This window comes from Furipterus horrens, unplaced genomic scaffold, assembly GCF_987537825.1.
Source record: "Furipterus horrens unplaced genomic scaffold, mFurHor1.1.pri manual_scaffold_13, whole genome shotgun sequence".
In the NCBI taxonomy this organism is placed as follows: Eukaryota; Metazoa; Chordata; class Mammalia; order Chiroptera; family Furipteridae; genus Furipterus; species Furipterus horrens.
Window position 1 is genome coordinate 24,089,580 of NW_028327183.1, and position 72,089 is coordinate 24,161,668.

Genomic DNA, 72,089 nt, shown 5'->3' on the forward strand with positions numbered 1-72,089 from the left:
GTATAGCTGTGGCCATAAAGTTCTAAGACACTGAAAGAGAATTGAACATTTCAGCTGTATTCCTAAGTATATTTCCCAAGTGAACACCAGGAAGACTGATACATGTGGTTGAGTTACATATGATACAGGTGACTCTAGGGTTTTTAGCAAGAAGGCTGTGGGTAGTGCTGGCTTGTACAGTTATGGAACTTGGCTTGTTGTGGTTACTGGGTGGACATTTTTCAGAGGTCTGGCATGATGAGCTAAAGGCAAAAGGTGACAATATTATATGTATGTTTGATGTTGCACTTTGATACAAATCTTAGAAAGTTTTCAAAACATTAAAATCTTCTAAAATGACACAATGAAACATGACTCAAATGGATTCTATCCGTTTTAATTATGAAAATTAATATCTTAAAGCTTACATATTTATTTGAAAGAGAATATTCTCTAAATATTGTTCTATAAGTATTTTGGTATGACAAATTCACAGTGATGTTTCAGAGGATATATTACCTTTGTCGTGCCTGGAAAACTGAACAGAATAGTACATAGTTATGTAGAAAATGGCTAAGTCTTTCCTTCAAGATATATGACAGCCATAAAAAATCCCAGGAGCAGAGATGATGTCATATAGAAGACTAATTAACACTGCTTCAGGATAATGTATGTTATATGGTCTTTAAATTTTTATTAAGGTCACTGCAAAGTATGGCTTAAAACTAATGATGGTAAAGACTTTGAGCTCAAACACCACCTGTGGGAGTGAGGAATAGCAGGGGAGCGGTTATGTAAAAGTGATGGGATCTCCTTTACCAATTTGTCACAGAAATTTATCATCCCTAAAAGAGAGCCCTCAAAGGGACTGAGACTTCAAAGAGTCATAGGAAGTTGTCAAGAGGAGCCACAGAAAGATAGCATTCAGTTAGGGTGACCATGGCAAAGGCACAGATATGTAATAGCTCATGATATGCCTAAAAATTAGCAGTAGCTCAAACAGAATGTAGAAAATGGTGGGAAATAAGAAGGCAAGGAGATAGCAAGATTAAAGCTATGGTATGGGAGAGATTTTGTTTTGATTCTGATGGTAAAGGAGAGTGTGGCAGAGAAAGCAGTGATCACTTCTTCTATCCATGCCCCCTCCTTTCTCTATTCTTACTTTTAGGGGCAGCCTTGTTAACAGCTCTAGCCAATCAGGCTATGGACAGATGTGAAGGCTGGCACTCCTAAGCTGAAATTAACAAGAGATGGAACTGAATCCCTCCTCTCCCTCTTCCTCTCCCTCTCCCTGTAGCTCTCCCTCTCTTTCACTCCCTACTGAAGACCCACAAAGCCTCCAGTTGAGAGGGCAAAGCCATGAACACTGAGTAACCACATGGAAAAAAGTTATTCTAGAGAGTTGCCAGGACTCCAAATGGACTTTGTATGAGCAATAAATAAATCCGTTAGGTTAAGACACCAGGATTTTGGTACATTCTAACCTACTATCTCCTGATTAACACAGGAGACTCTTGAGCATTACAAGATGAGACTATCATGGGCTTATAAGGAAGATACTGTGGCACACTCAGAACAACTGAATTATGCTGAATAACTATATCCTTTATATATGGATAGGTTTTCTTATTTCATCCTCATAACCCTTTGAGGTTGGTATTACCATTATTATTCCCATATTTTATACAAAGTCAAGGGATCATGGTGGCACCAGGATTCAAACTCAGTCTGACTTGAGAACCAGACCCTCAGCACTTCAATATAACCTGTCATAGAATGCCCTGGGGTCGAGTCTGTTACAGTGAGAACATGGGTTTTCTTTTCATTGGCACAGTCCTTCACAAAGGAAACATCACACACATACACAATTTCCAGGTGTTTTTTTTTTTTTTTTTCTGGAAACAACCATCGTCTTGTCAAATCCTTCCACATCCCCAAACTACTTAAGCCAAAGCTGCTCAAAGTGGATTTGAGGACTTTAGAAAAACTCTGGAGGAGGGGGGGAGGATTTTAACCACATTATTAATTACCGTTAATCACTCTTACACATCTTCTACTAGATTTTGTCTCTGGAGGCTCTCATTCAAACAATGGTAGGATCCTAAACAAAATGTTTTCCATTCCCACTTCCCTGAGTCTGTTCTAGAAAAATGGCTTCTCTTAAGATGTCAGTAACCACTTGGTATTCAGAAATTCTTATTTAACTCAGTAGGTTCTTCAGCCATTGTCCGACCCAAAAAGTTTTAATTCTCATTTTTAGCACTCTCTTTTGGTACATTAATAACTCTTAAGCTTTTCCATTGAAAAGAGTTTAGCAATCAATCTATCTTCTATTTCTCCCAATTCCATTACTGACATTGTCCTTCAGGGACCTCCCTCCATGAAATACCATCATGTTGGCCTGACACCCCCACCTGCCCAATCCGCAGGTTTGGTGAGCCACTAGTACCCCCAAGTTGAGGTCATCACATGTCAGTAGGTTAGCAGCTGTGGCTGGGGCTATGGGAAGGATTCCATGGGCTTGGGAATTTTGTGTGACTGTGAAGCACCATAAGTGGATTCTTGGAAACTGAGAAAATAACTTTCATTTTCCGCGCTAGTGAGTACAGAGAACAGTGTGGGGGAGGAGGATTTTGGCCACAGCACTGGGTAGAGAGCCAGTGCCAGGAAGATACTTAGGAGTCCATATTAGGCCTCTTGCCCAAATGGCCAATGGATCTGAAACTGTGTGCATAAAGCAAGGCCTTGGCACAAGATTTGAGGCAATGAGTGTGCGTGATGCCTCAGTTTGTGCAAGGGAGGGAGGCCGATGGGAAATTTCAAGTCCTAGAGCTAAACGGTGTCAGGGAGCCAGTGTCTCAGCCAAGGGCTGCGGTGGTTTTGTTGCAGAGAGAAAATAAATATGTGCCAGCACTGTACTGAGAGAGAAGGGGAGGGGTCCACATGAAAGGAAAGCACGTAGGAACATCTCCCAGTTGGCTAGACCAGTGTTCCAGAGCTTAGGAGGGCTGCTGACTTGGAGGCGGCACTGATAAATTCTCATTTTGGTCCATCCTGCATCATCTGGGGAGGCAGATTAGGATGTCAAAGATGGGAAGTGGGGAACAGAGAGATCTTAGGTGGATACAAGTCACTGTGTAAGATTCCTTACCTCAATTGTCAAAATGTATTTCTATAACAGATTTACCATGTAATGTTATTAGGCAGATTAGGGCCAGGGCTAGTGTGAGTAAGCAAGGCACACGGTCTAGGGGCAAAACTTAAGGGGGCACCCTATGTTTGTACAGCTCAGCCAGACTCTCACCTCACCTAATCCTGGTCCTGTCAGGTCCCATCTTCATTTAAAATTCTGATTTTTTTTATTGTGGATTTTTTGCATTAACTTGGAATTTTATTAAATACTACATTACAATATATATATATTTAAATCTTGATTACAGAGCTATTTGGTGCCCCCTTAAATCTTGCACTTAAAGCCAATGACTCACTCACCTCACCCTAATTCCAGCCCCAAGGCCCATTTTGCAAATCAGGGAAGAAGGCTCAGATAACATTTGCACTTTGCCCGAAGCTACATATCTAGTCCACACAAGAGATTACAAACTTAGAAAAGCCCGCTCATTCCAACCTATCTGTTGTCTGCCAAATAAGCTCTTCTATTACTTCTTGGGCAGTGGGAATACCAGGCGACTTGACAGAATTCCAAGAGATGCCCCTGAAGGACAATGTTAGCAATGGAATTGAGGGAAAATAGGAGATAAGTTGCTAAACCCTTTTTAATGGTTATGACAAGCTAAGGTTAAAAAAAGGAATGGAAATCAGACCTCCTGCATTGGCCAGACAGCTGAGGAACCTGTGGAGTTAAATGAGAATTTCTGAATACCAAGCGATCACTGACATTTGTCTGGAACTCAAGGAAGGAGGGAAGGAAAATATTTTATTTAGGACCGTACCACAGTATTCATGAGAACTTCCAGAGACACCATCTAAAAAATGATGTGTTACAAAGATTAATGAGAATTAGGCAAGTGGTTAAAATAAATTCAAAGAGCAATGAGCTCCTGCAGATGACATTATTTATTTTTATGTAGTATGACCATTCACTGCCTCAGTGGGGAGAGAGTAAGATTAAGGGGCTGGACTTTACCACCTATAAATATAATGCTCAAAACAGCATTAGGTTATCAAATACCTATTGTGCTTAAATTATTTCTTCTTAGAGTTTCTGTCTCCTCATTGGCCACAAACTCAATGAGGGCAGATGTTATCTTAGCTTTGCTTACCCTTTTATCCTTCACACATAGTAAATGCTTAGTAAATATTTTTGAATGAATAATCAATTTGAAAATGTATTTTTCAGAGATATGAAATCCCTTGAGATATTTCTGTCAGAGGCTAGGCTGTATTTTAGACTCAAACCCCTTAATAAACACATTTACACTCTGCTGGCTTTTATTTGGTCCTTGAAGAAGCCACAGTTACTGCTGTCTCATATCATTGACACACACCATACTTCCTGCTTGGAGTGTCTAAGCCTTGATTTTCCTGTCTCTGGCTTGTTCCACCTCTGGGCTCAACTTTACTGTCACCTCCTGAGAGAGACCTTCTCTGACCAGCCAGTTTTGGTGGGGTTTTTTTCAGCCTCACTCTCTATGTCTTACTCCATTTTTTCACATTTATTTCTCTCTGAAAAGATCCTTCTTTTTGCATTCTTGTTTACTTTCTGATTTGCCCACTAGAATCTTATCTTCTTGCAGGTAGAACATTACTGGTCTTCTTCAGAGCTAAAAGGCATGATGGCTTTGGAAGCACTTGGTAAATATTTGTTGAGTGAATAAAGGATTTGATAAATTAATGAAAACCATGCGGCCTCACTATTGAGTCTTACAAAAGAATTGGGGAGCCCTGAATGAATGAACATGGACAAATCTCCAAGACACTTTTAACAAATAATTAGAAAAATACTCATAGAATAACCCAACTTATTTTTAAGTTAGATGACATATATGTATGTTTAGACAGAATCATCATATCCCTGAGCTGATCTGAGGAAGGATATAAAGAAGGCAGTATGGAATAGATAATTATGAGTAATGGAAACATACATTTTTAACTTGGCTCATAGTGACTCTTCCCAAACTGTGAAGGGGAATAGACTATAACCCTTTCAGTCACAGAAAAGTGCAGACCATGGTGCAGAACCTAAAGATAGATTTAACTTCTCCATTTAGCAAGTCTAGCACAGTGCTGGGCACACAGCAGATCCTCAGCGTTTAGTTGTTGGATGAGCAAAGTAACTAATCTCCAGTGGTGAAGCATCATGTGCATCGCATCAGAAAGCATTGCCTTTGAGAAATCACATCATGGGGCCTGTACGTAATGTGAAATCTGGGCATTTGTACGTGCAAAGAATAGAAGTTTTGATGACTAGTAATAAAAGGTCAGTGGGAAGCAGGTTCTGAGATAAGGATTTACATGCAGAAATTTTATTTAGAGTAAATTCTCAGGATGAATAAATTCATGGGACTGAAGGAAGCAGGACTGGGCAAAAGAAGTTGAGCTGAGATCTAGTAGTAACTAAGGCCTTAATCAACCTCTCAGGAATCTGGGATTGTTCTTCAGAGTTGTCATAAACTGGGACAACTGTTTCAGCCTTTCACTGCATCTACAAGTCATTGGATGTGAGCTGCCTTTAGGAAGCAATCATGACCTCGGGCACGGAAACTCTCATCAGCCAAGGGCAATTCCCAAAGAGGCAATGCTCCCAGCAAGTGGGTCTATGCCTGCCTGTGTGTTTCACATCTGAAGGTGGGTTTGATGGCACACCACTGATCCCAATGCAGGAAAAAACTATATAATTATCTTAATAATATAAATGTTAATAAATGGTAATTATTTTATCTAGCTCTCAGGTTAGTGCATGAATTTAATGACTCTGAATTAAATAATATATTGCTATCACAGAGATCCAATTTAAATGATAACAGTAACAACAACAATAATAATTTTTATTAAGTCATTTGATAGTTATTGAATATTATGTGCTAGGCATGGTTCTAGGTGCTGTGGATACAGCATTGAAAAAAAAAACATAAAAATGTTTATCCTATTTAAACTTATATTCTAGAGGAAAGAGGCAGACAACATAGATACAGCTAGCTAAAGGGATGGATGATAGATGGATGAATGGCTAGATAGTAAGATGAATGGAAGGAACAATGGATGGGTGAGTAGGTGGGTTAATGGATGGATATATTAATGGATGAGTAGATAGACAGACAGATGATAGATGAATTAGTCTGAAATTGTGAAAAGCATCATAGAGAAAATAAGAAGAAAGAATGGAGTAGCACTGGGGCAGGTGTGAAGCTGAGTGTTTCATAAGTGATCATGGAAGACCTCACTCAAAAAAGGAGCTTCTGAGCAAAGCCCTGAAGAAAGCAATGAAGCCATGTGTACACCTGGGGGAAGATGTTCTCCAACCAAGACAACAATGATGATAGTTAGTATTTATTGAAGGCTCACTATGTAACAGAAACTCTGTTTTATAAACTGTACCTTGTTTAATCTTCCAACAGGTAATATTAGCTTCCTTTGAGAAAGTTGAGACCAAGAGAGATTAAGAGGCTTTTTTTTTTTTTTTTTGCCCTCAAGGTCACCCAGCCAGTAAGTGCAGGATCCAGGATTCAAACGCAGTGTGAAAGCCTCCTTCAGAGGAAGGAGACCAAAGGGGAAACTGGACTACACTTGATAATAAAAATATGTCCCATCACTGGCTCCTTGAAGCTGGGTGTGCCTGGGCACCTAGTAGTGGATGGGGGAAAGGGTTGACCCAATCAGCCTGCTTCCAGAGCCTGAGTGGTTAACCACTGGTATACCATGCCCAGACTGGGTATGTGCCAACTGGTTGATCTGGCTAAGATTCTAATGCCCAGACAGGCAGGCCGGGTCAAAGCAAGCCCTTCACAGAGTGCTATCTTAACCAGGTTTCCTGTGCCCAATCACAAAACAACTAATTAACAAATAGAAAATAGGAAGACCCCTGGGCTTGGTGAGGCGAGGGGGCAGGACAAGCCTGGATGGTGATGGATGGAACACCCGCCCTTGTTCGGAGAGAGACCTGATATTGGCTCTGTGCCTTCAGGCCCCATTGTATGTCTTCAACCCTCTTGACAGAATTATTGGCCTCTTTGGCACCTGTCCTCTCAAGCATCCTCCCCAGCTCCCAGGCCACCTTACCCACAGGATGCAGCTCCAGTGAAGAGGAACAGATGGATTTGACTGTGGATGATTTGGACCTCACCCAATGCCTCACACTTGGCTTTTCCCACACAAATCAAGCTAATGCTGCATTAGAAGACCCCATCACCTTTCAGCAGACCCTGAAGTGAGGGAGTGAAAAAGATGCTAAGAACTATTGCTATTGCACCCGAATTAGTTCTCACCATGGTCTTAGTTCTCACAAGAGTCTTACCAGGTAGGTATGCAAATCCCACTTTACAGAAGAGAAGTGAAGGCTAAGAGAAGGTAACAGCAGGCTAAGGCTAATCCCCTTTGTGTTCATTCCAATGATGTCCATATTACAGTATTTCCAGAGCTGTGTGCAAGGCTCACCAAGGACAGATACTCAGTTCAATGAATACTTACTGAGCACTGGATTAAATCCTGGAATTTGGAGGCTTCAGATGAGAAGCCGAGGCCCTGTTCTCAAGGAGTTAAGATTTAAAAGGAAGTTCTCAGTCCTGGACAAATTTTACTTTCACCTACAACATACTCCATCACCTCTAATAAAACAGGTCCAGCTCTCAGAGATGCTGACCCAGAAACACACTAACTTCTAAGAAGGCACTGAAACCTGTCCTCACTAGAACCTTCCTTAGACAGGTTCAGAGGGGAAAATTCTGCTCTCTCAACTCTCCTTTTCTATTCTGCATGTAAAGTCTCATTTGGGTCAATTTCACTCTTGTGGTTTTCACTCCCAGGGCTCCACTGGTGGTAATTGGGGTTGTTTTCACCTAATGGTTGACATTTTGGACTCTTCTGCCCCCAATTCTCATTTGAAACTTTTAAAAGATACAAACTACCATGATACTTCTATCCTACACATTGAAAACCTTCTCTTTATTGTCCTCTTGGATTGCTTCTCCATTTTATTTCTTCCCCACCCCAGCTCTTGGCCCCCCTAAATGACTGCATGAGAAGAATGAATCAAATCAGTGGGAGATGCAAACCTTCCCAGATGGTGGTTCTGGTTCCTGACTTATTAAACTGCCCCTGATGCCTCCCTGATATCTCACTGCTTCCTATGGATTTGTAAGCATCCAAATTGCCTCATCGCTAATCTCCATTTTGCTTCTCTGACTTTGACTTGTTTAATCCTTTTTTAAAGTCTCTTATCTGACTCAGTAATCTTTAAAATATTTTGAAGGTGCTTACTTTCCTACTGAAGAGTAGCCATCAAGTATGATCACAGGGCCATACGTTAATTAAGCATCTAATCTGCCATCTCCCAAGTGGGCCCTGATAATAGTTTTGCAGAAAAGCTAAGTTTGAGCTATCTCTTCCAGAAGACTTTGGCTGGCTTCTTTCTTTGGCCATCCCCTGGAAATGGATTCTCTTGAGTCTTCTATCTGGGTATTTATAATATACTTGATGTAAACCCTATGCAAGTAAAATTAAAAAATAAGACTGTTTGCTAAAAATTGGGGGGCGGGGTGGAGAACACAGGTTATTAGATTTTTTTTTCAATTATATCTCCTCTCCCAAAAGAAATTTCTGCATATTCTTGGATCCCACCCTACTGTCATCACAGATGTGCCTATGTTCAAATTTCATCCGTTTCCTGACTAAGCCAGATGTTTCCTGGCCAAAACTATGACACTTGCCCAATGTCTTTCGGTGCGTCCCTTGGCCAGGACAAAAGCTATTTCCAGTCCCCATTTCTCACATGGAATGAGTACCTTCCAACGTGGCCTTCCTCAACCTTCCTTTCCTTTCTCACCATGACTGCCAAGAGGGGTTCTGAGAAGCCTCCACCCATTCCAAAGCAGGAACATGTTCAACAGGGAGCCCCCCAGAGCCCAGCCAGGTCGGCCGCATCCATGAAATAGCCTCACCTACTGTCCCCGCTCTTCCAATTTCTCTTCCTCCCTATGTGGAATACCCGTTGGGTGCTATGCCATCAATACTGATGGTTTCCCAAACTTTATTGATGTAGAGCATCAGTAAAGTATCTTGTATTCATCCACCTTGAAATGTATGACTCATGGGGCTCATGATATCACAGACTACATTTCTTTTCTGTAAGGCATTAATGTATCCCACTTGGCAACCCATTTAAAATACATGTACAAACCATTAACAGTAGTGTTGTTTATCCTAGAAAATGTTGAAGAAGAAACAGCAGCAAAGAGTCACTGGTAGGCTTACCCCTTCTTTGGTCATGAATATTCCCATATTCCAACACAAAGAGCTAAGCCCCTGAAGGGTCAGTAACTGAATTTATGTAATTTATTTGAATCAAGTTGATGGTTTGACTAGAGACCAGTATTTTTATTAATTTTATCAGAAAAAAAGGTCTCTTTTCCTACCATGATTATGTGTGTGTATTCATATCACTCATATGGATGCACCATAGCCCATAGTATGAAGCAAACAAACACCCTTTAGAATAAAGCAAAAACACTCAAAATTTCAGCATTTCGCCTATTTGCTAATAATAGGTTTTAAAGAATGAATAACCAATATTAGCCAATTGAAGGAACTATAAATGCTATGAAGCAAAGTAAGCATTCCATTTGCAATTGTTATTGAAGACAGATTAATATGAAACACTCAAGATGACAGACTCCATACTCCTGAAGCAAAGTCAATGGGCTGGAGAGAGAGGGATGAACTATATACAGGTGTTGCTCTGATACGATATTGGCTATGTTGCCAAGAAGAGGAATACCAATCAAGAATTTTTATAGAGAATTATTGCCTATGCTATGTTGTTTTAGACCAGGGGTCCCCAGTCTCTGGGCCACTGACCAGTATGGGTCCATATCTGTTAGGAACTGGGCTGTACAGCAGGAGGTGAGCTTGAATGTAACATGCTTGAATATTCCTGAAACCATCCCCTCTACTCTGACCCATTGAAAAATTGTCTTCCATGAAACCAGTCCCTGGTGCAGAAAAGGTTGGGGCCCCATGCTTTGGAGCACTTCCTAAATTACTATGTAGCAAGAGAAAAAGACACCATTTGATTTTCCTTGGGTATCCAATTCCAGCCACCTTTTAAGGCTCTTCTCAATTCCACCATCTTCTGTGAAAATTTTCCTTGTTCCCCAGAGTTCATGTTTCACCATTCTTCCAATTGACCCCAGCTGAACATCTTGCCAGAATATATGGCTTGGGACAGCCTAATCCAAGTCACTAAATTTATTGAACTAGGTTACGGAGGTCTCCACTGGTCATCCTGTGTCCTTTCCTGACCCTCTCTGATCTGTTCTCTCTAATGCATGTAGCTGGTGCAAGCCTTCTGAAACAGGAGTATGTCCATATTCCTTTCTTCCCTTTAAACCCTTCATTTGTTTTAATAAATTAAATATGACCCAGATAACTTCCAAAGCTCACCAGATCCATGTGAAGTCTCCTGAATAGCTCCCCCATCTTCCTCCCATTGTGTCCTCTTAGCTCCAATGCTGTGAAACACCTTTCAGTCCCATTAATAAGCCAAGCTCTTTCCTGCTTCAGAACCTCTTATGTGCTATTCCAAATGCAGAAAAGCTGTCTCCCCCCAGCTCACTGAAATTTTAAATCATTTCTCCAGGTGATTTTTTTCTGAGCACTAACATTTCAGAACAGAGGGCAGTAAGCTTGTTCTGTAAAGGGCCAAATAGTAAATATTTTTGGTTTTGTGGGCCAGACAGTGTCTGTCAAGACTGCTCTGCTCTGCCTCTTGCAGCTTGAACACTGCTATAGACAATACATAAATAAGTAGGTATGACTATGGGCCAATTAACTTTATTTACAGAAACAGATTTGAAAAAAAAAATGAAGGAAAAATAAAAAAAGAGACCAGATTTGGCCTGCAGGCCACAGTTTGCTAATCCACTGATATAAAGAAAGTCTTAAGTGGAATATGCTTCACACCCCTTCAGAACCATTTTTCAAAGAACAAATATCTGGACTTTTAAATGTATGCATAACTGCATTTTTTGGTAAAGTCCCACAGACTTTTCTGGTGGGCCCTGCATAGTCAAAAACATTAGAAGGAAATTATGTACATATGGATTAAAATGAGGAAGAACTTTAAAATATTTTTCTCCATTCTCCAGTAAATTGGGTTTCCTTGCAAAGGGAGATTCCTGTGCCTGAAATACTTGAACAGAAAGTTAGTAAGTCTCTGACAGAAATTGTGCTTAAGAATTCCTACCAAAGCTCAATGAATAAAATAATTCTGTTGCTTCCAGAACATTCTATGGTTCAATGATGCGCTAAAAAGAGTTTGAGCTTTGGCATTAAATATAACTGAATTCAAATCCCAGCTTTACCACTTAAGTGTTGAATCCTGAAAAAGTTTCTTAACCTCTCTGAGATTTGGTTTGCTAATCTTTAGCATGGGGAGACTAATTAATACTCATTGGCATGATGCCACTTTATATGCATGATCAATAAAGTAGCCAGCACAAATCTTGACCCCAAAATAGGTTCTCAATAAATTGTATGCATTTTTAGTACATGTTAGTATTTACTTTGTCTCATGTCTCACTACTTTGACCCAATATTATAAGTTCCAAGTTGTAGCCTAGGATGTCTAAAAATGTGTCCCACTGATGCTGGGCTCACTTTTACCCATCAAGTCTTCTCACAGTCTTGTGACAATCTGTGACCTTTGTCAAATACTATGATCACTTGTTAATCTCCATCCTCTTTAACTTTGCCTTTGTGGGACCCCACTTAGCCATTCAAAGGGCTCTTGTCTAGTCAACTCGTGAAATGTTTGTGTGTGTCATTAAAGCTACCCTTGAAGGAGGGTCTAGGTAGAGCCTTTCTGTCTTGGTGAGCACCCCAGAAACTTTCTCAGGCAATAAGATGTTTGCCCAGATGGACATGGCTAAATGTACACACTTTGTTCTCTTTTTATGCTGAAGCTGTGAGCCCACCTTCCCTGAAATTCCACCAACAATTGGGACCATGTGAATCTCCGGTTTAAGAGATCATCTTTTCTGATTCCAGGACATGCTGTTCCTGCAATTCTCAGTCCAGGCCAGCAGTCCAGAAACTATCCTACAAAACATTTTGCAATACTGGCCTAAGTACAAGAACTTATCAGTGTGAGCTTCCAACATATCCACACAGAACTTCTCAGTATTCACCTTTGAAGGAAACATAGGCCAAAATCATTAGTTTCCAGAGCGACAGATGGTACAGATAAATCTCCAATCAATATGTGCACTGATAAGTTCTTATCAGTGAGAATGGATCCCAGGAAGTGTTCTCCAGTTGATGCTATCACACTTAGTAAGCCACTAATAACCCTGCCTTGTGTGTCACTCTGCGTCCTAGAGACTCAATCCTGCACCTTCAAATCCACATTGGGTCCAAGTGCTGCAAATTTCACACATGCCAGTGTTAAAGGACAGTGGGAGATAAATATGTCTGGTTTTGGACTCTACTTTCCTGGCCCCATTATACATTATAAACCTTTGTCATAGAGAAAGCTCTGAGAGAGTAGCAATTGAGATGAGGTTTCACTTGCAAAGTGGAAATCTCTATGCCTATGGTGGGGGGCAGGGGGAGGGCAGGGGAGGTGCTTAATCAGCAGTTCGCTGATTCATGGGGACAGCTTGGGGAGCCACCATGTCAACGAGCCAGGTCCAAATTACAACCCCAACTTAATTATAGCTGATTTCCATGTTCCGCTCTTACAAGAAATAAACTTTAGGTCAATTTAATAACAGGGGAATCCATTCTCCAACCTTGGGTTTTCAAAGGAGTCATGATATGGGTTTATGTCCCATATCGTAGATGGAATACCAGTCCTTCACATGGATGCCACCTTTCCCATGGAGGGATCAATGATCCCTGGGGCCAGGCTTATTCACTTTATTTAAAAAGATTCTAACTATATCCACATGTAGAGCTAAAATATAGAGCATGAATTATGATAGAATTAACTGGTGCAAAATGGGTGCCACTTAGTAGAATTTCATATTTAGTGAATGTTGTAGCTCATATATACTGTATGCCCATCATACAAGGAAGAGAAAATGACCTCAGTCAACAGTCAGAAGAGAACTGATTTTTTTCAGTCCAACAGTCCATAAGGAACTGAGTGCTGCCAACAACAAGCAAAGAAGATTCAAATGAGATTGTCCCCTAGTCAAGCCTTCAGATGAGACACTAAGAAGCAGAGAATGCAGCTAAGTCACACCCAGATTCCTATTCCAAAGAAACTTGGAGACAATATGTGCTTTTAAGATAAGACTTCCAGCCACAATTGAGGCCTGGACAGACAAGCTGTATCTCCCTCCACAATTAAGAAGGAATACAACTACCTCAAAACTAGAGACAGAAAACTGAGCTGGATTGAAGTCCAACAAGCAAACATATAAAGAAGAAATACTCATCCAGACAGGTAGGAGGGGCAGAGCCAGGGCAGAGAGGATGCGGTGTGGTGGCAGCAGCAGCCGCAGTGGCAGCAGCAGGCCAGTGGAAAGCACATACATTTAAAAAACTCGGGAGGGACCCCTGGAGATAACTCTCAGCACCAGACCAGACTGTGCAGCTCACAGTCTCAGCGCCAGGAAAAATAAAGCCTCGTTGCTTCTGACTGTGCAAACCATTGGGGGTTGGAGCAGAGGAAGAAACTTCCAGTCTCTCAGCAGAGTCCACTTGTTTAAAGGGCCCCCACAGTCCTACAATGTCTGCAGACCCACCCACTCTGGGAACAACAGCCAGGAAAACAGCTAGAGAGGCGCCAGTCCCATACAAAGTGGGAGAAGTGCCTGGAAAAGGGGTGAGTGCTGAGCAAGTAGCATTGTTCCCTCTCAGACCTCTCCCCCACAAACTGCACCACAATGTGGTGAAACAGAGGATGCAGCTAAGTCACACCCAAATTCTGGTTGCCCTCTACTGATGAATACCTAAGGCTCTGCTCCTTACAATATACCAGGAGCAACAGCTCTACCTAAGACACAGAGGCAAACAAACACAGGAGCCTGTCAAGATGAAGAGACAGAGAACTATGGCCCAAAAAAGAGAACAGATCAAGGTTCCAGTGGGAGAACTAAGCAGCTAGGAGATAGCCAACCTAACAGATGAGGAGATAGTCAACCTAACAGATGCAGAGTTCAAAACACTGGTAATAAAGATGCTCACAGGCTTGACAGATATCCTTAAGTACAGCAAAGGCATAAGGGAAGACATGAAGGCCATGCTAAATGAAACAAAGGAAAATCCACACAAAACCAATGGTGAAGGGAAGGAAACCGGGTTTCAAATCAATGATTTGGAACATAAGGAAGTAAAAAACAGTCAACCAGTACAGAATGAGGAAATAATAATTGAAAAAAATGGGGAGAGGCTTAGGAACCTCTGGAACAACTTTAAACGTGCCAACATGCAAGCCATAGGGGAGCCAGAAGGAGAAGAGGAAGAGCAAGAAATTGAAAGCTTATGTGAGAAAATAATGAAGGAAAACTCTCTAAATTTGGCAAAGTAAATAGACATACAAGTCCAGGAAGCACAGAGTCCCAAACAAGCTAGACCCAAAGAGGACCACACCAAGACACATCATGATTAAAATGCCAAAGGTTCAAGATAAAGAGAAAATTTTAAAAGCAGTAAGAAAAAAGAAGAAAGTTACCTACAAAGGAGTGCCTATAAGACTCTCAGCTGATTTCTCCAAAGAAACTTTGCAGGCAAGAAGAGACTGGCAAGAAGTATTCAAGGTGATGAAAAGCAAGGACTTACAACCAAAATTATTCTATCCAGCAAAGCTACTATTTGGAATGGAAGGACAGAGAAAGTGCTTCCCAGACAAGGTAAAGCTAAAGGAGCTCATCATCACCAAGCTATTACTATATGAAATGTCAAAAGGACTTACTTAAGAAAAAGAATATCAGAATTATGAACATTAAAATCACAACAAACTCACAGCTATCAACAACTGAATCTAAAAATTAAAAACAAAATTCAACTAAGCAAACCAGAATAGGAACAGAATCATAGGTATGGGGATCATTTGGAGGGTTATCAGCTGGGAGAGGGAAAGGGGGAAAATGGGGAAATGGTGCAGAGATTAAGAAGCATAACTGGTTGGTACACAATAGACAGGGGGAAGTTAAGAATAATGTAAGAAATGGTGAAGCCAAAGAACTTAAATGCACAGCCCATGGACATGAACTAAATGGGGTGAGATTGCTGGAGGGAAGGGGGGTATTTGGCAGAGGGTAGCAAAGGGGAAAAAATTGGGACTACTATAACAACATAATCAATAAAATATACTTTAAAAAAGTTAAGAAGTTTTCAAGCAATTAGTTAAGCAGCAACAATAATTAATACAATGAGCTGACAGAGGCTTCACTGAAGAAGTCACAATCAAAATATGACATGATACAAGTTGTGTGCATGTGAGAGTATATGTGTCCTTATCTTAAGAACGTGGCAATAGGTGGAAGCTTCAGGAGTTGGCCAGATTATTTATGCTGAGGCCCAAGGGCATAGGGGAAAATGATTGACTTCCCATTTGGAGAGAATTCCAGAATTAGGGTAGTTGAGTTGCTCTTCAAGTTCCGGAAGTCCAAAAACTTCCCTAGATTCCAAACTTCATTAGATTTAGAACATATGTGAATGTCATCAACACTGTATCCCTGGTGCTGGCACTTAGCAGGCACAATAAACAATGAATGAATCAATCAATCAATCAATGAAAGAAATACAGAATTAATCCAGGTCAAATGAATATACTGACAAACATATTTAGGCCAACTGGAGATTTCAGAAGCATTTTCCAGTGCTTGGAGACACCCACTCTACCTGTGGCTGGTGAGGAGTCTGGAACATGCTGAAGTCTGAGCATGATGAATAATAACAGCCCAAATCACAAGTTAGTGATGTTCCCACCTAAATCATCTGTTAAGAGTGACTGACTCAGCATTTTAATTTAGGAGTGACTGTTGTGAACAGGAACGAGGCTGGAACAAAAAAAGTTCACAACTGAGCAGGTCACTTGACAGAAAGCAAACCTGTTGCCAGGTCTTTCCCGCTGACATGAAATTCTACCTCCACAAAAGGCCCTGGATGGGGATGTGTTGCTGTAGCATGACCCACGTGCTTCTGGAATCTCCAGCGGCTCCCTCTCCCCAGTGACGCTGAATATGAGAAATGGAAACCACCTTGCCATTCAGTTTCAATCCCAAAAGTTGTGGACCCCAAAGGATCAACATCACCTGTAGGAAAGGCAAACTCTTAGGCCCCACCCCAGACTCACCAAATCAGAAAACAGGAAGAAAGAGTGAGGCAGCAATTGGTCTCTTCACAATTCCTCAGGGGATTCTGACGCACACTCGTGATAGGTTTATAGTGGGGGGTGACTAGCATGGAGGGTTCTGTGATGGCTCTAGTGAGAGATAATGAAGACATAGCCAGTGGAGGTAGCAATGCAAATGAGATACAAAGGCAAAATTAAGATACGTTTTCAAAAGTTAGAGTTTTTGGATTTGGTGACTAAGCAAGTGCCAAAAAAAGTACCAAAAAAAAAAAAAAAAAAAAAAATAGATGTGAGGATGATGCCAGGATGGCCAAGGATTCTAGCTTGGGTGTTCAGTTGGATGGGTTCCCTTCAGCAAGTTAACCTTGCTTGTTTTAAATATCCTAATGCACTGCCTGCAACACAGGCATACAGGTATGCAGGACTTTAATGACTGAAACCTACAGCATCCTGGGCAAACCCGGAGAGTTAGTCACCCCAGCAGCAGAGTTTTAGAAACTGAGGTTAATGATGGTGATGATTGCTATGGACTGAATTGTGTGCCCCCTAAACTAACATGTTAAAGCCTCAATCCCCAATTTGACTGTATCTGGAGATAGGGTCTGTAGGAGGTAGTTAAGGTTAAATGAGGTCATAAAAGTTGGGTCTCAATTCTATGGACTGTGGCCTTATGAGAAGAAGAAGAGAGAGAGATTTCCACCACCACATGAGAGCATAGCAAGAAGTAGCCAGTCTGAATGCCAGGAAGAGAACCCTCACCTGAACCCAACCCTAATCTTGGACTTCTGGCCTCCAGAACTGTGAGAAAATAAATGTCTGCCGTTTAAGCCATCAGTTTTTGGTATTTTGTTATGACAGCCTGAGATGACTAAGATGGTAATAGCTTTATGTATTGAGCATTTATTATGTACTAAACACTGCGAAGTACTTTGCATAAATCATCTCATATAATCCTTATAACACTCTTTAAAACAGGAGGCATGATGGTGATCCCCAATTTACAGATTAGTGGACTGGGGCTCAGGCAGGTTAAACCACTCACTGAGATTACACAGCTAATAAGCAGCAGGACTAAGGCACTGAGTCTCCACTTTGAGTGTATGTTGGAATCCCTTGGGAGTTTTAACAAATACTGGTGCTTGGGTGGTACTACTACTACTACTACTACTACTACTACTACTACTACTTGATGTGGGTACAGGCTTCACACTGGAGTATTTGAAACAGGCAAGGTTAAGATTCCTCACACTTTAATCATCTAGGAAGCATAAAGAAACATATCCTATCTTACTCTATACTAATTAAATCAACAATCCAGGCACTCCTAATATTCAACCAGTTGTAAACACCCAGGTGACAATTGGAACCATGTCCACCTGCTTCCACATGCCTGAAAAGCTACTTCTTCAGATTTGTTCATTTTCAATGATTGCAGAATATCCAAGAGGCATTGCTGAGGGCATATATTTTAATATCTAGACCTATATAATGGGCTCAGGATGTGACAAAAAATAGAGAGCTAAGATGTCCAATATGAGTATGAAAATTGAAATCACGATTTCATAGAATGAACCCAGGTAATAAATGTAGAAATGGAAAATTCCGAAGAACATGACTGACTTTTGGATGTTGAAATATTTTGATTCTCAGTGGTAAAACAGGCTTCAGAGAGCATTTGGATATTATCTTAGTTAGAACGTTGCCCAAAGCCTGAAGATCAATCCTTGGCCTTCCGTGGCACATATAGCCCAATAGGGCCAGAGACAATCCATCAGAGCTCAATCCATCAATGAACAAGGAATGACCCCAGATTTGGGACATGCTGCCTGGCACTTGTTATTCTCCATAACATGCTTGAGAGGTTGGATGGACCTTGTGGTTTAACATCACTGATTCAAGAGTCAAGCCAATTAAGAAGCATGATGTGGATATGATATCAGGAGAAAACTTCTTAGGCTAAAGTAAAAGAGGAAAAAAGTTTTCTGTTTTTATTATCAGTGACTCTGCTGAAAACAAATTTATCTCCATGTCATGACAATAACAAGGGAAAGCAGAGAACTAGGCATTTATTCCTATATTATTTTATTTAGTTTTACTTAATTTTCTCCCTATTATTCTGGAATCTTTGTTGATAATTATATTTTGTGGTGAAATACTGTGTCCATTTCTGTATTCTTAAGGCCCGTTTCAGTTCTTAGAGCATTTTAAATGCTTGATAAATGTTTGTTGGATGAATTTTCTTTCTAACCTAAAGGATCACAGGGTCTGTACGCTGATGAAATGCCTCCAATTGGTCCAGATTAATCAAGGAAGTCTTTCAGAGGTAATGTTTTGGCCCAATTTTGGAAAGAATCTGGAACCAAATCTGACTACATCTCAATTCTTTCTAATGTATTGGGTTTGCCAAAACAATTTGTTTTTTTCATAAGATAGCTCTAGCAGTGCTTAGTTGTCTTTAACTTCATTTGAAACAATTTTGTTAGATTGTATTGTGACAGCTGTCATATAAGCATGCTTAAAAAAAACTTATCAAAATTGGTGTGTTTTTGTGTGGTTATTTTAATATTGAAGATGGTTAAAAATAAGCAACGGTTTTGGTGATTATGGTTTATAATTTCGAGAAAGGTAAGAACACAACTGAAATGAAAAACAAAAACAAAAGAAGATGTGTGCAATGTGTGGAGAAGGTGCTGTGACTGATTGAACATGTCAAAAGTGCTTTGCGGAGTTCTGTGCTGGAGATTTCTTGCTGGATGATGCTCCACAGTTGGGGAGGCCAGTTGAAGTTGATAGTAATCAAATCAAAACATTAATTGAGAACAATCAATATTATACCATGTGTGAGAGAGCCGACATACTTAAAATATCCAAATCAATAAGGTTATTGGTGAAAATGAAAAACATGTCTTATATTTTACAGAAAAACTAAATGGACTTTTTGGCCAACCCAGTATTTAACCTTGTAGGAGGGAACATGCTGCCTGTTCATTCATTTGCAGCTATGAGATGTAATAATACCCAAGAAAAATGTACCTTAAAAGGAAGTAGCTTGTTAATGTTGAAAAAAAGTGCAGGAGGGGACAAAGAGAACTTGTAAACAATGTTCATTTTATTTCTCACGCCGAGAATCATAGATCCAAAAATACGATGTTTTCTCTCAATTCCCTATCATCCATCTACCTACCTACCTATTCATTGATCAATTGCCTATTGCTTTATAACAATGAGAGATTATACTCTGTATCCCCTTTCATAAATTTTCAAAGATGTAAAACGTTACACCCAAATTCATTAGAAAAATCCTCTTGAGAGAACTGGGTTCTGGTGATAAATTCAAACTGCTTGAAAAATGTTTTTCATGTAGTAATTATCTAGATAAAAATGACTCTGGATTTTCTTCAGGTACATAGTCAATTTTTGTTAAATGTCAAAAGTTTCTTTTCTATCAAAATCAATAACCTGGCAAGACTGTTCCACAAACCTGCCAGGCTTCAGGGGGCTTTTCTCTGACTGGCAAAAGAACTAAATTGAAGGAACCACTTATTTGATGAAATTGGAGGCTCTACCAATTCATAAATCAATTTTCCAATTGCAGGAAAAAATATTACTATTTATTTATTTATTTAAATTTACTGGGGTGACATAGTTAATAAAATTATATAGGTTTCATATGGATATTTCTATGATACATGATCTATATATTGCATTGTGTGGTCACAAAACTAGCTTCAAGAAATTGGAAAAGATTGACATTATACCAAGCATATTCTCTGACCACAGTTGAAATTAGAAATCAACTGCAAAAAGAAAGTAAAAAGGAAGTAAAAAGATATTACTTTTTAAAAGCCTCTGTTATTCATTATTCTAGGACTGTGACGCTTCACCAGAACAGTTTATTGATGAAGCAGCCTTCAAAGAACATTATTCAGGCAGGCACAGGGATGCTCAGAACCATCCAAAATAGTGGATGTTGTTTGCTCTGGGCTAATTCGAAAAAATAGAAAGTTTATTTTATTTGCATAGTTTTCTTTCTTAAGTTCTTTTTCCTTTTTTTTATTTTAAGTAGAAAGGAAAGAGGATTATGGGGAAAAATAAGGCTGTTGGCAAGAACATTGGCATCAAGTCTGGCTCAGTAAGCCACTCTGTATTTGAAGACTTGAAACAGGAACCACAGTCTGATAACTACAAGAGGATTTCTCAGAACCTGGCCTGCTAGGCAAGGAAAGTACCAGGCCTCCCTGGAAAATGCTCCCACAGATCCACCTGGATTAGTTGGGAAACACCTGGAAATAGCCCCAGTCCTGAAGGGAAAATTTACGGTTGTTTTGCATGAGGGCATTTGAGAAATGAACTATGTCTTTGATAAGCTAATGCCAAAGAGTTCTTTATGAAGGGCCCACAAGGCCAGAGCATGGTTTGGGTGGTGTACACAACAACAAGTAGTTAGCTTGGGGCTTCAGCTAAGGCTTCAATGGTTGGCTCATTCATTCGTTCATTCATTCATGCATTCATTTGTGCATTTATTCATTCATGGCCCATCTTAAATACAATGATAAGACACCTATCACAATGCCCTTCAGTTGGAGATCAATTTCTTTGTCTCCTTTGTCATTAAAACTCATCTAGCCCTGGCCAGGTGGCTCAATTGGTTGGAGTATCCTCCCAAACACCAGGCCAGAGCCACAAAATGCTTTTTAACCCTTGAGAAAAACTCTGCACTTTTTCCTGAGATCATTTGGGAGGAGGGAAGTTGATGCCTAGTTTGATTTGCCTACTATAAAAATTCATTTGGCTAAAGTGTGGATGTAGGAGGTAAGGGGGTGATAGGTAGGCAAGATTTGAGACCCTGGAGACTGGTGACAAATTGCAATAATCCAGGAGACAGATACATGATATTAAATACCAGAAAGAGAGAATCATACACCATGCCCATCCACTTGACAGGTTGTTCTGTGTAATTAACTTTTGAAAATTGAATTAGCTGCTTGATGATTCCTTAGAGTGCTAGGCAAGGGCTCTGTGGCCCAGAGTGTGTCACATGAGCTTAGGTTGCTTGTTGTCCTGCTCTGCAAAGCCTTCTGTTTACCCTGGCATAGTTTAAGGATTCTTTAGGTGGTAAATGAAAAATCCCAAATCCAAACAAGCGTAAGCAAAGAGGAAAGTTTATGATCTGACACAACCAAACTCTGGGACAGGCAAGGAGTACGACTTCAGAGCTCTCTCTCTCTGTTGTCCTATGTCTTTGCAGGTGTGCTTCCTAGTATACACCTCCTGCCTCATGTCTGGTCACCACCTCTATCTCTGCACTTTATAGTCCAGCTGTCCATAATGCCGGGGAGTCCATGGGCATATCAGGGGCACCCATGTCTTCTTGCCTTTGAACATGTTGGGCCTGCAGCCTGCAATGTTTCCCTTCTCCTCTGCCTGATTCATTCCCATTAGAGCTTCTTGCTCTAGACAACCATCACCTGCTCGAAGGAATACGACACATATTCCTGCTCTCTTTCTGACTGGTCCAGGCCTTCCTCAGTGTTCCCCATTACCTGGTGCGACCCAGTCACGTTTTATTGAACTTTTTGACATATTTGCCTACTTTTCCAATGAGCCTGTGACCTCCCTTAATCTTCTGATGTCTCTTTATACCCAACACTAGAGACTGGGTTTGACAAACACTGAGTACTTAGGAAGGTCACGCTAACCCTGTGGATTTCTGCTCTAGATAACATTATGCCTGGCTTGGGAGGAAGATGTGAGCCAGGCAACAGGGTCACCATATTTACTAATAGCTTCAGTGATTAGATAGCATAGGTACTGCATGTTGATGACTTCTGTCATAAAACCTATCAGAAGGGTATGGTTATGTATCCATTTTAGAGACAAGTAAAGCTCGGGGAGTTTAAGCCACTCATCCGTGGGCATACATGCAGATGATGGACATAGAATTCAGACTTCCGTACAACTGTCAATCAAAGTCCAGAGTGAGAGCTCACCTCTCACCTGACTTGACCCCACCCTCACCCCTCAAGCTCATCTCCTTCCACCCTCCCTGCCACAATAATGCTGCAGCCTCATCCGCCTTCTCTCAGTCCCTTGAATGGCTGAGTTCAGAGCCTTCACATCCCCTAACGCTCTCCCCAGAGATTGGCCTGCACAGGATGCTTCTCATTCCCGGGGCTCAGTTCAAAGGTATCTCTCTAGGAGGCCGCCAGGGCTCCACATCAAATAGGCCATTCCTGTCATCATTCTCCCTGCTCCTGTGCTTTCTTTCTGAACACCTGCAGCAGTGCATCCTCAGGGGCTTCCTCTCTCCGAACAGAATGTGCACTGCACGAGGGTAGGGGAATCATGTCTTCTAAGAGGGAAAATTACAAGCTGATCTTAAATATGTCCAGTGATAGTTTAGTTACTTTTAAGGCTATTAAAGGTGTTTGCTTAAAGTGGATATACTTTTAGAATTTTGGTAATGTTTGAGTGTTTTGTTGGAAAAAGTCTCCATTGTGAACTTCCTTCCTGTAAGAAAGATATAAATGTAACGGCCACTGAGGTCTTCTTACATTTGGAAACCCCACTGCCTTTTAACTTCTTGACCTTCAGCTAAAAGGTAGAATAGGATAAGAAATTGAGGTCTATTCCATTCTCCTTATCTTGAATAAGAATGTAAATAAGAGGAAAGAAGAGACTAATGGGTAATTATGGACAGAAAAATAAAATGGCAAATTTTATACTTACTCATAATAATCATTTTGTTAGAGGCCTACTTTAATAAGAAGTAGCATCAAATCAATATAACCTGACATTTTGATTTGCATATTTGCATTCAGAATTCCAGGTTGTCCTTAATGTTAGCCAATGGAACGTTGCATGCCAACGTGAGTTAGCCGTTCAGTAACATTTTGTGATGGGAAAAACATAAGATGTTTTAGCATCTAATTAAATTTTTTCAAAATGGAGATAATTTTAAAATCAGAAGATAATAAATCAAATCAATGACATTACTTAGAGAGAGAGAGAGAGCCCCTGGCATTCAGAAGGCAGGAGAGACAAATGTCCGTCCAATGAATAAGCATGTGCTAGTTGTCTCTGGAAGAATGATCCGCTCTCCCCCAGAATTCAGGTGTGGACACTGGGCAGCCCAATGACCATTCTCATCTGAGGAGGACCGGTGCCTTGGAGACAAGGCAGAGAGAAGCCAGGCGGGGTTGACTGTTTTTAGCGTGCAGGGGTGAGCGGGGCGCCCATGAGTGTGGGCCCCCACATCTTTGTAATATCCATTCTAGGTTAGTGCGACTTCATGCAAGTGCCTCTGAGGAGCCGCAGCAAGTCGGGTCAGGCTCATGCACAGGGCCCGGCAGGGAGCTGGGAAGGCGTCTCTTTCTCTCTCTTTTTCATTTCTTCTCCAAGTCTCTGAGCAATCTAAACAGAACTAATTCTAATGTGCCAGTTTTCACTGCCGGCCAAACAAAAGCAGCATTGGGGCCCAGTGATGTGGTCATGCCACCCAACTCCGCCTCGGCCAGGGTCTGTGCCGGGGATGCCGTCATCAATGGCCTCCTTGTTGCCCCTCTCAGCCCCCGTGGGGTGACGAGGGGGCTCTCTCCTCTCAATGGGCTCCCTCTCTGCCATTGTTTCCTCATATCGGTCTACAATCTTGAGGATATAGACTGCATTACAATTAGTCATCATGTCCAGCAGTCCCTGAACCTTATTTGCCACACAGAGTTTATTGGCCTTTGTGACAGGGACAAAGGGACGCTTGTTGGAAGCTGGACACAAAAGGCAAACACAATGTATGGATTTCTGAATAATACAAAAGCTGGGCAATAATAGCAGCTACACAAATGGCCGTGTTATGGAGCAGATAGAGGGCCTCTCCCCAACTATTTCCAGATTTTCAATGAATGTGTCTGACTTGGTTCTTCAAGGTTTTTCCAGCAGGAAGGGCACAACCTGAACTAGGCAGGCCGTCTGACAGCCAGAGAGGCTCACTTCAGCCAAGAGGAACTTATCTGTGACAGGTGTGTGCCATATGTTTATGGCACATGTCTTATCAATTCTGTGTGGAACAGTAAAGTGATGTCTGAGATTTGAGAATAAGTAGCATGTTCAGATGAATATGTGTTTAAGTGTGTGTGTGGTGTGAGTGTATGTGAGTGTACAATTGTGAGTGATTACATGTGCGACTGTGCATGTGATGGTGTGTCTGAGTATGTATGAGTGTGCACCTGAGTACAGGCATGAGTATCTGTGTGTTTGCACATGTGAGGATGTGTGTGTACTGTGAGTATGCATGAGAGTGCACATGTGAATTTGTGTGTGTCATTGTATGTGAATATGGGTGTGTGTGGGTGTATGCAAGAGTGTGCACATGTGAGAATTTATATGTGTGACTATGTGTGAATGTGTGTAGATGAATGAGGATGGGTGGGGGTGCTGATATGTAAGTGTGAGTGTATATTATGAGTACTTATGTGTCATGTGAAAATTTGTGTGTAAGTGTGCACATGAGGGTGTGTTTACATGAGTTTTATGTGCGTGTAAGTAAATGAGTGTGAGAGTATGTAAGAATATTCTCTGAGACTATTGTGTGTGAGCTTGTATTTGTGCATGAATAGGAGAGTATGTGGGAGTGTATGAGTACGTATGTGGTAATGCGAGTGTGTTTGAGTGTGTGTGTGAGGGTATGTGAGAGCAAGAGGGTGTGTGTAAATGTGTGTGAGAATACACAGGAATATGTGAGAGCACGGCAGGACTATGTATGTATGTGAGTGCATGCTGTGCATGTGACTGTGTGTGAATGTGTGTGCACACACTTTGCCTGAGAGGTCAGTGTCAGTCCTGTCACAAGTTGGTTAAACCCTCATAGAGTACACACCAGCTCAAAGACACCTCAGCCTGCCAGGTGTCCGCCCCTCGCTGACAGCAGGACTGCCCGCTCTGCAGTCCCAGTGGGCCACAGGAATCCCGGCAAAATCGCAGGGTGGCACAGAACAGGTCTGCTGAGCCACAGCAGCATGGACGACTGCAAGGAACTGGAGCTGTGATATGAGCAAGCCCATTTTCTTTCACACGTGACTGCCATTTCACCTCCCATCAGCCTCCTCGACAGGCTTTCCAGGCCCTTCTAGACCCAGCATGAGTTCTATACAAATCTTATAAGTATACCCCCTGTTGACAAGAATAGAATGATAAAGAATTTCAGAAACTAGACATTTCTCTGTCTACTGCCATACTTTTATTGGTTTACCTACACCAGCCCAAATCAACAATTCTTTCCCCTTTACTTCTTCCTTCCTTCCTCCCTTCCTTCCTTCCTTCTCCCTCTTTCCTCTCTGAATGTTCAGTTCAGACACAACTGTCTGCAGACAGCTTTATTAAGTCTCCCTCTTTGCCACACCAACAAAGCATGTCTGTACCCTTGTACTAATCCTAACAGCAAATATTTATAAAGTGTTTTCTATGTGAGTTACTTCACTTAAAATACATTAAGAAACCATGATGTGGTTTAGAAAACACCTTGTCTTGATTGTGGGCATAAGTACTTAGCCTTGAAGAACACATTTGTCCATGAGATTAGAAACTGGGTTTTATAAATTGCATACTATTTTCACAGAGCTTACTATAAATCCAGAGATGCTCATCTTCCTCTTCATTTCTGACTGTCAGTAACTCCTCACACCCCTGTTTCAGTTTCTTAGCAGGGGTTGAGGGTTGTTGGCGAGATGTGGACGTGTAGCCTTCGTGCTCTGGTACCTGCTCAGTGTGTCACAATGAACACGGTCACTCACTCATCCATATATTCATGCCTTCACTCATTCAGGTACTTCACAATTATTGTAAGTATCTACTTGCACACCAGGCACTGTTTTAAATTCTGGGAATGTAGCAGCAAGGCAAAAGAAAACCCCTTTTTTGTGTAGCATATATTCTAAAGGAGAGAGATGGAGGTAAATAAGAAAATGAATAGGTACAAGCTAATTTCAGAGTGCTAGGTTACTTAACCTCTCTGTGCCTTGGCTTCCTATCTGCAAAAGTGGGACTGAAGTAATATCTGCCACCCTGAAAATAGTCATTGTGGAAGTGATACATGGATGCTCTTAGCATAGGCCCTGGCAAAAAGGAGATGTCCAGGCATGATGAGTAATGTTACTTTTATATAAGGCATTCCTTACATCTGTATGACTCTGCAAGTTCAATGTCTATGGAATGAAAACCCATCTGTCAATAAATTACTAATTTTGCAAGGTTGTGGGTTGGTTTGTGCTTTTATAAATTTATATTCTTTTTAAAATTTTTATCTGTTGACTTGAGAGAGAGAGAGAGAGAGGAAGAGGAAGAGAGAGAGAGAGAGAGAGAGAAATATTTATTTTTCAACTTACTTATGCATTCATTGGTTGATTCTTGTCTGTGCCCTGACTGGGGATCAAATATGCAACATTGGTGTATCAGGATGATGCTCTAACCAATTGAGCTACCCAGTCAGGGCCTAAATTTAGATTCTTAATGCCAACTCCTGGATCTGACATTTACCAGCTGTACAGGATTGAAATTTCCTTTTAATTTCTGATTTTTCTCAATTACAATGAATAATAAATGATATATTATATAAAAAGTGCTGAGCCCAGGACCAAGTCAAGAACAGTTAAAACCCTCACAAGATGAAGTTGAATAAGAACGGGCCTCAGGAGCTCCTAGCCTGACTTTTAGTTCTATGGTTCCCAAGTAAGTTAATTTACCCATTCTCTATCAGATGACTCCTCTCTAAAGCTATAATAAAGTTGACCTCTTATGGAGATATAAAAATAACATATTGGTTAGATGATTGATCTAATGTTCTCTCTCTTCACTTGCCAGTTAATTAGGGTGATGTGAATGAATGAATCAGTGAATGAATGAATAAATGAATGAATGAACGAACTAAAAAATGGGGTGGTAAACATTAGTAATTTCAGAAAGAAGATGATACAGCTATGTCTATCTCCCAGTTTTTCTTACCTCCCTCATAATTTCTACATCTTTGTTTGTTTCAGATAGATTTTTTTTAAATCATCCAGCTCCAATCTTCTAATGACAAAGGTCAACAAACTATGACCACAGGCCCAACCCGGCCCACCACCCATTTTTGTACAACTCATGAGTTAATAATGAGTCTATCATTTGAAATGGTTAGAAAAAACTGTAAGGAAGAATAATAGTTTATGACTTGTGAAATCACATGAAACTGAGATTTCAGAGTTCACAAATAAAATTTTATTGGAACACAGCCATGCTAATTCATTTATTTGTTGTCTGTGCCTGCTTTCAAGATACACAGGCAGGGCTGAAAAGTTGTGACACAGACTTTGTGGCCCACAGAACCAAAAATATCTACTGTCCAGCTGTTCAAGAGAAAGTTTTCTATCCCCTGCTCTAGTTTGCTAATTTGACCTTTAATTGTGTTATTTATGCCAGTCATTCCCCTAATGAGCTGAAATTTTCATTTCCAAGAACTCAAAATTTTAACAACAGAGTTGTCCATGCATTAATGTTATGATGTCCCACTGAATCAGTCAAGGGATGTTAGATAAAGTTAAACTTATCTACTTCCTCTGTTAAGTCGATTTCCTTGTATGTTACCTCTTCTGTTTGAATTCTGTTCCTCCTTTCCAAAAGCCAGTTCCCCTTAAATGTTATTTCTCCATTATTTATGTCCATGTTTAGTTGAGATAGTTGGGAGACAAGACTAAACAGCATTTCCCACAGGCCGAGTGAGAACTTCTGACCATCTGTTGATGAATGTATGTCCGGAATATGAGCTTCCTCTCTGGTGTGTAGAGAAAAGGTTGGCCCGAGTCTGAAATTAATGTATCTTCCTAGATGGGAGGAGGGAGGTTGCTCATCACTCAGGGATCATAAGCCACCAGGGATCATCTGCTTCTCCATTTCCTGAACCCAGCCTGAAATCCCCTTTGTCCAGCCCTCTGGGCCATGGGTCCTTAACTGAAGGTACATTTGATGGTCAACACAGGATTTCATGAAATATCTTGAATTCCATACAAAATATGTTCCATGTTCTGAAAGCGATTGCCTTGCCTATATTGGCTTCTCAAATGAATCTATGTCTGCCCCAAATAAAAAATGTTAAGTATCACTGTTCTCATTGTGAAAATACAGGTGGTGAGTGGCGTGGGGGTCAAGAACAGTGAACCCCCTCCTTATTTCTCAATCATGAGAGCTGAATCAGTTACCTCAAAGGAAAATGAGCCAATAGAAGGAGTTGTCATAATATTACTGAAAGTCAAAAATATACCAGAAATGGCTCCGTGTCCTTCACAACTTGGTCTCAGTTGCTCCATATTAAGCTAATGTGAAAATGGTGACAATCAAATGCTACTGAGGCTCATGACAGTGGGTGTATGTCCCATCCCTGTCGGACAAGCTTGAGTCAGATCAGATAGAAAGCCTCCAACAGTGGGGCTTATTTATCCAATGGCACTTCAAGCACTTATAACTGCTTTATTTCCCCTGGTTTAAAAATCAGGGGAAATTGAACCCAGAGGAATTGAGCTTCCTGTCGTTGTCCAGGCGGCGGCAGCGAGAGCCAATCAGACCCCAACGCTCTAGTCCTGGACCTGCATTTTAATCCCCAAACGCTACTTCTTCCCCATAATGAGAGTCACCTTCCCTTTAATTAAAATTCCCTTACAAATGTAGACATTCCACTTTCACTAATAATTACTTGTAGAAGATTTTTAGCAATCAGCACTACATAAATATCTGTACCTCCTCGAAGACCGTAAGAATTGCAGTCTCTCCCTCCCTCTAATTTATTATTTATATACTGCCGCAGATAGGCATAGCTCTTTGTGGCAATTAAGATGGGCCTTCCAGTCTCCTCTTGCAATGAGGCTGGAGACGAGCATTACCACTTCGATCACAATTACTATTAATTGGAGAGCTCTCCCTTCTCTATAAAATATGTACCACTTGAAAGTGCGATAAACCACCCAAGGAATATGAACTGCATGTGCAGAGATGTGTTGTGAGGGCCCCGGATTTAACAAGTCATTTACCCTGTAATTACTGGGGGTGGGAGAATCCTCTCAATGGGGCAAAGCATGACATGCTCCCGTCAGTAGGAACTCAGGCTCTAAGCTGGAGGGACTGTCCCATGAGAAAATAAGCCACAGGCCGACAGCAAAGTTTACAACACATCACATTGTTGTGTTTTTTTTTAAATTTTTAACATAGTCAGAGGACTAGCAGGGACTCCTTTGTTCCTGAAATCCCTGGCTCTAGCCCAGAAGAACCATACTGCCCATCAATTCAGCATTTATTCATTTTTTAAGACATGTGTCTGCTACATGTGAGACACTGTTCTTGAATCCAGACCCTGGGATCCAAAACGAGTGTGACATGATCCCACCCCGACAGAAGCTGACCCTCTTGTGGGGGCGATGCTGGGTACACTGACTGACCTGTGGGTTACCATGAAAAGGGCCATTTCAGAGAGGGCCATTGGCTGCGGGAGCAAAACAAAAGAGGAACTACCATCCACCTGCAGATGTGAAAACTTAAACTCCTACAAGGAACGTTGTAGGCATTGTTGGAGGAATCAATGAGGTGATGGCATTTTCAAAGACTGACGCATCAGAGCTTATTTAGAAATGCCATTTGGATAGGCAACAGGGGTGGCTGGTTTGTGTGCAGAAGGTGTGACACTGTAGGTTGGTCCTTTAACAACCCCAACCGGGAGGACTTCCCTTCTCTCGGGTTCTTATTGATTATAATTGCCTCTATTGTGTGGCTCCACTCAATTAATAGGCTGGCCTCTCCATCAGAATTTTCAGGACAAAATGTGAGGGAAATTAATCATCCTCTCCATGACCAATAACGATGGATTCCTAGGTTGAAAAGTTTGTAACAAAATGTTGCTTCCTAGAAATTCATGACTTGGTTTACCATCCAAGACAGCAACGCAGTTCAGATGCTCATGACCAGAATTGTGCCTAAACAGTCCTAGGAGGACTCAGCTAAACAATGGGACCATGCTATTCTTAGAAGTCTTTGATTCAAGTTTTAACTTCACTGCTTACTAACCATATGAACTTAGGCAAGACTTTCCATGTCTCCCAGACTGTATTTCCATGTAGAAACAATGGAGAGCTTGCTAATTATCTCATCATCACTTTCCAATGATGGGATCGCACTGAATAATTCTAGAAGACTTGCTGCCAACTGCACCCCTCACATGGTAGGAATTGTTATGACGGGTCTTTGATCAAGTTTTTCCAAAGGAGAGTTTCTCAACTTGGTGGCCCATTGCAATCACTTCCAAGTCATTGTAATCACTTCAAAAAACTCATTTGCCCAGGTCCCACTCCAGAAATTATTGTTTATTAGTTCCAGATACAGGGAACAGGTCATAGTCAAGGGTGAAAAGTACAGCTATAACAAGGGCATTTTAAATACAGATGTCAATTATTTAAACTGAAATCTTACTCTCTTCTACCTTAAGACACCACCCCTCGCCCCTACTTTTTAAATTGAGATCAGTTTCATTTAAAAACACACTAGAATTTTTTTTAAATAAAATACACAATGGCATTATCTGAAAATGCAATCTAAGGTATGTTCCCAAGTCCCTAAGTATATAGCAAAACCAGCCTACACTAGCTGGAAAGCAAAACATGGAAACCCATAATCCATAGGTAATGTTTATTCCGCCCATTTTAAAAGAGAGAGAGAGAGATCTAACCACAAAGGAAGTTCATGGGTTTGTCTGTGTCTATTGGTGCACAGACATAAACAGATTCTGAATCACAAGCGCATCCTGATCACCAAAGTCATTAGCCTTCTTAATAAAGTAAAGAAGCGTAGCAATCAAAGTGACTCAGTGCCAGGCACCACGCTGAGTGTTTTATCAATGGATGGATGCTAGCAATGATGATTCCATATCTCAATTTAAACCTCTCTCGACAATTGCTGAGACAGCTGCTATTATCCCATTTTGTACATGAGCAAACTGAGGTTCTGAGCATATAGCGAACTGGCCCAGGGCCATACAGCTAGTATAAATTATAATCCAGGATTCCTTACTCCTGATTCCAAGCCCAGAACTATTGTATTTCATTTAATTACATTTTCTCCAAGCTGTAAGGTCATGGGTGGGAGGAGGATATGAGCCTGAGTGTGAACATCTTTTGAAAGTTCTGTCTTCCAGGGTCAATGGTGCTATATTCTCAGGTCCCTAACCATCCCCTTTATTTATTTAAAAGATTTTACTTACTTATTTTTAGAGAGAGGGGATGGGAGGGAGAAAGAGTGGGAGAGAAACATCAATGTAAGAGAGAATGAGAGAGAAACATTGGTTGCCTCACATAGGCACCCCAATAGGGGACAAACCTGCAGTTCAGGCATGTGCCCTGACTAGGATCAAACTAGGGACTTTTCACTTTGCAGAATGATGCCCAACCAACTGAGCCATACCAGTCAGGGCCTTAAAAAACCTCTTTAAATTACCTGGTAGGCTAATAGAATAGAATTTTTTGAAATCATAAATTAAGCCCAATAACTCAGCATAAGAGAAGGCAAGTTTATTTCTCATGCACACAAAGTTTGATGGGCATTGAGAGGCTCCCCCCATCTGGTACCTGCACCATGTAAAACATGTGGCCTTCAAGGACACTGTGGCAGCAAAAGAGAAATTGTGGTAGAGATTTTGAAGGCCTGGCACCAGGCCGTTGTCATTAAGTTAACCTTAAGGGAGCCCAGGAAGTCCTCTGTGTGCCCAGGAGGAGGGTCAGGCAGAGCATGCACAGCCCTCAGACTCTGGAGCAGGAGCTGTATTCACACATGCTAATGGCTGAGCCCTAGACATCCCTTTGTCCCATGGATCTCAGACTTAAAACTTAAATTCACACTCAGTGATAACCAGTACGCCTTAAAAGCTGTTCTATCAAAATCTAAAACAAATAAAACCAACAAGGAAAAACAGTACCCAGTGCTCACACGTGGACAGAAACAGGGTTCTACTGTAATTATGCCCTAACGCTAGAACAAAGTACAAATGGGGAGCTTAAAACAATGGAAATGCATTGTCTGCAGCTCTGGAGGCTTAGAGCCCAGGATCAAAGTGTTAACAAAACCATGTTCCTCCTGAGGCTCTGGGTGGAATTCTACTTTTATGTTTTGGCTTATGGTGTGGCCCCCAATCCTTGGAGTTCCTTGCCTTGTACCTGCATCGCTCTATTCTTTGCTCCCATCACCACACAGTTGTCTTCATGTGGTGTTCACTCTGTGTGTTCAAATTTCCCCTTCTTAAAAGGCCACCAGTCGTACTGGATCAGGGCCCACCCTAATGACCTCACCTTTGCTTGATTAAATCTGCAATCACCCTATTTCCAAATAAGAGCGTAGTCTAAGGTACTAGGGGTTAGGGCTTCAACGTAGCCTTCCTATGGTAGACACGATTCAACCCAGAACACCAACTTTCCTTAAGATTGGCTTCTATGGGTTTTAAGGTATATAGATTGCCATTGAGTGTAACTTTAAAAACATGAAAGTCATAAATGGTGTTGGGGAAAGATGTTTTTGTGTGCATTCTTAGTACCTACGATGAATAACCCGTATTCCCCTGCCACAGAGTCAGCTGAGACTTCAGCCTGCCTCCAACTCCAGTATCAAAATTCTTAGATGACAAAAAAAAAAAAAAAAAAAAAAGAAGAATAAGAAAAGAAAAAGATTGGAGGGAAATCTGGGGATCTATATTAGGTAAATATAAGTATTTTTTAAATCTCTTCTTTATACCTACTGGCTATTTTTACCTCCAGGTTTTCTATACTGAAAAGCACTGTTTCAGAATTTCAAACACCAGTAACTATTTTTTGCCTTTACTGCACTACTTTTCACACCTGACATTCATTCTACTTATGAAGACTCATGTCTTTTTCTGACCCTCTACTTTCTTAATTGATTCTCCATCAGGGATGGCCATGTCATACTACCCGGTGGTCCACCACAGTTTACAAGTTGAAAATGTATTGGGTGTTTTTGCCTATCACATTTAGGTTCTCAGCTCTCCAGAAATTACTTACTGACTGACCTCAGGGACATCGCTGGACCCTGAGTTCAGTGTCTTTCTGGGTAAAACAAAAAGGCCTTTCATCCTCCTGACCCACAGCAAACATTCAAAAACTACTTTTGGATGGCTTGATGCCGTAGGAGAGGTTGTGTGCTTTTAATGCAGGTAGGGACTTTTGAAAAATATGAAGCTGTTATATACTCAAACAAGATGACCAGTTATCAGGGATAGAAACAACGGTATACAGCATGTATGAATTTACTAGTATTATTGAGGGCATGCTAATAGACACTCACCTAAAAATCTGAATAAAATAAAATGATACGAAATAAAAACAAAGCAAAATAAGCCCTGGTAGTAAGTAGCTTACTTCCCAGCAATGAAGAGAAAATGAACCCAGCCAGGTTTTTATGCCCTAAATCAGGGAGTGGAGCAGAGATGGAAACTTGGAGGAAGCCTGCTTCTCTCTTTGAACTGTCAAGTGTTTGTCTTTATAAGACAAACAACAGCTTCTCTACCTTGTCAGCTGCCTTCAATGCATCCTCACCTTTAATAGGATTGAACAAGCCACTCTGCAGTCCCACTTCCTACCTGGAAAATTCCTGTCTCAGGGGACACCCTCATGGCCCAGAACACAAAATGCCTCTTGGCACTGTCCTCGGACTGCATCTGAGTTACCCCTGACAGTAAAATTTGCATACATCACCAGGCTGCTCCATCCACACCCATACGTGCCTCTGGGCCCTGGAGTCTGCTATGGGCTCCTGCAGTCTGGGTGTTGTCACCTGGCTGGAAGCAGGCCTTACAATAGAGTCTGTTCCCTGGGAGGTGATTGTGCCAAGTGCCTGAGATTAAAAATGACAGGGTGCATTTAAATGCAAATTTGCCATTGAAGAGCAAGTCTTCACTGGTGGAAGTTTACCTTCCCCAGTAATCTACAGCTTTCTCTGCAGCCTTGTTTGGGGTAAGGGCAGAATTCCCACCCGCCCCAATTCAGACTCTACTTCCAGTTTCAAAGTGGATCGAGAGGGAAGAAATGAGGGGTGGGGCACCTGCCACTTGGAGGAACCTTTTGTCATGTTAATAGTGGCCTTATTTGGACCCTGATGGCTAATGCTTTTTCCAAGCTGATAGAAATATGCACACCCGGTACACATATACACAGACTTTCGAACATGAACAGACAGAATCAGATACACCCAGCACACACCTACCTAATTTGCACACAAGCACATATAACAAACCCCACTCTTTGCATTTATGTACACGCGTGTGCATATAAACACGAAAGTGCTCTTGCCTACACACTTGCAGCAGTAGGACGCAGTGTTGAGGAGGACAAAGGGCCTGCCCTGCTCCAGTACCGGCTTCCCTAAGATGTGTGATGGGGTGGGGGGAGTCATTCCATGTCATTAAATGAGAATAATGTCCTTCGGGTCCCTCCAATGCAAAGTGAAATCAGCTAAACACAGAAAGACAAATTCTGTATTGTGTCCTCTGGATGTGGAGTCCAAAAGAGTTCAACTCGTGGAAATAGAGAATGAGAGTTGCCAAGGGCTTGGGGGACGAGTATGCTGTAAGTTTACGTTACATAAATAATTTCTGAAGATCTGCTCTACAGCATAGTGCCTATAGCTGGTGATACTGTATTATATACTTGACATTTTCTAAGGAGGTAGATCTTATGTTTTGTTCTAATAATAATAATGGGAGTGGCAGGAATTTGGGGAGGTGATGGGTATGTCTGTGGCCTTGCTGGTGGCGATAGGTTCCCAGGTATACACATATTCCTAAACTTGTTGAGTTGTAGACATTAAATATGTAAAGTTTTTAACATGTTAATCATACCTTAATAAAGTGCCTTTAAAGAAGGAAAATGAGAATAATAGTTCTATCTACCCTCTTTTTTTTATCTTCACCTGAGGATATGTTTATTGATGTTTAAGAAAGAGCGAAATGGGGAGACAGAGAGAAACACTGATGTGAGAGAGAAATATTGACCAATTGCCTCCAGTACACACCCCAATTGGGGAATGAATCACAGCCTAGGTATGTGCCCTGTTCAGGGATCGAATCTGCAACCTTCTGGTGTACAGGACAACGTTCCAACCAACTGAGCCACCTGGCCAGGCCTCTATCATCTGTTTTTCTTTTGTGGTGTAAACAAGAAAAGAAATGGAAAGTTCTTAGCACTCCAGAAACATTCATTCAAGTTATCAACATCATCACCATCATCATCATCATCATCATCATCGTCATCATGATCCCTGTATTCCCATCTGAGAACAACAGTGAGTGAGCAAGTCCCCAAACTATCTGTTCCTCTGCCCTTTCCTGCCTGGAAAGCTCGCCAAAAGAAACTGCAAATCACCTCCAACAGACTGACAAACTGCCCAGACAGGTGCAATCCCTGAGGAATCAGAGCCAAGCTTCTGTCTGCACCTCCAGCTCAAACAGACACAAACAATAACACAACCACAACTGCAAGGACAAAGGACTCTGCCTGTATCTGCAAGTGATCATACTGATTCCAAAGCTTTTTAACAACCACCCAAAGCTCAGGAGAAAGACTCTATTACTCAGACATTACAAAGCCACCCTACGTGCTGAACACGAAAGATACAGAAGCGGAGACCTGGCCCCGCCCTTACGCTGGGCACCCTCTAGTGAGAGAGGCAGGTCTGCAAACAGATGAGGAGAGTGAGCTGGGGTGAGTGCTGGCAGGAATTAAACACAGCAGTTGTTAGAACTTTAGAAATAGGGTGTGTTAACTACTGAGGGTCAGGAGCTGGGGAGGGTCCTGGAGGAGGGCTTTTACGGAACAGGGGACAGGCTAGCTAGGTTTGATGAACTGGATGGTCACGTGTCGAGTGAGGTGGGAAGGTGTCCCTGACATGCCTGGGTGTGGCCGCAGCTCAGGGCTTGCAGACAGGAGCGGCTCAACACGAAACTGGAAGGCAGGCAAGGGAAAGTCTTGTCTTTTCACAGCTCGCGCCTGGTTAGTCAGGTGCTACATGCAAGACACCAAAATGGAAAGTAGCTTTCAAAATTATCCTTCATGCCTTCACCACGGCCACAGACACCAATCTTCAAAACTCACCTCTTCCAAGCTTTCCCTGACTCCCCACTGCAGTGATCTTTCTACAAACTCAGATGTCCCTGTGACTTCGCCCAGATGCGAAACATGTGACTTATAGTCCCAAATCACTGTCCAGAGAACACCATCCAAGCGCAAGGAGTATGCACCAAATGGAAAGAATGAGTCACTTTCAAATGGCCAACTGCTGTGTTTGAGGTGGTGTCTAATAATCTGCTCATTGCTTTCTCAATTGAAAACATCCTGGAGTGCAATTCCATACAGTTATGCAGCACCTTCATGGTGTCAGGAGTAACCTAGCCCTTCTCTCCTGTGCGGCAGCTGTTAGCCTCACCTGGCAGGTCATAGCCTGCTCCCAGAGCACCTGGTTGGGGCATGGGGACCCTGCTTCCCTCCCACCTCCCAGAAGGGGGGCAGGCTTTCTCCTACAATTGTGGCCTTCACAATTGTGAATTCAAATAAGCCAGTTACATAACATGGCATTTGTGACGGCCCATTGTTCTGGCCAGCCCTTTCTGCTTTTGTCCCCTATGGGCACTAGACTCTGCATGCACACCCATGCAGGGACCACGTGGCACTCTGCATTCCTCTTTTTCCCCTCAACTGAAACGGATCTTTGCATCCATCAGTTATTTACAAATATTCCAGTTTCCTCCTCCGCAGCATGCCACAATGTTTTCTAACTTGCTAAAATTAGAGAACAGGAATACAGAGGAGGAAAGTTAGAACAAGGCATTTGCATGAGGGTTCTGCAAATAATAGAGAATTAAGCGGGCGGAGGCTTGCAAGAGAGACTCTAGATATTGTCTGGTGTGGACGAAACCCTCTCTCTTACCCTATATAGCTGATTTTATGGTCACCGTACAGCCAGCTCTACCTAAAAGGTCCAGTTGTCACTGTGTGTCAGCTGGCTGTTTTACCATAAATATTTTTGACTTTTTTTTTTCAGAGACAAACTGTTGTCTTTTAAGATACATGTTTCTCTTAAAAAGTACTGTGAAATTAAAAGGAAAATAACAACCCATAAGCTCATTGCCCCAAGTTACGTGCCCTTTAGAAAAAAAGATATATATTTTTAAGGAGTAATACACACTCCAAACAGGAGCACATTTGTAGATTTTTACCTTTGGCTCCTTGGCAAGGCTTGAAATGAACAGATGCCCGGAACAAGGCTTTTAAGTCAGGCTTTATCTACCTGGGGCTCCTGGCTCAACCATTTTTGAATGAATGGACAGTCTTGTTATTTAGTGGACCCTCATGAGCAGCCCCTCTGAGTGGACCCTGAGGTAGCAGTCTGCGTGACCAAACTGGCAGTGGTTTCAACACTTGCACAAGTGTCCCAGCTAAGCCATGTGGGGTCTCCAGTTGGGTTGTCCAACCATTTCCTTGAGATCCAGCCCTGCATCCCAGGGTCTACTTGGGCACCACTCATCAGGTTCACAGATCCGGGACAACGTGTTAATCTGACCTAGTACAAAACACGGCCTGAATTGCAAAACCTGAGAGCTGTATTAATGGTGATGATGTCTTATCTCCTTTTTACTGGAGTGTATTCATTCATTAATCCACCCAGGCAAAGATCTCATGTACAGATAACACTTCCTGAATGATTTAGGCAGTGCATCAAGTGCTTTCTGAGTATTCTATCACTTAATCCTCCCAACAACCCTATTATCCCAGTTTTATAGATGAAGACAGTGAGGTATGGAGAAATTGATTCAAAACTCAAGGTCAAACAACTATTAAAGGAAGAAGTTGGACCTTGAATCTGGGAAGATTGATGCCAAGGGCCCATAGTCAAAAAGAAAAAAACCTCTGCCCCATCGGTTTTGCCTTCAGAAAACATATTTTGATCATTTTCATGTTACTTGTTTGAGAGAAAAGTAAAACAATGTCCTTTGATGTCACAGAACAAAAGCCCAACAGTGTACTGTGCTATAATGTGTTCATGAATGGAGATTGTGTTAGCCTTCGATTGCTGTGTAATAAATTACCACAAACTCAGTGGCTTAAAACGACACCCACTTTTTACCTGACAATTTCCATAAGTCAGAAGTCCAGGTGGGCTTAGCAGGGTTCCCGACTTAGGGTCTCACAAGTCCAAAGCCAAGGTGTCAGCCAGGCAGGGATTTATTCTCAGGCTCCAAGGAGACATCTGCATCCAAACTCGTTTGGGTTGTGGGCAGAATCCAGTTCCTCATTGTTGCAGGGCTGAGGCTTTAGCTTCCTTCCCGGCCATCAGTGGGGCCGCTCAGTTTCTGCAGGCCCCTCTGGGGTCTTTGCCATGTGGCTTCTTCCTTCTTCAAAGGCAGCAATGACACGTCAAGTCTTCCTTGTGTTTTAAAGCTCTCAGAGTCCCCTTCTGCCACCAGCTGGAGAAAGCTCTCTGCTTTTAAAGGGCTTACCTGATGGAGTCAGACCCCACTGGATAATCTCAATATGTTAACTTAACTTCGGATTTTAATTACATCTGCAAAACGCCTTCATAGCAGCACCTAGAACAGCATTGGATTAAATAATCAGGATGGGAATCTTGGGGGGAAATCTTTGGAAATTTTGCATGTTGGTCCAGTTAGTGGGAAAGTGTCTATTAACTCCTCAGGCCACTTTTACTTGATCCATTCAACATTCTGAGTGAAGTTGGTATCAAAGACGGTAGCAGGACTGAGCCAGGATTGGGTGAGCAGGAACTGGAGGTGAAGGGTCTGGGTATCATCTAGGAGGTGCAGGTTCAGTTGAGACCACCATTAGCCTGAGCATCAAGGTAGAAAATGGAGGCCAAGAACACCCATTTCAATGACGAGCTGCACTCGGTGAATAATTTTCCCCTTTCACCCATCCCATCACTTTTCTCCGCTTTTCTTCTCGGCTGCCAAAACTACCTAGAATTTCCTCTGGGTAACTGATCTTGGCTTTAGCACATACATCCCAGGTAAGAAATAAATATTAATAACATATACTGCCCCAGCCCATTGCAAACTCTGGTATCTCCTGTTATCTTACATCCCTTCAGAGAAATGACAGATTATTGAAACCTGCTGAAAAAGCTGGTAGGTATCTTAATTTCTCTTATTTCCATATCTCCTTTGGAAGCTTTTCTTCCTCTGGTGATTTTTTTTTTTTTAAATTCCCTGGATTTCCCAAAGAACAGGAGAAAACAAGAAAAAGAAATTCCCCTTCCCAGAAAAAAAAAAAAAAAAAAAAAAGTCTAAAGTTTCCACTAACACAGATGGTCTGACTTAAGAAAAGTTTTTATAGCCGTCCCCTTAAGAAAAATATGTATTTAAGTTTTCCCCATGTGGAACAAAAATAAAGAGGAAAATAGCTCAAAACATAGACTGAGATATCAAGTAAGGAAGCTGTTCAAGCTCAGAAAAATATTGAAATGATCATGCTTCACGTGGATTCAGGGAAGAAGCCCCTGCACTAAGAGTATAAAGCAAGAACCAGCTGGGTGCCACCCCACCCACCCCCCTGCCCCCATAACGGATACACACATTTCTGTTCACCAAGAGTGAGCATCCAGTTAAAACAGCAGTGACTGGCAGATGCGGCGCTAGCAATCTCCCCAGCCACAGCCCCCTCCCCTCACCCTGGTCACGAACATGATGTTCTGGTGGCTTTGGTTTGGGCTTGAATGAAATGTCCCCACCTCTGAAGCCATTCGCCTCCATCTCTGGCAACCAGAGGACTTTCCTCATGCCCACTGCACTCATTTGGGCCCTTTCATGATCCCTAAGTAGTGGTTATTTGGTCATAATTGAGGCAAGAATCCGATCATTGCCTTATAATCAGAGCTGGCCAGTTATCATGAGGCTCAGTAAGTTGAGTCAGTACCACAGGGAGAAACATATCATTCTGGGGTTTGGTTTAGACGCTTGTCTCCCTGACTCTCTCCCCCACCTTCCATTTAAGCCATTACCCAAGACTCTGCAGGGCTCTGAGGTAAAGCAGACCTATATTTGAACCCAGCACCTACCAGTATTACACGGGAGAAACTTGGGCAATTTTCTGGTGAGTATCTACCTGGAAAAGTGCAAAACCTTTTCTTTGACCATACACAGTTCGTCACTTAGTTGTTGGTGGGTGCTTCTGTTGCTGGTAAGTTTTTGTTTGTTTGTTAGCTTTTTAGTTATTTGTGGAAAGAGTGAGAAGTAGCCCAAATTCAGAGGGCTTCATCTGTATAGAAAATGTGTCATTTGGGGCTCACATCAGACACATTTAAACTGGAGTGCTTGATACTGGAAAACAAGTATGCTTTTCGCACTTAAGAAATGATGACTGTGGTGAGGCGGAATCAGGTCTGGGTGTGGCTAAGTAAGATGGTGCTCCCAGCCCCCTGACACGTGGCTGGCCCCTCACTCCTATGTTTCAGCTCATGTGGCTTTGTTAGTGTCCTCAAATCATCATGCCCGCCATTGCAAGGGACATTTATTTTTGCTTAGCATCCTCTTCCTTCACTCAATAAATATTTATTCAGTGCCCACTAAGTGTCAGGCACCTTTCCAAAGGCATACACTGGGAGGCAAGACTGTGACCTCTTGGGGCTTATGTTTCACGGGTGTGAAGGTAGGGGTAGTTGTGGGAAGACTGAAGCAAATAATCCAAGAAAGGGATAATTTTGGAGTGATAATTACTATGAAAATAATTTTAAATGGTCATGGGAAAGAAAGTTACTGGATACAAAGGTCAGTGAAACCCTCTTTGGGGAGGATGTTTTGAGGAGAGATATTTTGAAATGAGATAGTTTGAACTTAGATCTAAATAGGGCAGGCCATGTAAATATTTTGGGGAGGTTCAGTCCAGGCAGAAGGAAGCCACATGTAATAGCTTGCTTCCACGACGGCTGTCAATGCGTTTTACCCTCACAGTATGTCCACGTCTTCCTGCCACTGAGAAGTATAATTTACAGGTACTTCTCCTTTGTTTTGAATCTGGGCTGGTTTTGGAAACTCACTTAATTATTATAATGGGACAGAAGGGACATTCTGGGATTGATGAAGCTAGGCCATAAAAAGTGTTAGGGCTTCTTGGAGCACATTCATGGCATGCTCCCCCTCAGATCCCAGTTGCCATTCTGTGAGAAGCCCAAGCTTCATTGAAAGGCCACATGTAGATGCTCCATTTGACAGGACCAGCTAAGCTCCTTGCCCATAGCCAGCACCCTTCGCCCCTCATGTGAGGGAGCCATCTTGAACACCCAGTCCCATCTAGACCCAGTCAACAACTGAGAGCAACTTCAGCACAAACCACCCAGCTGAGCTCAGTCAACCACAGACCTGAGAGAGGGAATCAAAGTGTTGTTAAAAGCCACTAAGTTTTGGGGTGATATGATATGCAGATATGTTAATCCTATGAGATGACATATTTTGATAACTAATACACCGTATGACTCTTCTCTCTCTACCTGCAGCCCACTTGGCCTTGTGAATGCCTTTTATTCTTCCACTCAAACATCACTGCCTCAGGGAGACCTTCTCGACAACCCTCATCCTAGATCCTCAGGCACATTCCTGGACACTCTCACAGGAACTAGCACTTTTCCATCATAGCACTTACAACAGTTGGTCATTTGTACTTATGATGGTTACCCAGACTAGAGTTTATGCTCAGTGATAACAAAATCTTGCATGTTCTGTTCACCATAATATCCCCAGCTCTTAGCAGAGAGCCTGGCACAAAGCAGGTACTCAATAAATATTTGTTGAATAAAGGAATAAAGGAATAATGGAGATCTCATTGCCAAAATTAGCAGACTTGGATAACAGACATTGTCCCCAAATACTCATTCTGTAGTGGCCATATCTGACTACAGCTTTTATGAAGGAGAGCGTGTAAGGTAAAATATTGACTGTCCAGGACATGTGGATCCCAGACACCTTGGTTTAAAATAGTTCTGTGACATCCCAGAGTACAAGGAGTCCCTAACAGGTCATACATCCTAATGGAATATGAGCCATATTCTTTGGTTCTTCTAGTTCTCAATCTACTACCAGGAGAAGTGGTAGCTTGAGGCTCCTTTAAATACTCCTACCATCCCACACCAAAGCGATAAGCAGCACACACACAGAAAATGCCTCATGGCTTCTAAAACATAGCTCAGAGAACTCCTCCTGGCTTACTTTCCTCAGTTTAGATGCCCGTTTTCCTTCTTGCCTTTGTATATAGTAAAAACAGTTTTATGTCTTGGTACCAAGAATTATGAGCTTGTTATTTATCAAGTACTATGCCAGTGCTTTGCACTCATTTTCTCATATAATCCTCTCAGAAGCCTGTGAGTAACTTCCAATTACAGATATGTAAATTAAGGGACAAAGAAGTTAAGAAATTTGCCCAAAGCCATGGAGTTAACAAGAAGCAGAGTTGGGTCTTAAGAACAAAACAAACAACAAAGAATCACGCAAACAAATAAAAAAGATCTAAATGTCTCCAAAACACAGGTTCTTATCCATTCTGTTCCAATGCCTCACAAAATGAGTGTGCCCACCTTCTTATTTTGCCCCATCCTATCTCAGGAGTCTAGCTCTGAACTATTTAATATGCCCTGAGCTGAACACACACCATAGGAGATGGCTCCTAGTGATTACCCACCAAGTTTTAATTTTTTTTCAATTACCGTTGACATTCAATATTATATATTTCAGGTGAAGAGCATAGTAGTTAGACATTTATACAACTTTTGAAGTAATCCCAATTCCCTTGATGGGTATAATACCCACCTGTTACCTGTCACCATACATAATAATCAATATTATTGATTATATTCCCTATGCTGTATTTTAGAGCCCTGTGCCCACTTTGTACCTTCCAGCTGGTACTTCTTAACCTACCAAGTTTTAAGGCTGGAGAACCTCCAGCACTGGGGGCAGACTCTTCCCCTCCAATCCCACCCAAGCCCACCTGGATGGGCACCACAAGCACAGAGGAGCTCAGGCAGCAACCAGTCACAAGCTAGCAGAGCAGATCACCCCAAATGACAGTTCAGGACTCAGGTATTGAGTACCTGTCTAGCTGACAGCTAGGAAGGAGCTCAGATCTCAGGAGAATCCCCCGAAACACAGCCAACATGAAACGTCAGGTGCACTAGGGCTTTATCCCGGGTAGGCCCATTTGGAAAATCAAAACTGATAAACATGTCTGGGAATTTGAAAGACTGACTCAGAAATCCCCAGGCCCTTGGCTGTACCATTACGTTAAGGCCCTGGATCCCACGAGAGATCTTGCTATAATCTTCTTTGTGCTTCCCTGACTCTACCCCCCTCCTCATCCCCACACTGCGTGATAGCTGTCTCATCAAGTGTGAATCATGAAACCACATAAACTGCAACAAGGCCATGCTCCTGCTGACTTCTGGGAACATAAACAACAATAACGTAAATATGACTTACTAAAGGCTTAAGCAAAGTGCTTAAAGGAAATCTATATTTTTTATGTAAACAGTCTTCTGTTTACTGACGTGGTGCAGTCGTTCTGAGCAACTCCAGAAACACTGAAACCAGCTTGTCATGAAAGCAAAAGGTCTAACCCACGGCCAGGAGATTGAAAAGGAAAGAGAATGCAGAAGTCTTACATTAAAATGCCCCTTCCCCCTTCTGCAGCGGTGAAAGGCAGTAGTTGGCTGGTGATACTTTTCTTAGGTGATTAGACACCAATATTTTCCTTTGTATAGCTCTGGAAGAACCTGTTGGAAAGCAAAAGGTATGGGGTGGGTGGGTGGGTGGGTGGGTGGGTGGGTGTGTGTGTGTGTGTGTGTGTGTGTGTGTGTGTGTGTGTGTGTGTGTGTGTGAGAGAGAGAGAGAGAGAGAGAGAGAGAAAGAGAGAGAGGGAGAGAAAGAGAGAGAGAGAGAGACTAAAGGTGTTAGAGAAGGAGTTTAAACTCAGACATTGCACAAACCAGAGAACATTTTCCCACCATCCTCCTGTCTCCCTTTGTCTCCAAGCTGAACATTGATCCTAGGTGGTGATCTACATGGATAGAAGATGTCAGGCAACTTTAAAAATTCCTTATTGTTGCTAACCACAAATATTTGGGGTTTGTGTTATCTAGGTTATAATGAGAACCTGCCAGGGAAAAATTCAGACATACAAATCTTTGTGTAAACTACCTTAAGAGCCTTAAGCTGACAAAAGCCAGAGCAAAGTCTGAAATTTTGTCCTCAGAGCGCCCATAATTGAGGCTCTGGCTCTTCATATATTGTCAACAGGATTCCTGCAGAGCTTGAGTTTTCCACATATGCCATTCTATGTTCGAGCCAGAAAAGTCTTACTTTGTTCTGTGGCTCCCTGGTCTGATGCAGACACTTTTTCAAACTTCTAAACAGCTGGGGACAGTAAGGGTGACGGGGGAAGATAGTCTCAAAGCTTCCGGGCAATAATGGGGGAAGGGGTGAAGACAGTCTTAACAACAACCCCTTCTTTTCACTGTTGTTTTTATTGGTCCCAAGTCCATTCCCCTTCTTTCGCTAAGAGCTTCGGCCAATCACATTTTCGCTCCCAGAAATTTAAACCTTGAGCAATATGGCCGCTAAATCATTTCCGATGTCTTTGTGCTAAAGAGACTGCTTGTGAATTGCTGGCCACTGTCCTTTCAAAGTCTTGGTGGTCCAACTGTTCCTGTAATCTTTGAACTACCAAGTGCCTTTCAACACACCCCTTATTTCATGTTTAAATTCCTCTGAGCATTTTCTTTTACTTACAGTCAGAGAACCCTAACTAAATCCCTCTCTTCGTCCAGACATTGTACTAGCAGCTAGGGGTTCTATGGTGAACAGGAACCTATCTCTGGATTCTTTGAACAAGACCAAATCTTAGCCATTCGTTTTTAAAAACATTTTATTTAGAGTCTCTACTATGTGTGTGTTGTGAAGATCCAGTTGACACAGCAGCCTCTTTCCTTACAGATCTTATTGTCTATTGGGGAGAAAAGATGTTGCAAGCAATTACTACATAACATGGAACTTTTATGAAATGGAAAGCTTGGACAGTAATCATAGCCCACCTAGAGAGGACTAAACAATGTCATCTGAGGACCTGGAAAGACTGCCCTCAATGGGCTTGGATGGTCTAAGAGATAGTCAATAAATAGCTATCTATTTCATCAAAGTCAATGACATTAATGGTAAGATAGCAATGCCTGTAAGAACATAAGGAAAAGGGTAACTAAAGTAAATCACCCCTTCCTCCAATTCCAGAAAGCCAACCCCATGGATGGGGGCAGCAGAGGCTCTACCTTTATAGCTCAAAGGCACAGTCTTTCTTCTGGTGGTAAAATAGGCACAGAAACCTTTACCATTTTAATCATTTTTAACTATACAACTAGTGGCATAAAGTACATTTGCAATGTTATACAACCATCTATTATTATCCATTTCCAAAGCTTTCTCATGATCCCAAGCGAAGTTCTGTGCCCACTGAACAACAGATCCCACCCTGCTTCCCCTAGTCCTTGTTAAGCTCAGCCCTACCTTCTGTCTCTGTGACGCTGTCTATGTATGTCTCTACCTCATAGAAGTGGAATCATACAATTGTCCTTTGGTGTCTGGCTTATTTCGTTTAGCATAATTTTCAAGGTTTATCTATGTTGTAGCATGTATCAATTTCATTCTCTTTTAAGTCTGAATTATATGCCATTGCAGGATACGGACATTTCTGTTGTTTATACTTATTTGCTATTGCAAAAATGCAGCTATAAACATTGGTGTAAAGTATCTATTTGAGTCCTTGCTTTCAATTATTTTGGGTATATACCTAGGAGTGGAATTGCTGGGTACTACAGGAATTCTGTTGAGGAAATGTCAAACTGTTTTCCACTAGTTTTCAACACACCAAATGAATGGGGCCTGCCTGATACTAAACCCATATTCAGGTCCCATATGGGCTGGTAAACCCTAACTCTAAAAGAGATTAAGCAAATAACAACAAAAGAAAGAGAACTACTAACTTTTATAAGACCTAATATATGCTAATCAGGTAGTGATTTTTTCACATTATTTCTTCTAATTCTTACAATAACCATATAAAGCAAATGTTTGTTCATTTTTTAAATAAACCTTTTCTATTATTTTTAGCAGATAAAGCAGAGTTTGAGAGTTTAGAAAATTTTTCAAGGTTCAGACAATAATATCTGTTGGACTCCACACCTTTGCTCATTCCACTATATCACAGCTCCTCTCAATTAATCAGAAAACGTACATATCAGAGGTAAATGATCCTAAGCAGGGAAATCAGCCAGCCAGCTCAGCTACAAGTCTAAACTGGCCTTACAGGTGAAGTTTCAAATTTTGAAGCAAAGCATGGGTCAGTTACCAGATGGCTCTGCTTCCTAGCCCTGGGTTATCCCCTCTTGGTAGTTAGAAAGAAATAAAGAAAATAAGGAAGAAAAGGAGAGAGGAAGGAAGAAAGAAAGAGAGAGGAAACAAGGGGAAGAAAGGAAGGAGGAAAAAAACAAAGGAAGGAAAGAAAGAGGAAAGAAAAAGAAAAAGAAAAGATAAAAGAAAGAAAGAGAAAGAAAGAAAGGAAGAAAGGAGGGAAAGACAGAAGGAAGAAAGGAAGGAAGGAAGAAAGGAAGGAAAAGAAAAAAGAAAGAAAAGAGGCAAAGAATACAGTGAAGCCATCTGGTCAGCGGCAGGCCTGTATCCTCCAGGAAGTCAGACACTGTGCTGGCTAGCATTTTGCACAAGGCTGTCCCTGTTGAGGTTACACCCCTCCTCACTGTGGCCTCAAGGAACCCAAGAAACACACTCATTGCCCCTTTGGTTATTTTATAAACAGTGCTTGGAAACCACGAGTCATTATCACTCTTCTGGCCAGCCAGTCAGACTTTCCATGCCCTTGTGTGAGATGCCCTTAATCTTCCCAAAGCCAGCAGACTATTCCCCTAAACCAAGGGGACTGTTTACTTTGGCCATATCAGGGCAGAGTTTAAGTATCATCCTGTCCTTCAGTGTCTAACAGGTTTTAGGGCTATAATTCAAACATGCATCCCATCATCCATTCTTTTATTTACAAATTCAACCACTTACCCCTAGGGCTACCCAAGTTTTGTCCAGGTAGCTCTAAATCCATATATTAACCCACCCGTTCATCTATTTATTCATTCACCCATTCATTCATTTACTGACATGGGCATCCACCTATGCACTCACTTTTAATCATTCATCTGCTTATCAATTCCTCCATTTATCTGTCCACTTACCCAGTCATCGATGCAGTAATTTATTCATGTATCCACGCATAGATGAATTCACCCATTCATCACCTACTCAATCACCCTCCATTTTTTCACTCAGTTACCCAATCACTTACTTTTGTTTTCCGCTCATGACTTGAACAGGCTTTATTTTGCAGGGTAAGAATGTAACAGACAATGTAAGGGTAATTGTTAAACTGAGCTCTCAATGGTGAGGTGACTCTGACCCAGAAGAGGGCAAGACAGCCTCTTACTGAGTCACTTAGCCACTATTCACTCAATCTATAATCACCTATCATGAGCCAGGCTCTATCGTTGTTCGAGGAACAAGGATGAACAAATATGGTTTCCCATCCCCCATCCACCCACCAATGATTAGCATCTGCTCATTTATATATCCTGAGAAACCCACTCCTGTGGGCACTAAACTGGTTAATGGGTGGATCCTAGGGAGATTTGAAGACAGAAATAGAGATGAACCCTGATTCCATGCAGAGAGTGCAGCCAAAATGATAGCTGAGAAGGACTTGGCTAAAAGACAAAAACTAGACAAGAGTCAAGAGTCCAGAACTCCAATTATCAAGATAAAGGGGGGGGGAGGTATAATAGGAGTGTATCAATATGGAACCTAAAGAGATTCATTCTGATACCAAATTTAGTCACAGAGACATTAATAAATAATTCTGAGTCTTTCTATTGGTAAGAGGAAGCTTTAAAAAGTGAAGGGATTAAGGAAAAGAAACTCTCACAGACACAGAAAACAGTGTGGTGATTACCAGAGGGAAATGGAGGGGGGGTGGGTAGAAGAGGTAAAGGGGGGATAAATGGTGACAGAAAGAGACTTGAGTTGGGGTGGTGAACACGCAATACAATATACAGATGATGTATTAACCAATAAATTCAATAAAAATTAAAAAAATATTAACTAAAAAAATATACCTAAATGATTAAGAAACTTCCATTTATCCATTTATCCATCCATCAATTTATTATCCATCCACCTATCCACACATATTTATCCATCCATCCATCCATCCATCTATATATTTATTGTTCAACAATTACAGCAGGAGGTCTTGACCAGAGTCTAATGAAGAAGAACAATCATCTCAACTTGATTCATCTTTGCATTACTAGCATCTTCCACTGCTACTGACACATAGCATGTGCAAATCAAATATTTGCTAAATAAATTAATGAGTGCTCTCAGTTATGACTAGATAAACCCAAACCAGAGAGGTGGCGCCTTGATCAGATAATTTGCTAGCTTTAGGGCTGATATGAGTAAGTTTACCTTTTATATGCTTGTTTAATGGTAATGTGCAGGATTCATCTACATTTGCGAAATGAATGCGCCCAGATGAGGCCATGACTAGTTTAGGCATGTCTAAAAGCCCTGGCTTTAGCTGTTTGACAAAGTGAATCCAACTCCTTCATAGTCTAACACACCACTGAAAAGGGCTAAAGGCCAGTTTCCTGCATTAGAAGCTAATCAGCCAGATCTCAGCAATCAGTAGATCCAATTATTTTTGTTTAACACCACTTCACGAGGTCACCACAGAAACCCTTAATCAAACTAAGTTTGGGATAACTACATTTATGTAAACAAAACTCTGACTTCAGGAAGATCACTCCATGAGTCTGGTCTATAAAGTCAAACTATCTGGACAACTCTGATAGCACTTCAGTCTTTCATTTCTAAAACAACAACAACAACAAACAACCAGAGCAAAACAAACAAGTCTTTTCAACTTAAAGCTGGGGGCAACACAGCATGTCACTAGTAGCACAGGGGACATGGGGTATAAAGCCAAAGAGAGAGGAAGATTTTTGTCCAGCATCACTTACCAGACCTGCGATTTTGAGCACGTTACACTGAATGTCTCAAATCCTCAGTTTCTCCATCTGTAAGATGTAAAAACTATTTTCACTTAGCCAGATTCTAGTTGATAACATACAGAAGTAGTTGAGAGCATACAGAAGGAGTCTCGCCCAGTGCCTGATAGAAAGGAGGCAGCCAATAAACAGTAACTCCTAATTTCTGGATTCTCCAAATAGTTGTTCTGCCTAGTATATTTTCCTTGAGGTCATTTGTTTAAATTTTTTTAAAAATCTTCCTTTAATGTATGTTTGGAACTCTAGATTCTGCAAAGGGCTTCCATGTTTATTGTCTCATTTGAGCTTCATTGTCATTACAATCAAAATTATTGTCTTTGCCATTCTACAGATAAGAACACTGAGACCCAAGCTGAATAAAAAAACCTTCCCCACTTCATGTCACAGTCAGGACTTGAACCCATCATCTTTAGACTCTGAGTCTAGTTCACTTTGTACCAACATAATTAGAAATAGCAGACTCAACAAAGCAAAGAGGATGGAAGAGGCAAAAGGCCACCAAATCCCCTGAGACCCCACCAGAGTGGGCTTGCTTAGGTAACATACAGGGGACTTGCTGAGAAGGCCCAAACGGATGTTATGCACTTGTAGGCCTGGCTTTTTACCATGAGTAAGCAGCCCCATTAAGTCTTCCTGTGACCTTTGGATTGGCCTCCAATGTATAAAGATGATACTATAGCCTTGAAAAGCTGTCCTATTTGCTCAGATTCCTACAAAAAGTCTATGTTTTATTTCTTTATTTTCCTGGATGTGCTTCTATTTTCTTATTTATTTATTTGAACCACTAAATTATCTAATTAGTGACATACATCGTTGACACATGGGCCACTATGAATATTTACTGCACACTTGTTCACACATTTATCTAAATAGGTGGCATGCCAGAGCTATGTAATAAGGAATAATGATTCTTTCGAAGAGTTACAGGAAATTATAGAAGGGGGGAAAAGTTTTGCACAGTGGGTTGCAGCTTCCAACCACATCTATCAATTCTTCCTGAGATAGAGCAATTGCATAGTAATGACAAAAAATTTATAGTAATGAATAAATCAATACTCGGCCCTGCAGCAGTTTCAGATGTTACTTTTATAGGCCTTCCTGTGTCTATTATATATCCCTTAGTGCTGGAGCTGAGAGTGCCATGAATGCCAACAGCTACAAGGAGGGGCTCCTGACATCATGATGATCCATCACCGGCCCCTTACAGGGAGATCCATTTATAGCTCTAGGCCCTAAAACTGAGCAGTTTACAGTGATCCACAATGCGGCTGACAAGTGTTTGTTTTAAGAATGGAGCTGTCACTTCATGTTGAGCAAAGTGGAAATGCAAATACAAACAAACAAGTAAGTAATTAGTTATTAGTGGGGAGAAGGAAATGTAGCAAGAGGGTTTCAGTCCAAAGTGGTGGCTTCCAGGGCTTTGTTCTTTCAGCAAATATTTACTGAGCACCCACTATGTACCAAGCATAGATCTAGGTTGGGGTCTGTGAAGTTCTTCTGTCAAGAGCCAGATACTAAATAGTTTAAGTTTTGCAGGCCACAGGGTTTCAGCTACCACTAGGTAATTCTGTCTTTGTATGGCAAAAGCAGCCACAACATGTTAATGAATGGGTGTGGCTGTGCTCCAATAAAACTTTATTTACAAAATAGGTGACAGGTGACAGTTTGACCACCCAGGGTTTGGTGCCACATTTCCCAAAAGATGAGCTACATTCCAGTGGGCTTTGTGATGATTTGGTAGGTACACATACATGGTGTAAATAACTTAAATCATACAAGATTTTATTCCAATTGTAAACCTCTTATAATCCTCTGATTACACCAAGGAGAGAGTCTCTGTAGGGTGCTAGCCTTTACTCTCTCTCTAATGTTTTGCTACTCCTTTTCAACAAGAGAGATCCCAGAGCTCATAGCCTTGTCAAGCAGCAGTTTCTAGAGAAATTCTTCAGCAATTTGGTTTTGTGGAGTTTATATTTACTGCAAGTGATTCTTGCTTCTATTCATCATTTAGAAAAGCAGACACAGGGATTTTAAATCTTGACACTGTTGACATTTGGGCTGTATAATTCTTTGTTTGAGCGGAAGTGGGGACTATCCTGTGCATTGTAGGAGGTTTAGCAGTATTCTTGTCCTCTATCCACTCCATACCAGTAGCACCAGCTACGCCTCTGCCACTTACTTCTTTGGTGTCATTGAGAAACCAATTAATCACCCATTCCTCACTTTCCTCATCTGTAAAATGAGGATGAATATGTCAGCGTCTTAGACCTCACAGAATTGCTCTGAGGATTAAATTAATTTGTGCAAAGGAACCAAGAGAGCGCTCACTTGGAGAAAGCAGTCAATAATTATTGGCTATGGTTATTTGTTGTACCAACAAAATGCCGCTGCTTTAAATATATTTATTTGTTTAGTTACTTACTCAAGTGAGTCAATAACATTACGTATTATTAAAAATGTACTAGTGTAGATAGTATAAAATACGCTAACATTTATTAAGATGCTCTATGCATTGAGGTGGTGAAATTAACATATTTAAGAGTGGGATTTGGGCATGTTTTAATGTAAGTGCTATTGCTCATTAAATATGTGACTTTGAATAAGATACTGAATGTTTCTGACCTCTAGCTTTCTCAATGGGAAGAAGATGATGCCTCTTTGGAGAGGTGTTATCAGGCAAGGTCAAGATAATGTTCTCAGGAGTTACTCAACACAAAGTAGGCACTCAATAAATGTTACCTTTCTCCCTCCTTTTGTCTTAGTTGTTAATAACTCTACTGGTTGCATCAACTATCTATTGTTGTGTAATGAATAAACTAAAAACTTAGTGATGTAAAGTAACAGTCACTCATTGGCTCACAATTCCATGGGTTGGCAATTTGAGCTGAGCTCAGCAGGATGGTTCTTCTGCTGGTCTTAATTAGGGTCATTTACATGGCAGCAGTCAGCTAGTGACTTAATAGGGGCTGGATGATCCAAGATGGACTCATGCATATGTCTGGCTGTTAGTGCTGGCTTTGGGGTCACTTCAGACAGCTCTCATGCTCCATATAGCCTGAACCTTTTCATGGAGGCAGCCCTACTTCAGAAAAACGAGAGCAGAAGCCTCAAGGCTTCTTCAGGCCTAGAGTCAGAAGTCATACCTTGTCATTTCTACCACATCTGGTCAGTTTTAAACAAGCTACAAGGTCAACCCAGATCAAAGTATGAGGAAATAAACTCCACTTTTAGATGAAAGGAAGAGCCAAGTCTCATTGCAAAGGAGTATGTGTTCATTGCAAAGGAGTATGCATACAGGGAGTGTGATTCACTGGGGCCCTTTCTGTAACCGGCTACCACATTGTCTGCCTAGGGCTGCAGTCCACAACATCCGCCTCCCTTATTTTCCCATAAAGACCACATACTGGATGTCATTCATATGACTAATATGCATCCATGGAGGTGTCCAGATGTCTAAGAAACATCCCAAATTACATGGGAAGTACAAAATACCACAAAAAATTCTCTGTCACCACAAGTATTAATGGCAGATCAGTTCAAGGTCACTCACTGAAGTGCTAGGAGAGGCTGTGGAATCTGTAGGCTCTCCTACCCTCTTCTAAATCTGTCTCATCTCTCACATTCAAGAAGGAATGGGCAATGTGAGCCAAAAAGTCTGAGATCACTATAAAGATTACCCCTCAGTCTGTTTTCCTTTTAAATAAAAGTCATTTATCTCAATTGTTAACACTTCATCATTTGCAACAGCAGAAGCAGACCTCAAAACTGCTCAGAAGAGAGGCAGTGCTTTTGAGTAGGATTCACTAATTCATATAACTTCAAGTTAGAAATTCATTCCCATCCTCTCTTTTTTCAGTAGCCACAGGCTAAAAATAATGTCAATATTTCCTTGTTATGTTTCCTTCCCCTTGGACAGTCACCTTCTAGTGATTTTCTTGCATCACACACCAGCTAACCTCTTCCAAAGATATACCTTAGACCTTTTTATTATCAATAGCCACACCATTTCCATATCTAGGTTTCAAACATCAGAATTTCTGGGCATAGTCAGATCCCTTCTCCTAATCCACACACACTAATAAGCAGTGCTCAGACCCCATCAGCAATTCTAGTCATAGCTGCACATGCTGTCACCCATCTTTCTCCAGGTTGGACTCCATGGTTCACCCCTATAATAACTTTCTCTCCTTCTCATTTTTCACTCCCCCTCTGCCACTGCTGTGGTAAACCTCATCCTGTTCAAACTCATCTCTCTTCTCACTTCATGCCTGGATCTGAAAAGCATCATGTGACTAGAGAATTAACGAGCAAAACAGAAACACGGGCATATATACATGGAACAGAGAGAAGAGGCTTGAGGCAAGGTGGTGGGGACTGGGGAAGGCAGGCAAGAGGAAAAAAGTGGAGAACACTGCAAACAGCGTGAACAATAAAACATAAAGAAAAAATGTAAAAAACATTCACAACCATGCTTAAGGGCCTCACTTTAGATATTTGACCACATATTATGTTCAGCACCACTTAAAAAGCCAAACACATTCCCCAGTCAATACCTCTTCCCACTTATTCAGATCACTCCTCATACAGACAAAACTCACTCTCGATAGATGACCTTGATTCTTATTGTATGGAGAAAATAGAAGCAATCTGAAGAGCATTTTTTCTTTTCTACCTGCATCTCTACACCTAGACTCAGCTGTCTCTTCTCTCCTGTTGTCATGACTTCACTCAAGCGTCCCTGCTGTTCTCTAAACCCACCCTCCTTCATCCCAACACTTTGCCACTACAGTTACTCCTCCGTCCCCTGCATCACCAATTTACTGAATCATTCCCCTCAGCCTGCAGATATCACAAAAGATCTCCCATCTACAAATAAAGACACTTTCCCTTGACCTCACAACTTCTTCTAGTAACTCAACTAATTTCTTTACCATCCTTTCAGTATATTTTAAAGCTTCCCTCCTTATTATGCCACTAAAACAGCTTTTGTTAAATTCCCTGATGATGTATATCTCCTTCAGTCCAATTCCCATACTTTATACTGTGTTGTCCTTGAATTCTCAATGCCATTGCTTCTTGAAACGCTTTCTTATTTTAGCACTTTGGTCACCATATTTTCCTGGTTTTCCTTTCTTATCACTGACCAACTCAAGTCTTTGGTCTTTAATGTTGTTTTGCCCTAGGATGTGACCTTACTCTTCTTCTCCTCCATATCTACAACTCATTTTCTAGGCGACCTCATATTATTGCCTAGATCGGTTTTAAAGACTCTCTCCCTCTGCTGATGAGTTCCAAATTTGTGTGTTGATATATCAAGCTCAGATGTCTCTCTGGAACTCCAGATTCACATACTCATCTGCATATTTGCTCTCTCCACTTGGATGCCTAATAAGCATCTCAGTGTTAGAGACACAAAACACAGTTCATGATTTGGCTCCTCAAACTCATTCTTTCCCCTTTCAGTAAATGACACTACCATGTACTCAGATGCTCAACCCAAAAACTAGGTTCCCCTGCTTTCATGTTTTTTTTCATCATCCTCACATCCAATCCATCAGCAAGTCCTGTTGCCTTTATCTTCATAATATGTCAAAATCTGACTCTCCTCTCCTTCTCTACGGCCACCATGATTTCTAAGTTGGATATACGCAATATCCTAACTGGTCTCCCTGCTTCCAACCTTGCCCCGCAGTCCAACTCACAGCCAGAATGAGTTTGGTCAAGATACACGTACGTTGGATTATGTCACTCCAGGGATGTTGTGTCACGCTCGGACTACAATCCAGACGCTTGCCTCGGCCTTCATGATCTCGCTTTAACCTCCCTCTCTGTGCTCACCTCCCCTACTACGCCTCACTTACCCTGCTCCACCCCACTGGTCTTCGTGCTTATAGACACGCCAGATTCGTTCCCACACCGGAGCCCTTGTATTTGTGGTTCCTTCAACCTGCAACTCGCTCCCTCAAAACCTTCCAATGACTCACTCATCCCTTTGTTCATTTCTTGGCCCAAATACTGCCTCTTCAGAGAAGTAGCTCTGACTACCCTCCCTAAAGCCTATCTGTCATTCATCATTCCTATTTCTTGCTTTGTTTTTCTTTAAAAGAGTCTTACTACCTGAAATCCATTACACATATATGTTTCCTCACTATCTATGCCTCCACTGGAATGTAATTTCCATGAGATCAAGTACTTTGTCCATCTCATTCACTTTTCAATGCACAGCATGTTGTAGACATTAAATAAACATTTGTTGAATAAACTGACATTTTTGGTAGAAATAAAATGTTTTTAGCACTTTTACTTTTTTGCATTCATATTAGACATATACATTTGCACTGAATAAGAAAGGAAACAAGAGAATGTATCAGCTTGTGTTAACATACAAATTTTATTTAAGTCGTTTATCTACTACCTCCACCTCCTCCAGATTTATGTGGAGTTTGAGCTATGTAATGCTGCAATACGTACTAAATCAGTAGCATCTTTTCTTATTTTCTCCTAGCATTGCCTGTAAGCTGTCTATACAATATTCCCTCACCGCAGGTATTACATTCCAGACCCCCACACACAAAGTAGGAACCTTACACTTATTCTACACTCTTAAACCTATGTAACTTTAACAACATACATATATAGTACTGCAAAATCCTGCGATATAGCGAAAAATCCATGATAAATAATTAAATATAATATTTTTTTAAAAATCCCGTGCTACAGTGAGGCCGCAATAAGTGAACCACGATATAGCGAGGGACTACTGTACTCACCTCAAGAAATCAGAATTTGTAAAAAGTCATTGAATGGGTAAACAGATTTATTTGATAGGAACATTAAGTGTCATCAATTTATAGTGTGCACCTCATCCCAGTGGCTGACATCTGTCCAAAGCAAGATTTCAGAATGTTTATTTGGCTTACATAACTCAAAGAGGAATTCTGGAATGGTATTTTGGCATGTCCCTCCATAAAATTATTATTGGCTTTCATATAGAGGGTTCTTTTTTTGCTGTAATAGTTAGATTCCATTATCGATGTTTCAAGTAGGGCTATCATCTGAGCCCAGTCCTACTTGGGGTGCAAGACCAAGGGAAGAGAAGCCTTGGCAATATGGAGACATACTGGAAAGCAAACTCCCTTCGCTTACTGGCTTCTACTTACTTGCGATGGAATTGCACTGAAATGTGCCCTCATGACTGATTTGGTTGTTAGTTTTCTTGATTCAGCCTCTTGTCCTCAAATCAGCTATGTATTTGGCAGAGCCTTGCCTAATGGCTGACGGATAAGCCCACGTTTCTCTACAGCTTATATTTCTGCGTCTTCTTCTAAGAAAGCTATAGCCACGTGACTTGGTTTGGCCAGTGAAAGGTGAACATAGGAGATGCGTGCCACTCCTGGGGGAAGCTTTAAGAGCCAGTGCACAATTCAGCACGCTCCCTCCTAATGCCACGGTGATGGTAGAGGCACCTGCCGGGATGAAGCTTCCCTCAGCCAGGGGTCTTGTGTGTCTCTGATGAGCAGAGGTCTCCTGCTGACACTTGCTTGAGACCAGCGTGAAGTAGAGAGTGAAGGGATGGAGAGAGAGAAAGAGAAGGAGGGAGGGAGGGAGGGAGGGAGGGAAGGAGAGAGGGAGAGTGAGCTAAAGAGAAACTTTGATGATTAAGCCAGTGAAAGTTGGAAGTGGGGGGTTGGTTTCCCAGCATGACTTTGCCTATCTTGACTGCTATCACCCTCTGAGGGCTCAGGATCTGGGGCAGAGCTGGCAGCTCTGCAAGCTTTGACATTAACAATTCAGTCACGGGAGACTTCTTGACAAAACAGGGTCTGCAATAAGGTGGGAGAAACAGGTGCTGAGGTAGACATTACCAGAAACCCCTGCAGAGACTGAGTCATCTCTGAAACACTTCCAGACTTCTGCCTGGCCTCCACCCTCCTCACAAGCCAGGTCTCCGGCAGAATATCTGTCTTGCCCTCCAGCTCCTTGCAGTTCCTGCCAAGCAGGGGAGTGAGATGCCCATAATCAGGTTGACTTCAGAGCACAGAGGAGATGATTTATAGAGTAGAAAAGGCTCGAGTGGGCCCACCCAGATCACAGGACTCTCAACGGCTCTTGGGCTCCCATGCAGGAAGACAACGCTCCTTCATCACAATCATACAGTCAGACTTGTCACCCAACAGACCGTGTCCTGGCTCCTCTGGTTATGAGGCTTTGGGCAATTTATGCTGAACCTCAATTATTTCTTCAGCTATGGAATGAGGACCTTAATAATATATACCTCCAATAGGTGATGTGAGATTTTGTGAGTTAATAAATATCAAGAGCCCCACACTGTTCCTGAAACATGTTACTTTAACCATATGAAACTGCCATTTTTAAAGAGGAAAAGGGATCAACTCTTGGCAGTTTCATGTGGTTGAATTTGTTAACATCAGTTAATAGGAGCTGACTTCCCTCTTGAAAGAATTCTCGTAATTCAATAAGAGATATTCATGGCTGCCATTTGCTCTGTCTCAGGCTTCACCAATCAGAGCATGTTCAGGTTCTTCCCCTACAGCTGGGTTCTCCACTCAGTGCACCAGATGTCCTTCGTGACCCTTATCCAAGCTTTATCACCAAGTCTGTGAGCCATGGGCCACAGGCAGCTGACTTTGGCCAATAGTCTTCTCTCAAGACCAAACCAGCACATGCTCATGGCTTTGCTTCCCTAATCTCTGCCTGTGGCATAACTATGCCCCAGACAGACTTAAATAAAAAATCTCCTTTGAAAGTTTTGCTCTAAGAATACTAAAATTCATTCTCTTCCCTGCCTGAGATATAGAAGAATTACTTGGAAGAATAATAAAAGAGAGAAGGTTCCAGTTTTTCCCTACTGCCTACTGGACACCCTAGCGGCATGGCTCTCTCCATTATTATATCTCCCCACTTCCAACCTCCAAGGTCACATTGAAGTAATAATGAACTTTGTATAGTTGCTGAAAGCATTGGGCTACTTCTTTCCCCCCTGTGTTTGCTTCTGCTGTTCCCTCTACCTGGAATCCCTTTCTTTTCCTCCACTTCCCTCTTTCCCACATCTCAAGTCATGCTTTATGATCATCAACACTATATGCTGCGTGAGAGAAGAGATCTTATCTGTCTTATCCACTGCTACACTTTATTTTTGGAAATTTTTAAAGTATATTTTATTGATTATATTGTCACAATAGTTTCAATTTTTTCCCCTTTGCTCCCCCCTGCCCAGCACCCCCCTCCCCAAGCAATCCCACCTCCCTATTCCATGCCCATGGGTCATGCATACAAGCTCTCTGGTTTCTCCCTTTCCATTGCTACACTCTTAAAGAGAAACTCCAAGACTCTTTTTCATATTCAAGATTCTCTGAGTAAGGACTTGGTGCCTGGTTTGTAGGGTGCTCTATAAAGGTATTCCTGACTCCTCCTTCCCTCTCTTTTCTTTGGCTCTTTGGGAAGAGCCTTGAAACCTTTAACCCAGGGCTGGAGAACAGGACTCTCAGGCTAGAGAACATTTCCTACCAGAAAAATGAGATCAGCTCAGGGAACTACCTCAGGGATGGGGGAGGGACTTGTGCTTTTCATAGTCCACACAGAGGGCTAAATTCTTCACATCTAAGCAAAATGGCTAAAGGGAAATATAGGTCTTCAAACAAGAGATTTATTCTGTATCAGAAACGCATTTACCTGGCCTATTTTGCTGTACAGAAAAACCTCAGGTTCACTTAGTAAAACTCAATCTGAATATTACTATCCTTTATTTCCATACAGATTAGCTTCCCATAGCCTCGAGTATAAACACCACAGATTGGCTCGGGGTTCTGTGGGGGAAAGAGGCAGTGTGGAAGGGAGATCATTGCTATTTTAAGTTTCTTCATGGTTCAGCAGGCGGCTGCTAAGAGTTCTAAAGGAGCCAACAAAATAAGAAAAGTTTATTGATTAGTTTACAAATAACTGTTGTATAAGAAAAGATACTGGATGGCAGGCTGGCTTACCAATGGCTTACTCCTTGCGGCCCCTTGCATTCCGTGGCCTCGGGAGCTGGGCTCAAGGGGAAAATAAAAGAAGCAAAGCAAATGTGTCTTCTGGGTAAATCAGTGTTTGCACCAGGATAAGAAAATAAATAAATTGCACCCTTTATTTGTTGTTATTTCAGAAATAGACCAACGTATGCCTACTCTACTTTATCTCTTCATGAAAAAAAAACCTTTCTAAATTTTTTTCCTCTGGCCAACACAATGAAGCTTGACACACCAGACTCCACAGCTCAGGTAACAAGCTTTCCTATGGTCCCTTCCAATCACCAGTTTCAGAAAAGGAGTATAAGTGTCGAATCCATGCTTGTCCCTGGGCTGATATCTGAAGGATCCTGACCCAGGGAGAAACAAAGTCATTTTGGGAGGTGCTTCAGATCTGGAAAAATAAATACAGGCTCTGCCCCACTTCATCTTAGGAGACCTCGGCACACTGTTGGCTAGTTGGAAGGATTGCCTACAGTGTGGTGCACAAGCCTCAAACGCGGTGAGTTCCTGTGCAGTGCCTCGGTCATTTGCTATGAGATTTCAGCTACATGGAAATTCTAGAGAGACATGGGGAGCAGCAAGAGAGGTGGTTAAGATGTCAGCCAGGCAGATAGGGAGGGAACTTCTAGACCTTCCAAGGCACTTGGTTCTGCGTCCGAGGGAGTAGAATGTGTTGGGTTTTCACGGTACAGTGACCAAGTACTAACCGTGGATCTCAAAGAGGCAGTGCTATCGCCCTTTAACCCGCTTTGAACCTTCTGCTTAGGTAAGAAAGTCTGACCTTGACTCTGGTTGGTCAAAATTTCTTAAGCATTTGCTAATTTCCCTTTTTAACAGAGTTATAGGACCCCAGGCACAGGGCCAAGGCAGTCAGTAGCCACTCCCGCAATACAAACTTACCTTTTGTACTTATTTTCCAGGTTACCTTCTTTGTCTAGACAGTGGTTTTATCTCAATCATGTTAATGATTAATACATTTATTTTAAAAGAAGTCTTTATAATTAAAAAATAAATAAACTGCTTTAGACGCTCCCATACATTGCTGGGAATATGACTCGGTACAACACATGTACCAATTAGACAATATTTAGTAAAATAATGCATGCATTTAGCACTCAACCAGCAATGTCACTTCAGGGACTTTTCCCTGAAGGTATATCTCCAACAGGAAGAAAATGCATGTGCACAAGTCTATTTGTTGTAGCACTGTTTGCAATTTGCAAACATTGGAAACAACATAAAGGTTCACATACAGAAAATGATTGTGTCAACTCTGGTACATCCATTCACAGTATAGTACGACGTCACAGTACAAACTAATGAGGATGAGTTCTATTCACTGATAGAGAATGATTTCTAGGTATTAGTAAGTAAAAAAAAACAATAAAAGTACAAGGAGTATTTATAATATGCTACCCTTTGTGTAAGGAAAGTAAGAACATATATCTTTACACACGAAAAATATAGGAAAGATAAATCAGAAACTAATGAGCTTGGTTATCTTGAGAATGGCAGAAAAGGATTGGAAAGAGAGTTGAATGTTAGCAGATGGGATCTAGAATGAAGGGGAGGTCACTTTTCCAAGGATGTCTTTTTATAGAGTTGTGACATTTGGAAGCATGTTAATGTTTTACACTAAAAAAAATGAAAAGAAGGAAAAACCCTAAAATGGAATATATACAATAACATATAAACTAACTCTACTCAAATAAATAACATGAACACATTGAATGATGAATGAATAATGAGCCCAAATAATAAACACAGTATTCAGGTGATATCCCTCAGACCAAAGACAAAAATAGCTGTTGCAAATATTGAAATCTAGTTAGTAGGTTTGTCCTTCACAGTAATATGGATGAACAACTCTAAAACCACTCTCTGTGTATTATAGGGTTGATAAAATAAGTAAATATACTGTGGATAATGAAACCACGGTTTCTCATAGTCATAGAAGTAAGAAATAAATGTGGAAAGGAGGCCAGAGCAGTATGAACCTTGTAGGCTCGATTGGAATTCAAGGTATTGGTGTTCACTCATAATTCATTAGTTAGATAGATAGATAGATAGAATTAGATGCAGATGTGTTTGGGTATATGAGTATGTAGATGCATGTATACATATACAGGTGTATCATACATCTATTTTGTAGCTCTGTCCACTGGGATGGCCTAAAAGCAATGACATCCCCATAACAAGGACCTGTCATCCAGGTCTTGGTTTTCAAATGTCATTATCCTCTGAACCAGCATTTCTCAACCTGTGGGTCACAACCCCTTTGGGGGTCGAACGACCCTTTCGCAGGGGTCACCTAAAGACCACTAGAAAACACATATATAATTACATATTGTTTTTGTGATTAATCACTATGCTTTAATTATGTTCAATTTGTAACAATGAAAATACATCCTGCATATCAGATATTTACATCACGATTCATAACAGTAGCAAAATTACAGTTATGAAGTAGCAATGAAAGTAATTTTTTTTTCTTGTTTACATACCTCTGGTTCAATTTTGCTCATTTGTATCAATGAAAATAATTTTATGTTTGGGGGTCACCACAACATGAGGAACTGTATTAAAGGGTCGCGGCATTAGGAAGGTTGAGAATCACTGCTCTAAAAGAATTCAAGGCTCCTCAAAGAAATAGTTGATTCCAAAGCTGAGACTAAGAAATTCTAATATGAGCCTAGACTATTTCATCCTAATTTTTATAATTGTATTCTGTTCTGTGAGAATGTCTTTCATTTTAATAAATGCATATTCATGCCTACAATGTATTTTCCAACTGCTCAAAAAACAAATTACACATATATACATACATGTGTTTGTGTATCTACACATACGTACATAAATAAAAGTTTAGAAAAAAAATTATATATCAAAAATTTTCTTTCATTTATATATGAGAAAGATAATAAAGTAAATTTAATACAATGTTAACATTTAGAGAATCTACATGAAATATATATATGAGAATTCCTAGAACTTTCTGGTAACTTTTTCAAATTAACAAGTTTAAAAAAAATAAGTAGAGCAAAATTTATGAGAGTAGCAAAAACATAACCAAAGTTTGGGAAAGACTATGGTTAATGATGAAGACCCAATAAAGGGCTCATGGTCTACAGAGTAAGACTGCAAAACGATGAATTAAATCCCCATCCCCAACTCCCTACTGCAACCCATAATCAAAGAACCTAGTACAGCTCAAAGAGTCACCTGGACATCAGCAAAAAGCAGCAGGAGTCAGACCTCTGGTCAGAAGGGCTGGCCCCAGGCTTCCCAGCTGGGAGGGGAAAGGATGGAAAGGTAATGTTCTAAGTCCTTCAGTAGGCAGTAGGCATTAGGCACATGGGAATATTCCAGCATGAAACCAGCTCTGCATCCCAGACACTGGAAAACTTTGAGTTATTTACAACCACACAACAACCAGGAAGAGAGCACACTGAGCAGATGACTCGGATACATAGGGGAAGGTATTTTCACAGATGCAAGGATTTGTCCTGTGCAGTTTAGCAGAGGAAAGCTGTAATGTTTGAATGAAAGGCTCATAATGCAGTGGGACATCAGGAAGTCCTGATTTCTAAACCCTCCTTCCCAGACCTCTTTGTATTCATCTGTAAAATGGTGATTTAAAAAGCCCTGCTTTCACGGGGTTGCTTTGAAGATAAGTACTTACTGAGTGCTTATGCACTAGACACCATTCTGGGGAATATGATGTTACCAAGCCATTATATTCGAGGGCAATGTTCAAATTCTCAGCGTGAGAAAGAGGAAATGTTGAGCAAATGGGAGAGTTGGTGACAGGCAGGGGCTTCAAACTTGAAGAGCGAGGTAGCAGCTGGAATTTTTTTTTTTTTTTTTTTTTTTTAATGTAAGAAGAAGTCTCTAAGCAAGGGGAAATCATGCTCTGCTTTGCATTCTGACTTCTGTATGCAGAAAAGGTTTGGGGAAGGAACGGAGCAGACAGGGATACCAATAAGGAGTATCAACAGGAATACGAGCCTGGGTGGGGGTGTGGTAGCAATGAAAATCGTCAGGAAATGCTTCCTTAAGGACCTACAGAGTAAATGTTTTAGGCAAAATTGAGGCCAAAAGGCAGACTGAAGACTAATAGGTACATATTTATACAAGCATTTAAGGCCACTGTGTTAAAAATAAATAAATAAAAGGCACTCTTAGCTCAAGAGCCATAAAACAAAAACCAGGCAGCTGGCTGGATTTGGACCAAGGGCTGTAGTTTGTCAAGCGCTCCATAGGGGACAACAGAAATGAGGTGGCCCTTTGTAAAATGGAGACGGCATTGTTTGCAGAGGGGGAGCAGGGCGCGTTAAGAACCTTATGCCTCAAGACAAGAGGTGAGTGTGTTTCACAGTCCCTACTCCTTTGCCCGATGAGAAGATTAACCAGATGATGTATTGGGATATAGGAATCTGGTTCAGCTTGTGTTCTTCTTTTTATAATATGGGTTTCTGAAGATTGCGTGGGGGTGGGGAATTCTCTGTTTTACATTTTGGGCCTAAGACCTCAGTCTTATTGACATTCAGGTGGATTTGGAGTTCCACAACTCTTTGTACTGGGGATGTGAGTAAACTTGCCACTTGGCCATGATATAGATATTCTATGACCCAGAAAAAAACCTGTTCATTGACATTTATTGAAGGGGTGAGAAAAAAAAATGAAAGGGAATGGGTACCAATTCAGGTGCCACCTGATTTACCTACTGTGAAGTTGAAAGACCTAAACTAACTACAGGTAAAAGCTGATACCTGACTCAGGCAACAATAGGGAAGTGAATTGGGAGTTCTCTACACAGAGCTAGCTAATCCATAGGAATTAATATAGTACATCGCCCTGGCTGGTTTAGCTCAGTGGATTGAGCGTCGGCCTGTGAGCTAAGTGTCGCTGGTTCGATCTTCCAGTCAGGGCACATGAGAGAAGGAAAACTCTGACTCCAAAAAACCTCCGCTGCCTTGCGGCATACCTCTTCAGGGGAAAGGCTAAGGGAGTAAACCCCGACAGAAAATCCGGAGCCGGAGTCCCTAAGGCAGTTCGACGTTGTAGTCAACACCGGCAACTCCTGCGGCGCACCTGAAGCCAAGCTGTATTGACTCCGTCTTTCCCTTGGACCCTTCAGCTGCGAAGAGAGGGGGGGTCTGCTGCATGGGCAACAGCAGACCCTCCATATCACCCTGCCCAGGCTCTGTAGCTTCAGCTTCACTGGAGAGGACACTCCAGCGTCATCGCAAGATGTCGATTCAACACGGGAGGAGACAGATACCGTGTCACTCCCGAGTCGGACTGCACAGCCATTCTCGGCGGTGCAGATAGACTCTTAAGAAGCTACACCATCGTCTCTCGAGACGGACGGCTGCCGACGACGACGATGACGAATATAGTACATAATCCACACCCATACAGTTTTCTTCTAAAGTTCACTGGACTCAAGCTAATTTTCACTTGCTGGTCACCATTTGCACATAAATATAGAGGAGAATATGATGCAGAACAATGCCTGAGTGACTATAAAGCACTAGAGTCCCCTCCTTCAAGTTTAATTTTAGCATTTGCTGCATATTACATCATACCAGTTTATATATGTTATATATTCAATGTACTACTAATATATTATATACTCATGTTATATACAAACATAGTCACTAATTTATACTGTATTAATTGGTATTTATTTATATTATAAAAACAATGTTAATTACAGAAAGTTTTGAAAATATACCCACAGGAAAAATGTTCACCAAATCCTGGTAACTACAAGTAACTTTAATTTTTCATTCTAGTCTTTTACATTTGGAGGTTTTTCAGAGTGGCACAAACTTCTGTTATTAATGTACCTTTGGCCCTCAGGCTTAAAAAAATCTTATTTCATGATTTATTATTTTACCCAGTATTTTAATGATAGCATTTTCTATGGTATTGAGAGATTTTCAAAACCTGCAGCCAGCGGGTTTAAGAGTGCTTTTAATATTCCCTTATCATAGCTAATAATTTAATAAACATTTTCTCTTCATAAATAGCTTTGTTGTTTCAGGTTGTGTCTTGAGCATAAAACTAAAGAGTCAAATATCACAAATCTTTCTAAGGCTAACTTGTGACCAAAGATGTTCTAGTGATTTTCTGCCTGCATGTGGGAGTGTGGGTGTTCATCCCTTGCTACCTTCTCCATTCACGTGTTAAAGGAAAAAGTTTGTTAACTTACTGATTAGAGAACTTTATTATCTTGTTTGCTAAATAAATGTAGGTATTCAGTGGAGTTGCTTTTTAATCTAACTCCACTTTTTTTTTTTTTTTTACATAGCTTTAAAGAAAGAGTTATTGCTTTTCCATATCCCCATTTCGGGGGGAGCTAATTAATCTCTATCTCTTTAAAGTAGATTATCTACAGCCTTTCTCTTGTCCTGAGAAGTAAGAATTCTGTCGGTTTCACATTATAACCACATCAATAATAATGATGATGACAAGGTTGATACCATCCTGGGGCATACATGAAAAAGGGAACCTATGATAAGTGGGCCAAATTGTTTTGGAGATTCCGGGAAGTGACTCTGGGCAAGTCTCCCCCTGACACCCCTTTTGCCTGTCTGTGGGGACAGATCTGGGCTTGTGTGGCATTTGAATGCTCTTGATCTGCCCTTATGTAATAAGTATGACTATGGTACAGTATGAGTCACCCGATCCCTCGCCTGGGGCACCTCCGCTAGGCCTGCAGAGCTTCCCGCCTGCCCCGATCCCTGTCTGAATAGAGAGAGCATGACTCAGCGTCAGGGAAGGGTGGTTCTCTCTGGCTGGCTGGTGTCCTCAGCTCCAGGAAGCTTCGCTCCTGTGGCGTGGCAGCTAAGAGGAAAGCCACACTACCCACGTCAGCAGTGCCCCTCAGAAGAACCCCCGCACAGGAAGGGCCGGCCCTGAGGCCAGCCGGCGTCCACCACCCAGCTACCCGGTGTGGGGAGGAAACAAGGGGCATGGTGTCTATTTAGGTCTTCAGTGAGTTTTCCTTCTTTTCCTCGTGGCCTTACGGGAAGTCAGAGCGACATGAAAAGTAATAATAATAAGCACTCACAATTCTGAGCACTTACCACTCGCCAGACATTGCACAAGGCATTGCACAAGGCATTACTTTACACGTGTTCACACATTTGAGCCTCACAATAAGATCACAGAGTAACTAGTACTATTGTGCCCGCTCGACAGATGCGGCAACTCAGGACCAGTGCGGGCAAGTGATTTGCTTAAGTCCATACAGCCGAGTAAGAGGCAGATCTAGATTTGAACCCCGTCTCCAGGGCTCTCTCTCCTTACCACAGATCAGTCTTCTTAATGGGTCAAGTGCAAATGAATCACCCAGAGTCCTGTTAAAATGAAGATTCTGGGTCAGCAGGAGCTTTGGGAGCAGGGAAATAAGAGTGAGGGACTAGGCTGGACCAGCAGGTGGGGTCAGGAGAAGAGCAAAGAATCACAAGCTAATCAGACTGCACTTGAGACCTCTCCAGGAAAGGGCCTAATGCCCTCTGCGCAAGAGCCCTGAAAGGTGCTAAAAAGAATTTATTGTCACTGTGACTCATGCCAGAGACCATCAGAGGTGCTGCTGTGAGGTGAAGCCGGCCACATGCTAGAGCCGACAGGAAGGACTCCGAATGCATTCCAGGCCCAGGGGCAGGGCCAGTCCTCTTCTGGCCCCATGGCAGTCACCAGAGTGGACCCACTCCATGAGTGGAAACACCCAAAGTCATAGGTCATTTGTTCTACCCTCAATAGTGCAGAGTCCCTGTCTCCCCCAAACCCAGAAGGCACCACCAAGATCATTTTGCATATCTGAGGGCAACAAATAACATTACTGCTTCCCAATACTAATATCTAGTGCAAAGTTTCCCCAAATGTGCTCCCTAGACAAGCAGCCTTAGCATCACTTGGGAACAGTAAAGAGCAAATGCTTGGGCCTCACCCCAGTTCTACTGAATCAGAAACTCTGGGGGTGAGGCTCAGCAATATGTGTTTTTACAAGCCCTCCTGGTGTATGCTCAGGTTTGAAAACCACTGTTCTATTAATCGAGTAACAAGGCCTAGTATCAGAATCCCGAGGTTTTAAATTGATTCAGCTGGTTGTTAGTTGTTACCTTGTTTCTAGCGACTTAGGCTTCCCAAACCTCAGTTTCCCCACCTGTACAAAGGAACAATACATAATTCATAATATCAATCACAGGATTGCTGGGGGATTAACTGAAGTAACCCAGGTAAAGCATCTAGCATGATGCTTTGCACACAGCAATCGCTGAAGGTTAGTGATTTTCATGGCAGTGGTTTTATAATATGGTAAAGGGCTTGGGGGGCGGTATTTATTTGTACCTTATGGAATGTGGTAATTTGGGAACTCCCCAGGGTGCTCCGTTGTACATCCAATAGCTTATAAATTCTCCTTCAAAATCTTTTGCAATCCACTGTCTTAGTGATAAATACAGTGGGTGCTGAATTGTTTTTCTAAGGGTATTAAGCAAGAGACGATAATATGCAAATATACCTGTATTTGTAAGGGATTAGGAACATGGCATGACTGGGGAAGATTAAAGGTATAGATGGATCTCTGTATAACAGCCTAGAAGTTGTGATTTTTATTCTGTAGGAGACGGGTATATTTTTTTCGTGGTTATGACTTTTTTTACATGGCTAATTTTTTTTTTATGGAACTACCCAAGAACTCTGACACAGCAGAGTATGATGGCTCTGCAAGTATCTACCACTCAGCTTTAAAAAATATCAACATATGACACATTTTCTCCTGACTCAACCTGAGTTTTAAAGCAAATTTTAGGTACTTATCACTTAACCTCTAAGTCTTTTAGGATGGATCTTTAATTGATAAGGATATTATATTTTAAAATATAACCACATACTATTGCTTATACTTTTAGTGTAACACTGATATTCTGATCCAAAGTGTTGAGGTTCTTTTCAGAAAGCCAGAGACTTGCGGCTGAGAGAATGACAGAGGTAAGATGTGATAAGAACCCAGGGACAAGTGGCCTCAGAGGTGGAAGCAAAAAAAGTGTCCGTTCACTTGGTCAGTCCTCTCACATTCATGGATACAGTGTCTGGAGTAGCTCTGGGAAGGCTCTGCTTACAGTAATTGCAGACTAACCTGCAGTAAACCAACTTCTCACCAAGAATGACGAGAAGACCTGAATACCATTACAGAATCGTGAAGGCACCCGGATCAACAAGGGCCAAGGTCTGAAAAGAAGAACTCACCGAAGCAAGAACAACAGTCTCTATGTCATTTTCCTGTGGGGACATTTACCTAAGAGTCGTGAGCAGAAAGAGTGAGAAGTCAAGTCGGGAGAGATTAGAAGGTAAACATAGCTTTTTACAGCCTTTTGGGGTAAGGGAGACAGAAACTGAAGTTTGGGCTTCTAAAGTAGCCAAGACTGGCGGGTCCAAAACTTTGCAAAGAGAACCATAAAGCACAAAGCCTGCAAGTCTGAGCTGTTTATCCCCAGGAGACATGTGCCAGTTAATAAGCTACATGGAACAAGAAGGGCCAGGAAGAAAGAGCAGGCAATAGGCCAACGAGACAAACACCTTTCAGGTGTCTTGTGGTCCCAGGGAGATAAAATTTGGAGTTCAGTTTTCAATAAAGAGGCTGAGCTGAGGTAAACTCACCATGTTTCCTATTAGGACTCTGAGAAAACTATACCTTTTATATAGGGCCAAGAGGGAACAGACCAGATCTTTCCAAGGCTTAAAACATCACAATCTTACTTTACCTGCCTACCAGAAGCTGTATTCTCATCTAGACTTTCAACAATTTTACATATATTTCAATATCATGTCTATGTTCAGTGATCAATAAAAAGTTATCAGGGCTAACAAAAGATAAGACCAAGTAATAAAAAAATGAGAATAAAAGAACAGAATAAAAATGAAGCAAAACTGAAGTTGTTAGACAGAGATTTTAAAATGATCATAACAAGATAGCAAATTTCACTAGATAACATAAATTTATAAAAATAATGCAATGAAAATTCTAGAACTAAACAATACACTTGCTAAAATTGAGAACTCAGTATATGAGTTCAGCAGTAGTTTTGACACAGAGGAAGAGGGTGGTAACTTGTAGAAATCAGAAGTTATCAGGAACTATCTAGTCGGAAATATGGAGAGAAGAAAGAATGAAAATACAAAGCGAAATGTAAGAGACTTATGACGTAGGGGAAATAGGTCTAATATATGTATAATTGGAGGCCAAAAGGGAAGGGAGACAGAGAAAGATGTGGAAGAAATACATAAAGAGACAAGAGCTAAGAATTTTCTAAACATAATCAAAGACTTCAAGCCACAATATAAAAACAACAATAACAAGAACATTACAGACCCAAGGAAGAGAAGCACAAAGAAAAATACAGCCAGGCATATCATAATACAACTACTAAAAATCCAAAGATAAAGAGACCTCAAGAAATACTAGCAAATTATATCCAGCAGTGTATTAAGAGAATTATACACCATAACCAAGAGGGATTTATCCCAAGAATGCAACGGTTCAATGAAAATCAATCAATACAACATACTATATTAACAGAATGGAGAAAAAATAATTATCTCAGTTGATACATAAAAAACATTTGACAAAATCCAACACCTATTTACTATAAAAACATTCAACAAACTAAGAATGCAAGTAAATTTCCTCAAACTGATAAACGGTGTCTATCAAACCCACAGCTGACATCATAGTTAACGGTGAGAGACTAAGAGCTTCTTCGCTAAGATCAGAAACGAGAGCAGAATATCTGCTCTCACATCTTCTATTCAACATAGTACAGGAAGTTCTAACCAGGGCCGACAGGCAAGGAAAACAAATGCCATCCAGATTAAAATGCAAGAAGTAGCACTACCTCTATTTATAGATGGCATTATCTTAGAGAGAGAGAATCTTAAAGAATACACATACACACACAATTAGAGCTAATAAATTCAGCAAAGTCACAGGATACAAAAATCAACATAAATAATCAGTTGTACTCTTAAACTAGCAATGAACAATATGAAAATAAAATTAAGAAACACAATTCCATTTACAATATCACCAAAGGTAAAGACAAAATCTGAAAAGCATGTAGAGCAAAAAAAAGCCACATTATCTTCAAAGAGCAGCAGTAACTATGATGGCTGCACAAAAGATAGAATTCAAAAGACCATGTAATGACACCATTAAAACATAGCAAGAGAATAATGACAAAACTTAAATTATACTTCCAAGCATGAACATCTTTAAAATATGAAAGAAAAATAGACATTTCCAGAAAATATAAACTGAGAAAACCATCCCCAGCAGAACCACACTAAAGGAAGCACTACAAGAAATGCTTCAGATATGAGAAATATTATCCTAGATAGAACGTCAGAAATGCATAAAGGAATGAAAAATGGTGGAAAGGGGAAGTACATGGATAATTATAATATTAACTATATAAAACAACAATGATGTCTCTCTCAATTGACAAACATGAAAACAATATCATGTGAGAAAATAAATAAAATGTCCTAAGTTCTTCAGCTTTCTAGAAGTTGGAAAAAATACTTACTTATATTGAACTCTAATCAGTTAATGATGTATGATTTGATATCTTGTGTAACCACTAAAGTGGTTAAAATAAAGTAGTATATAACTAACAAGCTTATGGGAATGAATAATTAAGAAATTCTTGCTTAATCCAAAAGAAAGAAAGAAAGAAAGAAAGAAAGAAAGAAAGAAAGAAAGAAAGAAAGAAAGAAAGAAAGAAAGAGAGAGAGAGAAAGAGAGGGAGGGAGGGAGGGAAAAATCATAAATAGATGGGAAGACTAGAAAACTGATAATAGCAGGATGGCAAATTAAAACTCAAACACATGTGCAATGTAATTACACAGCAGTAATTATATTAAATACAAGTGAAATAAATATCCAAGCATTCAAATTAAAATCCAAAGGTTGTCAAACTGGTAAAATATCTTATGCTGCTTACAGGAGATATGTCTATACTATGAATCATTAAATATTGAAAGTAAAAAGATGAAAAATACTAAGATATTAATTCTCCCCAAGTTAAACTATAGATTCAATGCAATCCTAGTCAAAACCCCAACAGGTTGTTTGTGTAAATTGACTAGTTGACTCTGTAATTTATATGGAAATACAAAGGGCTAAAAATAGCCAGAACAATTCTGAAGAAGAGCAAAGTTGGAGGACTTACTTTACAAGATACCAGGATTTATCTTAAATGTATGATAACTAAACAGTATAGTTATTGATACAAAGATAAACAAATGAATCAATGAAACCAAGAGAGTCCCAAAACAGATATACATAT